We start from the raw sequence: 70,649 nt of genomic DNA on the forward strand, positions 1-70,649 counted from the left end.
AGACAAACGATGTCTTTAAGGCTTCAAATGCTGCTTCCGCTTCTTGATTCCATTGGAATTTATCTTTACTAGTCAAGCATGTAAGTGGAACTGCAACTCGTGAGAAATCTTTGATGAAGATCCGATAGTAATTGGCAAATCCCAAGAAACATTGGACATCTCTTACTGTCCTTGGAATCTTCCAATCCATGATTGTTTGGACTTTCTTAGAATCCATCATGAGACCATCATTTGAAATGATGTATCCTAAAATGTCAACTTGAGTAGTGTGAAATACACACTTTTCCATCTTGGCGTACAATCCTGCATCTCTAAGTTTTTGTAATACTTGACGAACATGTATTTCATGTTCTTCGACGTTCTTAGAATAGATCAGGATATCGTCTAGATAGCAGACGACAAAATTGTCTAAGAATTCACGAAATACATCATTCATGAGATGTTGAAAAGTAACTGGTGCATTCGTGAGTCCAAAGGGCATGACATTATATTCAAAATGTCCATACTTGGTTCGAAACGCAATCTTCCATTCATCTCCTTCCTTGATTCGTACTAGATTATATGCTCCTCTTAGATCTATTTTTGTATAGATCTTAGCTTGATTCAACTGGTCAAGGAGTCCTGATATCAAAGGTAATGGATATCTGTTCTTGATTGTGATCTTGTTGAGTCCTCGATAATCAACACACATTCGTAAAGATCCATCTTTTTTCTTTACGAATAGAATTGGAGCTCCTGCTGGAGATTTTGAATGGCGTATGAAATTCTTCGCTAAATTCTCGTCAATATATGTCTTGAGTTCAGCCATCTCATCTTGCGATAAACTGTAAATTGGTCCAAATGGTGGCTGAGTTCCTTCCTTGAGGTCGATTGAACAATCATATGGGCGATGCTCAGGAAGAATATCTACATTTTTTTTCTCAAAAACGTCTTGATAATCCTGATATTGACTTGGAATGCCACTTGAAGTCTTTACGTTTTCAGAAATAGGTGCAGCATAAATAGCAAAAGTTGATCCTTCTTTTGTTGCGTGTATAAATGCTTTTGCACCTATCAGTACGGGTTTTACTATACTAGACTTATAATTTTTTACTTGGTTGGTAGAACTATTAATAACGCTCTGGGAAAAGTCAAGTTTATGCAAATTCCAATCTATACGAGGATTATATTTTTCTAGCCAGGATAAACCTAAAATAACTGGATTGGAAGGGGATTTAATTATGTTAAAAGCTATGTATCTATCATAACCGTCTATTGTTACTTTTATAGGATGAGTTTCATGAGTGACATCTCCAGAAGACAAGGGACGACCATCTATGACTTCTACATGTACCGGTTTAGGTTTCTGTACAAAAGGTATTTTACGACTTTTAACAAATTGTTCATCTAAAAAACATGCTGAGGCTCCCGAATTTAATAAAGCAGAGGCTTTGTAATTCTTAGGTCCTAAATATAAGTCTATTATAAAACAAGGAGAGGGTTCTGAGGAGAGGATAGGACCTCCATTAGGAATTGTACAAGGTTCCAGCTGCATGGTCTCTATTGTAGCTGGACAAATCCGTTTTCTGATATGTTGTTTTCTTTGACCGTCGTACCTCTCATTTTATAGTTGCGTCATTTCTTTGGACAATGTTGAGCAGTGTGCTTAGGTTCTCCGCAATATAAATATAATCCTTCTTGACGACGACGAATCTTTTCTTGCTCAGTTAGGGGTTTAAAATATACCGCGTCAATTTGCATGTCTTCTACTTCCGAATGTACGTTTGGCAAAGATGTTGATGTTGCCATTGAGTAATAACGTTGAGGTTCCCGTGAATGATTCTCGAATCAAAATTTGAAAAGTCGATTATCACATTTTATCGCAAAATCAATTTCTTGACTCAAAGTTTGAGGATCAGGTAAGTTGAGCATCAATTTCTTTACTTTGTATTACAATCCATAAAGAAATTGACTGATGAGTGCAGCATCATCCCACTTGATGTCAATTACAAGTTGTCGAAATTGTAAAGCATACACTGTTACTGAGCGATTTTTTTGTCGCAGAATTCGGATCTTATTTGTTGCAATACGAGTTGCATCGTGTTCACCATATATAGATCGAAACTCCACCAAAAAAGCTTTCAAATTGTCCAATATTGGATTTTGTTGTTCAAGAAAAGACGAAAACTATGATAATGCAGAACCAGAAAGTAGAGTGCCAATAAACCTGACTTGTGATCCTGGAGTTGGATAGCTTTGCGATTGAAGTTCAATTGCCAATTGTACTTGATTGATGAACCCTCAAAACTTAGATCTCGTACCATCAAATTTCTCAGGTAAGGCAATTCTTGGTTCTCTAGTGCTTACAGGGTGTTGTACAATTGGAGAAGGAACGTGATTTGTTGTAGATGTTGAAGGAGCTCCGATCATCTCTATATCCCAACTTTCTGCTATTCTTGTTCTTTCATGTGTTGGTGAATTGAGTTGATGCATCGCAAGCATTAACTCCCTCATTTGCTCTTGCATTTGTGCCATTGCACTCTTCATTTCAACAAGCTCTGCCATAATGACACTAAGAAGAAAAATTTGTTTGATATTGCTCAAGACAAAAGAAAAGAAAGACTTGATAACAAAGAAGATACTAAGAAAAATATCAGTTTAGAAGTGGGTAATCCGCAAACTTCTAATACGCTTATGTCTTGTCAAGAGAAAGGGGTAATCCACTCTCACTCAAGAAAAACAAAGCTCTGATATTGTAAGTGTACTCTTGTCAATCTGGCAAGGACAAAGACTCGATGAGGGAAAATATACACAAAAGGCTATCTCGATATAATAAGTCAAAATATAAACAAGTAGGTATATTAAAAGGAAACTGGAATGGCTATTGCCACAAGACAAGAAACTAAAGACTCTTGAACCTGGACTAGAAGCAAAAAAAGAGTTGACAAGAGTGAAGAAGCCTTCACTCTTGTCTCTATATATACTATCTAACTAGGGGCTATGTGGCGACGTTCTATAGGACCTCCAATATGTATTGACTTTGTAGGACACATGCCTTGACTTACAAGGCAAGTTTTTCTACATGTGGGCCACATAGTTAGCTTGATCTTCAAGCTAACAACATGTGTGGCACATGGCCAACTTGTTGACTACGTTTCTAATCCAAAAAGTCAATTAAAGACACCTATGAAGTCAAAGCAGTGTCTTGGAAGTTTCTAGGAAGCTTCTATATTAAATATTATAGAATTAACTTACTTTTATCTACTTTTACTTACTTCTACCTATTTCTATATGTAATTATTAGCTTACATGATTATGGCCGTGATAGGAGGTGGTATTTGTCTTTTTTCCAAGATATTCACTATCTTATACGGCTCCAAAAGAGACACATGAAATATAGGGTGGAACTTCATAGACTCTAGTAGATGTAATCGATAGGCAACCGGACTGATTTGTTCACAAATAGGAAAAGGTCCTAATCTACGATAATCTAATTTATTATAAAGACAAGTAGTCTTGATGTTACGATGAAGTAACCATACCTTGTCATCCATATTATATTTTGGTTGCTCCTTGCGATAGACATCCACATTGGTCTTTTGTCATTCTTGAGCTTCCTTTAATTGTATCTTCATTGTTGTATGTAGCTCTGACAAGCGATTGGCTAAATTTTTTGCCATAAGATTATCAACTTTTAAAAAGTCAAAAGTATCAAGATATGGATGATAACCATAATTGGCAAAGAAAGGTGTTTGTTAAGTGGAAGAATGTATTGAATTATTATATGCAAACTTTGCCAATGATAAAAGAGTTGTTCAATCATTTTGATGATAGTTGATGGTACATCTCAAATACTACTCTAGAACTTGATTTACTTGTTCCGTTTGTCCATTAGTTTGAGGATGAAAAGCTGAAGAAAGCTTTATATCCACCTTTAGAATCTTGAATAGGGTTCTCTAAAATCTTGATACAAATTGAATCTCCCTATCTGATATAATATCCTTTGATAATTCATGATAGCAATAGATATTGTCAATGAAAATTTTAGCTATTTCTTCACATGTGATGGACTTTGTACAAGGTAAAAAATGTATCATCTTGGTAAAACGATCTACTATCACGAATATAGAGTCATAAGAACTTGAAATTGAAAGATCCGTGATGAAATCCATAGAAACAGAAGACCATGATTGTTCTAGAATGGGTAATGGCTGAAAAAGTCCGTAAGGTTGATGACAAGGAGTTTTTGATTTTGAGCAAACATCACAAGATAGTACAAAATCTTTGATTTCCTTTCACATTTGCAGCCACCAAAAATCCTTGCATATTAGTTCCAAAATTTTATTATATCCAAAATGTCATGTTGCTAGAAAGTCATGACGAGCTTGAAGAACATGTAATCAAGATTCACCTTCTGGAACATATAGGCGTCCTTCAAAATATAATAGATTATTCTTGAATTCAAACTTGGAAGTATCATAGGACTTAGAAGAATTATCTTTAATGTCTTGAATAAGAGGATTAGAAGACATGCTTGATTGAATTTACTTCACAAATGTTGAATTAATAGTCAATGTTGATTTTATAGCTCGAAGATGAAAATGCTTGGACTTCAAGAAAATCGATCTTTGTTGATCAAAAGATGTATTTCCTTCTTTTTGTACAAAATAAGAATATTTAGAAAGAGCGTCTGATAGACTTTGTTATTTTTTGTATCAATAAGTGATCTTGAAATTGAATCTAGATAAAGATATGCTCCAACGGGCTTAACGATGATTGAAGATAAGTGCTGACATGAAGTACTTAAGATTCTTATGGTTTGTATACATGGTAACTAGACTTGAGGTACCTTCTAGATAATGATGCGATTCTTGAAATAAATCCACAATTACAATGAGCTCTTTATCATGGATCTCATAATTAATCTTAGTTGCTAAAAATTTCTTCAAATAGAAAGCTATTAGATGGACTTTATCATTTGTTTCTATTTGTGACAACATGACACCTATAGCAAAATTTGATGTATTTGTTTCCATAAAAAGTGCCTTGAAGAAGTCAATGCAATATAAGATTGGTTCAAAAAAAAAAAAAAACTTCTTTAAAGCATTAAATGATGCTTCTGCTTCTTTATTTCACTCAAGTTTGTCTTTATAAGTCAAATGTTTAAGTGGAGTTGCAACTTGAGAAAAATTCTTGATGAAGATTTTATAGTAATTAGCAAAGCTTAAAAAGTATTGCACATCTCGTACTGTTCTTGGAATCTTCAAATCTATGATAATTTGAACCTTCTGGAGATCCATCATAAGGCCTTCGTTGGAAATGATGTACCCTAAAAAGTCAAGTTGAGTAGTGTAAAATATACACTTTTTTAACTTGGCATATAATCCTGCATCTCTAAGTTTCTGTAATACGCGATGAATATGAAGCTCATATTCTTCTGTATTTTTAGAGTAGATTAGGATGTCGTCTAAATAGCAAACAATGAAATCATCTAAAAACTCACAAAAAATATCATTCATAAGATATTGAAAATCAGCCGGTGCATTTGTTAATGCAAAAGGTATGACATTATATTCAAAATGTCCATACCCAGTTCGACAAGCAGTCTTCCATTCATCTACTTCGTTGATATGAACTAAGTTGTATGCTCCTCATAGATCTATTTTGGTATAGATCTTTGCTTGATTGATTTAGTCAAAAAATCCTGAAATCAAAAGAAAAGGATACCTATTTATTATAGTGATCTTATTGAGTTCTTGATAATCCACATACATTTGTAGAGATCCATCTTCTTTCTTCTTAATTAAGATAGGAGCCTTGGTTGGAGATTTAGAATAGCATATGAAGTTCTTTGCCAAATTCTCATTAATGTACTCCTTTAATGTAGCCAATTCATTCTGCAAAAAGCTATAGATTGGTCTCAATGGTGGTTGAGCTCTTTCTTGTAGATTAATTGAACAATCAAAAGATCGATGCTTGGAGAGAATATTTGTATTCTTCTTTTCAAAAACATCTTAGAGTTCTTGATATTGGTTAGGAATACCACTTGACATTGTTTCACCATTAGAAATGGATGTAGCATATATAGCAAAAGATGATCCTTCTTTTGTAGCATGCATGAAAGCTTTTGTACCTATTAGTAAAGGTTTGGACGTACTGGACTTATGTACTTCTACTTTACTTATGCGATCTTGGACTATACTATCAAAAAAGTTAAGGTTATGAAAAATCCAATCTATTTGAGGATTATATTTTTCTAGCCATGATAATCCTAAAATAATTGGATTAGAGGGAGATTTTATTACATTAAATACTACTACTTTGTTATGATCTTTAATTGCTACATCTAAAGGAATAGTTTCATGGATAACATTTTCAAAAGACAAAAAATGACCATCTATGACTTCTACATTTAGAGATTTAACTTTCTTCACTAAAGATATTTTTTAGATTTTGGCAAAATCTTCGTCTATAAAACATACTGAGGCACTTCAATCTAACAAGGCAAAAAATTTGTGATTATTAGGTCCTAAATATACTTCTATTATAAAACAAGGTGAAGAACCTAAGGAGATGATAGGACCTTTACTAGATATTGCACATGATTTCAGTTGCACGGTCCCTATTGTAGTTGGAGAAACTCATTTTTTGATACATTATTTTCTTTGGTAATTGTCCTCCTCATTTTGTAATTGCGTTGCTTCTTTGGACAATATTAAGTAATATACTTAGCTTCTCCACAATATAAATATAACCCCTCTTAGCGATGCCAAGTCTTTTCTTGCTTTGTTAGAGATTTAAAATGTATCATATCAATTTATATTAGTTCCAACTTTGACAAATATGTTTCAAAAAACTTGGGAGCTGTTGCCATTACTTGACTTCTTCCTCTCCAATCAAATCTTTATTCTTGACAACTTTCAAATAAATAATTATTACATGCAATCGCTTGAATAATAAATTGTTTCAAAGATTCTATTTTTAGCATTATTAATAACAAATCTTTGACACTATTCTTCAATCCATATCGAAATTGATTAATAATAACTTTATCATTCTAGTCCATGTTATGAGCGAGGTTTTGAAATTTGGCAACATATATAGTGGCTAATCGTGATCTTTGCCAAAATGATAAAAGCTTGGTCCCTGCTACTCGTTCTCGATCACTTTTTCCAAATGTGGCCGTAAAAACTTCTAGGAATGAATTCAAATCATAAAGGAGTTGTGAATCTTTTTCCATTAAAGGTGAAAACCAAGAGAGAGCACTTCTTGATAGTAGTGGACCTAAAAATCTTACTTGGGTAAATCCATCAAGATATTGGAAAGGGTACAATCTTACATAGAGCTTGACTTATTACAAAAATCCTCAAAATTTTGATCTTCTTCCATCAAACTTTTCAAGCATACTAATCCTTATCCCTATCATACTTGTAGAAGCAAAACTCTTTGAATTTGGTTGTGACATTAATCTACTTGCTTCTTCCAGCTGCACAACTTCTTGCCGTAGACTCTAAACTTCTTTCATAGGCGTAGGCACAGTACTTCCATGATTCATGTTAGAAATATGTAAAATTTCTACTCTTAGAGTATTAATAAGCTCATGAAGATCTGCCATAGTAACAAATCTATTCTCACTTTTGTTGAGAGTAGCATCCATAATCTTTCCTTCCATAGAGAACTCAAACGAATTCAAAAGTTAAATTAGAGGAGGATAATCTGCAACCTCTAAAAATAAATCCCACAAAGATGGGTAATCCACTCTCTTTAAGAAAAAGATCAGTATTAAAAAATAAGATTTTTTGTTTAAAGATGGGTAGTCCGTAATCTTTAAAATATAATAATAGAAGTGAAATAATTATCTTAGACATACTCATAATTACATATACAAATAGGTAGAAGTAAGTAAAAGTAAGTTAATTCTATAGTATTTGATATAGAAGCTTCCTAGAAGCTTTATAGACATTGCTTTAACTTCATACGTGTCTTTAATTGACTTTTTGGATTAGAAACGTGGTCAACAAGTTGGCCATGTGCCACACATGTTGTTAGCTTGAAGACCAAGCTAACTATCTGGCCTACACGTAAAAAAACTTACCTTGTAAGTCAAGGCATGTATCCTATAAAGTCAACACATATTGGAGGTCGTGTAGAACATTGCCACATAGCCCCTAGTTAGATAGTATATATAGAGACAAGAGTGAAGCCTTCTTCACTCTTATCAACTCCTTTCTTGCTTCCAGTCTAGTTTCAAGGGTCTCTAGTTTTTTTGTCTTTTGGCAATAGCCATTCCAGTTTCTCTTTCAATATACATACTTGTTTATTTATAATTTGTTACCTTTCTTTGAGTGAAGGCTCACTTGTGTGAATTACTTTTTCATCGAGTTCTTGTCCTTGACAATAATCTACTCACTTCTAAAATAAGACAAAAATAATATGTTAGCACTCTTATTAAACTATCAAGGATATAAATCTCGAAGAAAGAGAATCCTCAATATACTCTTCTATCATCAAAAAGAACTAGAAAGTTATTTAAAAGGTAATGTAATATTAACTAGAATGACTGTTGTCAAAAACAAAAAGACTAGAAAGTCTTAAAACAAGACTAAGATTAAAAAGGTGTTGAGAAGAATGAAGAAGGCTTCACTCTTGCCTTCATATATACTATCTAACTAAAAGCTACATGGAGATGTCCTATAGGACCTCCAACATGTGTTGACTTTGTTAGCTACATGTCTTATCTTAGAAGGCAAGTTATCTATATATGTACCACGTAGTTAGCTTGTTCTATAAGTTACTATATAGAGATAACTTGTTCCACAAGCTACCAATATATGGTTAGCTTTTTGGCCAAGTTTCTAACCTACAAAGACAACTAAAGTCAAAACCGCATCTATGAAGCTTCTAGAAAGCTTTTCTAAAAGACTTTATAAAATTATTCTATGTTTACCTACTTCTATTTAATCATATAAGTAACTATTGAGGTAAATATATATGTCCGTGATAGAAGGTGAGGTTGTGTTTCACAAACTTCCAAGAAACCTTAATAGGTTTTATCGACATGAGAAGAATATAATTCAAATACCAATTCAAAAGTACTGAGAAACACTCTTCTTAGTAGCCTGGTTCATACATAAACCTCAATTATCTTGTTACTTTTATATTTAAGCAATTTAGATTTTTCTTATAAGCTCCAATCCTAATTAGTGAGTTTTAACAAGTTATAACTTCTAATTTGACTATCCACTTGATGTAAAATTTTACAAAAAATTATTAATGTAAGTCTTTCATACGCTCAAGAATTTTCAGCCCAATCAAACTTACAGATTGTGAAAAAATCTCCAAAAATTACACTACTATCACTTGGCAGCCAACTTGAAAGGTGAAGTACAAATTCTAGCAATGATTTCTCCTTCTCCAACCATTAACTTTGACTCAAAATTGGTTTGCATCTTGATCTTTAATTCTTTTAACACCATGCCAAAGTTCACCTTGATCCAATTAGTAGATCTCCAAATATCATAGAAACTCTAACCAACTCCAAATTGCCAACTTTTGATATGTACTTGTACCAAAATCCAAATATCTTTCAATTGCACCATTGGATTAACACAAAGTTTTACATACACTTAGAACACCTAATTATCTAAGTACTATCAAAATTTGAATTATAGATGTAACACCAATTTTACGAACTAGCCAAGAGTGCTAGCTGTAATTTCATTATAAGTTGGAAATATAAACCTTGACTTTCAACGAAAATTGCTAACTCTTCCCAAAACCAACCTTATATCTTTGGAACAAGCTCTAACTTAGCTTTCAAACCTTAATCTCCGATCTTCAAATGAAATCCTATTTTATCCTAGGTGGTCATTTTAATGGCTAGAGGTCAAATTTTGATCCTGTCTTACAAATGGTCGACCCTTAGGTATCAATCTAACCTATCCTAAGGATTTTTTTAATCCAAACCTATCCTCAATTTAATCCTAGTATCAACTATACTAATTATTTACCTCTTCTAATCTGATTTTATCAATTTATGGCCTTTTTAAGGCAATAAAAGAGTTTCTATATCCTAAAAGATAAAAATATTAATTAACTTTTATCTACTTGCTATTAAGACAAGAAAATAGGCTAAAAGGCTTTTATAAAAGTCTTATTAAAATATGTTAAATTCTTATTGAACTAATATAATAGAGTATTAATTAAAAAATTATTTTTAATTATATTTTCACTATATAATCGTATCACAATATGACAGCATAATAATCAATCATTATTTGAGAGTGTAAGGTGATATTATAGCATAAGCACCTTTGAAATGCATAATAGGTAAAAGCCATTAATATAGTAATATATATCCTTAATTAAGCTATATTTATAGAAAAAATTTGATAAGGTATAAAATCTTTAATACAATACTTTTATATTTTTGGATGTGATGCTTATGCACATATTCAAAAAAAATCAAAAAATTTGATCCAAAAGCAAAACAGTGCATATTTTTGAATTATATTGAAGATAATAAGTCTTATTTTTTTTACAACATTAATAATGGCTATATTATTAAGAATTGTGATATTAAGTTTATTGAGTGTAAGACTCTAAACAAAGAAAAGAGATTTTAGAGGTTTCTATCCATAAATCTAAAGAAACAGTGGTAAAAATTAAATCTAAAAATTTCTCATCTAATTTAGAGAATAATAGTAATAATACAATGTTATATTTAAATATTAAAAATTATCAAAAAAAATCTACTTGTTGAATCTTCATCATTAATTCAAAAGATTTGAATATAAGGTTGGATACTTGGACAACAATGTATAGCTTTAAACCTAGCTACTATTCTGCCTCCACTTTTTTTCATCAATGATGACATGTATATAAGCATATTTATTAGTAGAATAATAAGTGATTATGAATCAAAATTGGCTCAGATTCCTTCTAAGTCTTTTATATCTTTGGCATGTATATCATATGATTTTTATTTAAGCACTATCAAATCAATTATTATCATTGAAGCTATGAAAATGAGTAACATTTAGAAATAAAAAGATGCAATGGATTCAAAATATTAGAGTCTCATTGATAATAAGACTTAGATTTTGATACTTTTATCAACAAATAAAAATCAATTAATTATAAATAAATTTTTAAGATCAAATGTAATACAAATGATTCAATGGAGTGCTATAAAAGAAAATTAGTTATAAAAGAGTATGTGAAAGAAGAAAGAATTGATTATAATAAGATTTTTTTTCCTACTAGAAAAGATAACCTCAATTTATATACTTCTTGCATTAGCTACAATTCAAAATTTGGAAGTTAAGGCATTATTCTTAAATAGAGATTTTAAAAAAATAATTTATATGGATCAAATTAAAGGCTATGTTTCAATGGATAAAGAATTCATGATTTGTAAGTTCTTTTAAATTCTCTATAGATTCAAAAAAATTTCAAGAACATGGTGTAAGAAAATAGTTGAATATTTTGTTTCATAATTTTTTTAAAAAAGCCATACAAGTTCAAATATTTATTTTTAGATGGATGATAATAGATTCATTATTATTGCATTCTATATAGATGACTTGATTTTAGTCTACAACAAAAAAATTACTCTTTTAAAGATAAAAAATTACATAGCCTCAAGATTTAAAATAAAAGATTTGAAAAAAATATTTTATATCTTAAGTATGTAAATTATAAGAAATTAAGAAAATCTTACAATTAATCTAATTTAACATAGATACTTAGAAAATATACTTAAAAAAATTGGTATAAAAGATAATAAATTCTTTTTTATACCTTTAGATTCTAATAACAAATTGTCAAGAGACATGAGTCTTGTCAAGGACATGAATCTCAAAAAACTACAAGATCAATACATTCTTGTGTCAATTGAAATGATTAAAAAATCACTGAAAGATGGTATAATATTAAATTAGAATAGCTATTTCTAAAGATAAGAATATTAGAAATTTTTAAAACAAGTCTAAAGATTAAAAAGGCTTTCATAAGAATAAAGAAGGCTTCACTCTTACTTCCATATATACTATCTAACTAAGAGCTACTTAGTAATGTTCTATAAGACCTCCAACATGTGTTTAATTTGCAAGACATAAGTCTTAACTTGCAAGACAAGTTTCTTATATTTGTACCACATTGTTAGCTTTTACGACAAGATATCTATACTTGAGATACATAACTAAGTTGTTGGCCAAGTTTCAAACCTATCAATCAACTATAAACATGTATAAAGTCAAATATTTATCTATGAAGCTTCTAAAAAGCTTTGCCATAAGATAATATCAAATCTACCTACATTTATTTTCTACCTAGCACTACTAATCTAAGTAAATATATCTATCTATGACAAGTCCTTATATTCTTGAAGAAGTTGAAGCAATGAAGGACGTTATTTATCAAAGTATAATTAGTAATTTAATATATGCAATGATAAGCACTTGAGTTGAAATTACATATGCAATAGAAGTTGTTAGCCAAAACATTAGATAGTTATTAAGCAAAATTTATAATATCTCAAAGAGACATTAGATTATGTGTTATAATATGGTAGAAGTTCTTTAAGTTTGCAAGTGATTGAATATTGTAATGTAGATTACACAAGAGATATTGATACTTAATCATTTACTATTGGTTATATATTTTTGTTGAGTAATACTACAATCAGTTGAAATAGCAAGAAGCAACCAACAATTATATTATCTATTATTAAAATAGAGTATATGACACTTAATTATACAACAAAAGAAGAAATTTGGCTTTATAAGTTATTTAAAGATATTTAATTTTTATTAGACAATCTTATGATTATTTTTAATAATAACCAAAGTTAAATATTTTTTTCTAAAAATCCTATATTTTATGCTTATACTAAGAATGTTGAAATTAAAAATTATTTAATTCATTAAAAGATTAAAATTAACAACATCAACTTAATATTTTATAGAATTCAAGACGGTTGGAATTTTTTTGATCAAAGGCTTAATTTATGAAAAACATTAGAAATTCAAGGATATGATGGAAATCATCAACTTGAGTTAGTCTAATATGCCATTAAGTGGAAGTATAAGAATAATATTTATATACATGATTAATTTCTATTAGACATTATGTAGACAGTTGAAAATTAGTTGTATATTGTGAACATTAGTTAATACATAGTTGAATAGTAGTTGTAACTTTTATAGCAATTATAGTCTATGAAGCCATCATATGGTCTAATAAATTAAATATTCTTATACCAATAGTTAGATTAATTGTTAGTATTTTTGTATTAAAAAGTCCATATTGCTAAACCATAGACTTTTGATATATAAGAGCTTAAAAAAGAGATTATTTATAAGTAATTAGCTTTCTTGAATCATCTATAATTAGATTGTTAACTTATTTTTTCTTTGCTTCATTAAACTTCTATTTTAGTAGTATACTTCTTCATATTTTATTATAATTAAAGTACTATTGCTATGCCTATAGAAGAAGGAAAAAATAAGGTTGAATGCTTATACTAAAAATTTATTCAACTAAAAGAAGAAATTTCAAGCATATGAATTCTATAAATGAATTTTAAAAGTTTTGCTTTTACAAGTATAAAAGAGCCAACAATTAACATGCTAGAAAAGTTTAATAGAATAAGATCAAAATTTTGAGGATTTTTCAAAGAAATCAAGATCTTTTTAAGACTACATCTTTTTTGTTACCTTCATGAAATTATTCAAATAGGATTTACAAACACATTTCTATTTAGAAGTACTCTTAATTGATTTGAATTTGATGAAAAATCTTAAATTAAGAGTCTTTTTTTTAATAATTCCATTTTAATCTTGATGATTATTCATGGAACCACAAATGCAATCTAAGCAAATATAATGCAATAAATCAAAGAAAATTCCTAAAAAGGAGAATACAACTACAACAAATCTAAATCACAAAATGATAAGAAGTTCTTCTTTTAGAATTTGATATATATTTACAAATCTTATAGAATAAAATTGAAGCAAAAAAAGAACTAACACCAAAACATACTTTATAAGAAGAAAATTAGTAATAATATCAATTATTGTTTCTGTCTCTACTTTCTAATAGTGTTAGACTCTGCAATGCTGAACATACTCTCAGCTACTGCACTATGCTAATGCTATCTATACTGAATTGATTAATCACTCGTGTTTTGTAGATTGTCCCTCCAACAAGATGTACCGACACTCAAGTCTTCAAATCTTATTCAGCTCCTACGTACTGATGGTCGTCGCTTCGATTGTCGCTGCTGCAAGATTAATTGTATTCCTTCGATTTTCTCAACAAACTGCTGAGATCTCCCTCTTGGTTGTGCTCCCGAAGCTCCTCTAGCAAAAACAATGGATGACTGACTCTATTTGACTAAGACAAAACGGGCAAGAGACATCAATGAAGAGGTTGCATTTGAGTTGCCACTCATTCACTGCAATTGCCTTGTGCTAGACACTCCAGATGAAAGCCGCTTCCTTTTAACTTCTTTCACTGCTCCAAGTGTTATGTCAGTCATACTTGGACACCGTCGGGAATTGATTCCGCCGTCTCGTATTTGCAAGGTTCACTGGTGTCTCCAAATCGCTAAGAGTATTGCGAGCATCTTTCGACTTGCGGCTGAGCAGCGTTGTCCCACCCAACCATCCATAATGAGCCGGGTCGAACCTAAGCTCCCAGATTGGTCCAGATTAATCATTCAACACCAAACTGGTCTTAGGAGCGACATTTCGTGTGCCAAGTGGGTACCCTACCTCCTTCCAAACATAGGGGTGTGCCAGACCAGACAACATTTGTTTTTAAGAAACGATAACATCATATGTGGCACAGATCGGTGGATCTACCTGTCAGGCAAGTGGGAGCGCATCGAGTCGGTAGCCGGTATTCAATGAAGACTTTGGATTGATGCTGTTCATTCACACCAAAATTCAACATACCTACTCGAGACGTGTACAGACAACCCTTCAATCATCGGCAACAGACCAACTGACCTAGTTTGCTAACTATGCGCAGACTCTGAATCGATATTTCGACTTCGCACTCAAGTATATGTAAAAACAAATGATATGACATTTTCAATAAGCAGGTTACTCTTATGTATCCTCAGACGATATATCATATAATTGATCGAGCTTGTTCGATGTAACAGCCTCAGGTTTTTTAATCGCTGGTCTCTGTTGCTAAGTACTGTGTCCTTAACGTTAGTGTTTTTATGTAATTAGAGATAGGTTTTTGGTGATCAATCGCCACTGGTTGCTCCACATTGTAGTTAGCCAGGCCACTAGATTCTAAGTTCAAAGTGGCTCGATGGCATATCCTGGTCCAAATCCGAGCTGCGCAGCCAGGAAGTGCCCTGCAACGTCTCAAGAAGGCTGTTTGCGCTACATTGCCGACAACAGTCACGACCAGACAGCGCAAACCTTTGTAGCCTGCTGCAAGGTGCAGTGTGGTGATCGATCTGAGAACGACGTTGGGCTTTGGGCTCTGAAATGTGGAGGAGCAACCACAGCAACAGCTGTGGGCACCATTTTCTACTTACTGCTACTCTTGATTGTGGGAGGGTACATCATTGCAGTGGGGCCGTTCCTTAGAATGAAGAGGCTTACCTTGTTTGTGGTCACGATCGGATCCCTCGTCTTCACGACGGGAACTGGAGTGTTCGTGACCAACGTGACGAGCCCGTTCATGGTGCTTTAGAGTTTTCCAGCTCTCGGCGCCATGAACGTCGCTGTTTTCAGCTACTTCAATGCGGGTTTTAAGTACGGTGTGGGGCTTGCGTACGAAGGCGGCCCGTTGTTTGTTTTTGGAGCAACAGCATTCACAATCTATAAAGCGCTCGCCGATGAGAAAGAACATAGATCCATCCAAACTGGCAACAATCTGGCCATAGCCATGTTGGTATTCACTGGGCTCTGGATCATTCACAGTGTCTCCTACAGACTGTATGGGTACCGTGTGGACTGGAGACTGGAGAAGAGATGGCGGCTTCCTGATGCCGACAATGACCAGCAGGATCCGAGGTTTCACCTCGGCGCCGCCCAAGGACATCCGACATGGAGAACGCCTTTAGGACAGAGCACGAGCGTGATCATGACTGCGCTCGCATGGAGTATGGTCAGGGTTGTCAAGCAAGACTTGGCTCTCCAACAGTGTCGGCCAGACTGGGTCTTTCACACAATGTTGTTCGGTGCTCCATCTCTCATCTCTTTTACCATTGTATGGAACATATTTCACGGAACTAGGTGCAGAAAAATAATCGACCTACTCGGACATGGAGACGAACTCAACCCCTCGCTGAAACAAATGTGGAGAAGATTTCGTAACTTGTTAAAGGACTTGTTAAGGGGAAGATCTGACCTGCCAGATCCATCCACGCATTACACTAAGTTCTCAAAATACCCTGGTTACATCTCTTACAAGTATTTCATGGATTCTAACTTCCGACACAAACTACCAGATTCTATTTGTTATGATAACAACAACGAGAGAAGAAGATTCTATGTGTTAAGAGAATACGTACAAGCCGCTGCATTGCAAGATATGGAAAGGAACTCTCTGTCCGTAGAGATAGTTCCTTCCAGCAGATTGACGTGAGTCAACAAATCCATTGGGTTTGTAGCATGGTTTCTAGCTCAAATTGGTTTATTTATTTCTGGTCCAGCATTCTTCACTTTGATGGTCGTGACAGAGTTTCTTGGCATTATTCTCGAAGCTCTTGGATTTGGAATTCTTGTAGAGACAAAGGTGACTGACGCGGACCGCGTAAGTGCGGCCGCAGTGATTGAACAATGTTATGTTGGACAGCCGTTACAGGGTGAACCGAGGGAATGGTCACAGATTACAGCTGAAGTCCTAAACAATGATCAGGCTGAGCGGAGTACTAATTTGCACACTTTCCTCGACATCACCGGCCCTGCTGAGCTCTATAATGTGCTGTTTATCCTGGGGCAAAAAAAACGATGAACAAGACTTCAGTCTACGACTTAAACATTGTAAATTGTATCAATTTTGATCGATAGAGTTGATGTCACGTTCAATCACTGGTAGAATTAGGGTGGTTAGCAACCTTTCTCAGAATTCTGAGCACCGTTTGGGGGCATGCATAAGCGACGTAACGCACAGATAAGCAACCCTGGGAGCCATAACGTTGCTTGAGCATGACCGGAGACACTGCTAAAAAAATTCTGAGAAACGAGCTAATACTACTTGTGAATGGCGAAGTTCTGTAAAGGCCATATTCATTCCAATGGTAGTTATTTATGAATTCAATGGCTTTGTTTTGAGGAACTAATCTCAAAAATGCAAAATTCAAGTGCATCTCACACATTTGAGTTCCTTATGCCTTTTATGGTTATTCTAATTAAGCTAGTTCTATTGGGATGGTGTGCATTGATATGATGGGTTCAGTCTTTTCTATTTAGTACAGAGAGAATGCAATTTGGTCATGAATACATAGAGGAATTGGCAACATGACAACCGGTTCGATTGAGAATTTGACCTGCAAGGTGCGTCAGTGTCTGTTTTTCTTTTTGACACAGTCGGGGTACACCCGATGCATTGATTAACGATTTGTTAAAGAATAATGGCACTCAAAGTCCTGACACCCATTCACAGGCAGACATTACGGCACTAGTATCTTACAAGCTACATTCTACAAGTTAGTGGCTCACTGCCAATTCATGAATTATCAAGAAACTGTGAAATCTGTGAATTTCACACTGCTCACTTCCTAGAGCTAGTGTTGAGCATTTTACATGCCATTCACGTCAGTATCAGTTTAAGCTGCCCAAATTAAGGCCGACTTTAGAGTTAACTTCAATTTGCTCGATCCGTGTAACAGTTGGTATGTACACAGCACATCCAGTAACATGGAAAAGGCTCAATCAACGACATAGTCCTGTCAGTCTCGACCTCTTGTGAATTCAGCATTGGTGGAACTCGTCCAGTTAACATGATTCAAGCTAGCCAGTGGACCATCCACCATGCGAGAGCTGTCATGAGCACGCTCGTGCTGTGGCCCATGGGCGTTCTCCATGTGGGGTGGCCCCGTGCGGCGTCTATATGAAAACCTGGGGTCTTGCTTCTTGCCCGTGTCATGATTCGACCTCTTGTAGCCGAGCCCTCAGTCCACCCGGCACTCATAGAGGCGGTAGGAGATACTGGGCGATCCAGAGGAAGGTGAGCACCATCATGGCGAGTGCAAGGTTGTTGGTGGTGCGGATTGGCTCCTGGTCGGGGGTAGACTCCACTAGCATCTTCCATATGATGAAGGTCTCTGCAGCAAAGACGACGAGCGGCACGGATGTATAGATATATATATATATATATATACATACATCCGGGTTTGAAGGTACTAACTGATCATTCGCAGCGAGCTCTACTTTCACTTCGGACTTCATTCAGAGAGTTATAGAAGATGGGAACGACATCGATGGTCTCACGTACGTCACTCGTATATCTGACATCAATAAATCCATGCTATGTCTTGCAAGTGATTCAGCCTGGCCTGCTACACATCCTACTGTCATGGATATACCCACCGAGTGCAACTTGTTGCATCATGGTCAGTGAACAAGAGGTGTATTCTAAGTTAAAATGGTCTCAGGATGGTACGTAGGACTGGGCTCCACACGACAGTGTCTGCGAATATTATCACATAATTTGTAGTGCCAGGGAATGAGACTAGTTAAGGTCCCTACGCTTTGCCGACAAAATGGTTGTCTGCACACGTCTGAAGTTTGGCTTTCGGTCGACTCCAGGAATGGAGGATATTGTAAAACATGTTAATTAAAACTATACCTGCTTAAGTGGACTTCATGCATTCTGACGCCGAGCCTAAATTGGATGGCCTGGTAAAGCAGCATCTACTAGGCAGCACCACGTCGTCAACCGTTGTAACTGGGGAGCAGCAAAGTCCAAACCAGGATGATATATATATATATATATATATATATATCTCTGTAAACGCATTGTATATCGGCCAATACGTACCGACTCTTGGGCATTTTGGCAAATGAACGTGTGCTTCACGTTCGTTACGAAGTTGCTGTAACCATGACGAATTTAAACTGGTACAGTGAATCCAGACACGGTTTCAAGTGCTTTCAAACCGTGCAGAAATCTTTGCGACCACTGGGCTGACATGTTGCTGACAAAGATTTGTAGGTGATGGAGCAAAGTTTGCAAAGATTCCGTCTAACATGGGCAAGTGTTGTGTGAATCATGACATACAGTTCCCCAGATCCCCTCCTACCACCGTTGAAGAGAACTACATGTACCGTATTCTACACCATAGGCATCAATTTTGATAGCTTTTCAGTTCCCCTATTGACTTGAAATAAATTTGAAAGTATATAATAAGTTATTTTATTGATTAGAATTTTTTCTTAGGTAATCAAAAACCTAGTGTAGGATATATTAGAATATATTTGATTAAAGCCCAAAAACCTAGTCTAAGATAATTTTCAAATATTTAAACAAGCTATATAGTAATAAATAACATATTAAATGTTTTTACTTTTTAAACTTAAAATTTCAAAAAAATTATCAAGAAATTTACTTAATATCTTTTATATATTTTTTTACTTTATTTATGTATAAATCATACATAAAATTATTTTATTTTATTTAAATATCAATATTTTTTTTTAATTGTATAATTTTAAAAATATTTTAAAATAAATTTATTTATTTTATTTTATTTCTAATATGATTTATATATAAAGATATATAATATTTATATTTTAATTATCTTATCTATTATATACATATAATTATATTTTATTTTATAAAATATAATAATTTAGAATAATATTAGAGTCTTTAGAGGGTGGATACATCTTCAAGTCTTCTTTCTAATAAGAGTAGTTGGATTTAATTTGAAGCTTGTAGTCAACTATGGTACATTCAATTGTGAAGGTGGATACAACAATAGGTTTAGAAGTACCAACCACCTTTAGTTCTAGGACGATAATGTAAGTCCATTAGTTAGCTATTATGGATGAATTATTTAGATGAAAATTGATAATGAAATTGAATTCTATTAGATGAAACATTATGTAGTTTTAAATTGTATGAATTTTGGGAGAAAAAAATATATATATTTTAAATAAATGACTTTCTAATTGTAGATGAAAAAAATTGGATAAAAATTTATTTGCAAATGAGAAATTATACTTGGATGAAGTTTTGAAATTTGGATGATAATTAATACTAAAAAAATAGAATAAAAATCATATAAAAATTTTCTTCAAGTATGTGGTCCTTTGAATTATTTAAGTGGTTGTATTATGGTGTTATGAATGTGAAAGAGTGCTATTTGATCAATTAAGAAGCTTAGTAATTTTTAAATAAGAAATAAGATGATTTTTTTAGCTAATTAATTCACAATTAGTGGTTGTGAGCTAGAAAAAACTTCCTATTAGAAGATTTTATCTAATTCACAATTGAATAATTATCAGAAGTATTGGAAATAAATAAAACATCAATAGGACTTTTTTTAGGAAACTTAAACAATTAATATCATTGAGACCTAGATTAGATTTTTAACTAGTGGGAGTTTATTTTAATTTATAATTAGCTCAAATCTCTAAACTTCATTTAATTACAAGAAATCCAAGAAACCATCACTAACATGAAAAGCAACCAAATTAATGTAGCTGAGAAGTATATTGATTCAATCTCTAACAATATATAAAAATAAATAAATAAATAAATAATCACGTGAAATATCAATTAAGTGGAAATAATAAGTTAAATTTAAGATAATTATATTATAGACTTTTGAATAAGCTTAAGCATAATAAATAAGAAGAAAATGCTAAAAAATATAAGTCTATTAAATCTTAATCAGATATTATTATTATTGAAAGCTTCAAATTTCTTATAAAAAAATATTATATTTTTTTATTACTAGTAATAAAGTATTTTTGAATATTATTATATTTTTTATATTAGAAATAATTTATTTTAAGTTTAAAAACTAATTCATAAAAGTAACATCATTATCTTTATTTTAAAGCACAATCTTATATTTGATTGAAACAATTTTAGTTCATTAATTCTTATTTCTTGTAGAGATCTTTCTAATCTTCTTTATAAAATTAATCTCACAATATTTTTATTTCATATTGCTTACAATGTTACTCACTTTGATCTTTAAAATATTTCCAATTATGATTTGCCAAACTATCTAATATAAACAACTTGGTATTAAGAAAATAAATCAAAAAATAAATCTAAAAATGACAATATACTTTTATATCACTAAAAGAAAAAAAAATAGATAGATAAAAGATAAATATAAAATTAAAACTAGAATAGCTACTACCAAATGCAAAAGAATCAAAAACTTCTAAACTAAGATAAAACACAAGAAAAGTATTGACAAGAGTGCAGAAGGCATTATTTTAATCTCTACATATACTATCTACTAAAGAACTATAAGGCAAAGTCTTATTAGCCATATGATATGTGTCCAACTTGCAAGACACTTATCTAATTTATAGGATGAATTTCTAACATGTATGTTGTATAACCAACTTGCAATACAAGTAGCTAAATGTGCAACATATGGCCAACTTGTTTTCTAATTTTTCATCCTATTAATCACTTATAAACATGTGTAAAGTCTACAAAGCTTCTAAAAAGCTTTTTAATAAGATATCAACAATTTAATCTACTTCTATTTCTTACTAACTAATTCTAATTATTTATATAAATATACTAATAAATATGGTTATTTATTATATTTGGTCATTCAAATCACACACGAATAATTTAAATGATAAAGAATCAATCCAATTTTGGACTTTTAACTTTTGTAAAAAAGTTATCATTTTATAAATCTTATAGAAAAATAAATAAATAAATTATATGAAATTTCAAAATATTCATATTTCTATTAATATTTATTTTATTTAATTAATATATTTTAATTAATTTGGACCATTTTTTACTTCTTTTTTTAATAAGAATACAATATTTTTTAATTTTTATCAATGACTTTTTACAATGTATTTGAATGTACTTTTTGAAAAAAATTGAGACATTTTTGCCTCATTACAATATTTCTAGAATAAAAAAAAGTAACATTTAATTAATGTATTTTTATATATCTTTTAAAAAAAGATCTTCTTAAAAAACTCTTTTAATATTAATTAATTTTTAAAATTCTTTAAACAATAAAATATCACCAAACATCTTATTACTATTTATATATATCTGATCAAAATAATGTTGCTAAAAAGAAAAATAAAAAAATTATCAAAGCTGCCAAGACATAGCAATTGACTCCAATATATAAGCCTACTTACAATAAAAAGTATTTTGATTTTTTAACTATCTTTAAAATTATGATTTGACAAGACTTCTTATATTAGTCATTTTATATAAAAAAATTATTTAGAAAAAAAAATAAGCCCCTAATATTTGATAATTCTTAGATCACAAGTTTTATATATATTTTTAAGTAAAATCAAAAAAATCCAACTTTAAAACTATTAATCTTTATTATGTGGACTATAACAAGAAAAATAAATCCTTGTGATATTTTGAACAACTTTGTTATAAGATTTTGATCAATGTAGACATTTCACTTAACAAGTATCAATCTTATGAATTTTCAAAACATACTCTCTATCTTACAAAGGATTTATTTTCCTCTCTCCTTACAAACACAATTGAGTTTATTTGCCTTATATTAACTTCTACTAGAAAATCACCATAAGCACATGTTTTCAATTTATCTCTAAAATATACCAAAGACTTTTTTTTCTTAGTATAATTTTTTTTTGAAAGATTTATCTCTTTATTATAAATATAAAGATTCTTTTTTATCTATGTAGAAATGATTTGCTATATTCTATTAGAACATTGTGATTTCATAACACAACTCTATGGTGAAAAATAAAAATAAATATATTATTATAGAAGAACCTAATAAAAAGATGTAATAAAAAAATAAGGATAAATGATAGGAAGATACTAAAAAATTGAAACTTAATTCTACTTTTTATAGAAGGAACTTCTATATACTTTGTATAAATATAAATGTCTCAAATTAAAATAAATGAGATAAGTAAATAATATAGTCATCTTTAAAAGAAAGAATTAGTAATAGATTTAAGCAAAAATTATCTTAAATTATCAAAAATTGATATCTGGAGAAGACCAATTATGAACTTAGATTAAAATAAAACCCCAAGGCACAAAACCATGCACCTATGGTGACTTAAGGGTTCTTTTGTCAATTGGAGAGCAAATTAAGGAACAAACTTGTGAAGAGATTTTTGAGAGTTAGTTTCATATACTTTGAATTAATATTGAGGTTTTGAGAGATTTAAAAAATTAATCATATATTTGGTGGATTTAGGTTTCGAAAAAAAAAAAAAAAAAAATTACAAATTTGAGGATTTTGTAAGTTTTATAGCATATTTACAAAAAAGAAATATGATAATTTATCATTGTGCTTTTTTTAAATGTGTGAGAAATTTGAGGTCAATCAAGTGGTTAAATTAAAAAGCATGAGAGATTTTTGGATTATTGTCTTGAATAATTAAAATATAAGATTAGTGAAGGATTTTACAATTTGGCAACATTTTCCATTTTGATTGAAGAAAAAATTTGTGAAAGAAATTTAGAATTGAATACTTTTACATAAAACAATTTTTGGAACAATTGAATAGTTTAGAAAAGAAAAATCTTTGTTGAAAGATTAGCATTCAAGTTGGAAAAGAAGGACAGCCAACAATCAAGAGGTTTTGAGAGCTTTTTTTGCATTTGGTGAATTTGATTCTTTTTAAGTTTTTTGTGCTTGATAATTCCTTATTAATTGAAGTTTAGATGAAATTTTAGTCTAGATAAACTATTTAATAAATATTTATTGAGGTTTCAAATAGCTATAGTAATTAATTAATTTTTATTTAGGATTTTTTTGATATTTGAATAGAATTTAGTCTAAGATTTGGTTAAGATTTAGAATTTTATTGTAATTTTATTAGAATTTGATTAGGATTTATTTAAAATTTATTTAGGATTTATTTAGGATTTTTATTTTTAATATTATAAAAGAATATTTATTATTTCTTTAAAATATTCTATTTCTAATATTTTTATGTTTTATTTTTATACTTTGTAAGATTTCTTTATTATTTTTTAAAAAATTAATTTACGACTTCTTTATGTATCTTTTGTAACTTCTTTTAAATTTACTTTAAATTTTTTAAGTTTGTTCAGGATTATTAAGGATTACTTAAATTTTATTTAAAAATTTATTAGACTTGATAGGATTATTATTGCATTTCTACTTAACTTCTACAACTAGGTGTCTGATGCTTGCTCAAGAAAGAATACACATAATACAATAATGCACCTTAAAAAAATTGGTGTCTTTTAATTAATTTTTTATTAATTTATTCCTCTTTTATCTAAATATTGTAATTATTGCTTCTATATTATATTAATGAATCAAATTAATTCTTAAAAATAAGTTTTAAAATCTCTTGATGAAACATTAATATTTATCAAGCTCTATATATCTTAAATGTATATTAGCAAAACATAATTCCAACAATAAAAATCAAATTTGGAAATTAGTAATGTTGTCTCTTAGCAAGAAAGCTTTAATAAGTTATTTGTTTCTTTGAAATAAATCCAACCTAAATTCTACTTACAGTGAGCTAAAAGCTTGATTAGTTATCAAAGAATTTAAATACAAGTTCTACATAGATTATTCATAAAAATTGGTTTAATAGTAAAATGAAGACTTCTTTGTACCATTATTTCTTTGGTTGCATGCTTTGGACAAACAATCTTCATATAGATGTAATTATAGTATTTTTTAGCAAAAAATTATAAGAGTTTGTTTACATATTGTAACCTCTGAAGTTCTCAACTTTAAGACAAGAAGATTTGATTTACATATTAAATTGATTCATCTACAAGTTCAAACAAAGTCCTTTAGCATGGTATGTGAAAAACTAGTTCTATTTCTTTGTCAACTATTAATATTATAGTATTGCCAACTACAACTTATATTACTTCCATAAGGAAATAACTTTTGTCCTTATATATAATAATCAACAACTCACCAAAACTTGTCTAAATCAAATTATTATTTTTTTGAAATAATTTTATTTCTAATACAAGATAAAATAAAATAAAAAAATAAAAAATAAAAACCTTCATTCCATCAAGTTGTCAAGGACAAAAACTCGATAAAAAAGCAATTCAGACAAATGAGCCTTTACTCAAAGAAAGGTAACAAAATATAAATAAATAAGTATGTATATTGAAAGAAAAACTAGAATGGCTATTGCCAAAAGACAAGAAAACTAGAGACCCTTGAAACTAGACTGGAAGCAAGAAAGGAGTGACAAGAGTGAAGAACGCTTCACTCTTGTCTCTATATATACTATCTAACTAGGGGCTACATGGCGACGTTCTATAGGACCTCCAATATGTGTTGACTTTGTAGGATACATGTCTTGACTTACAAGGCAAGTTTTTCTACGTGTGGGCCACATAATTAGGTTGATCTTCAAGCTAACAATATGTGTGGTACATGGCCAACTTTTTGACCACGTTTCTAATCCAAAAAGACAATTAAAGACACCTATGAAGTCAAAACAGCATCTACGAAGCTTCTAGGAAGCTTCCATATTAAATACTATAAAATTAACTTACTTTTATCTACTTTTACTTACTTCCACCTATTTATATATGTAATTACTAGCTTACATGAATATGTCTGTGACATTATCCCCCTTTTTAGGGACGAGTTCTACGAGGAGCGATCATCATATGTTGAGGAAATCTATGATGCAACGAATTGTATTCGCCACATACTTTGATCTTTGTTCTCTTCGAAGATGATTGATAGGGCCTCTCAACCATTGGTAGTGTCCTATACCAGGGCGAGAAGACCACCCAATTATTTGATCATTGTTGAGGCCTTCATAACTTCCTTCGAATAGAACATTTGGAACACCATCAGAAGTTGTTCCTACCTCTAGCAAAATCACCAAACATCAGGAGTCCCTTCTCAAGTCGTGATACCAAACCTGTTGTATCTCACCATCTATTTGAAGAAGAACATGTTGTTCTTGAAGATCTTTATCTCGATTGCGTCGTCTTGAAGGTTGTGACAATCGTAATGTCTCGTCTAGCAAGTCAGCAAATGAAGGCTCTTGAGTCGAATCCACTGGTTGTTGTTTTTCCATCTCTTGAGCATCACAACTACAAAAAAGCTACAAATAAGGATTGAAAGTAGAATGTTATCTTGCCTAGATGTTGTTTCTTTTATAAAGAAGGTTTTCATCTTGATTTTAATGGATATCATCCATGAAAAGCCTCCACCACCTTTGTTGCATTTGTAAGATTTTTTACTAGCTTCCATGTGTATTCACTAATATCATATCCGTGCCAATGGACAAAATATTTCAATTTATTTTGACGCTGCCTTGAATCTAAGACTTCTTCTATTTCAAACTCTTCATTATTGTCTACTTCTATAGGAGGAGGTGGAACTTGTCGTCTTCTTGGTATATCCATTATCTAGTATAGTTCAAGAAAAAATATGTAGAATACTAGATGGATTTTCATTAACTCCGATAGATGTAAACGATATGCAACTGTATTGATTTGTGTAGAAATAGAAAATGGTCCAAGCCTTCGATAGTCCAACTTGTCACAAGGACAAGTGGTCTTGATATTACGACGAAGTAGCCATACCTTATCACCCAAGTGGAATGGTGGTTGTTCCTTTTGATAGACATCTGCATTGACCTTTTGTTGTTCTTGAGCCTCTTTTAACTATACCTTCATCATTGAATGTAGCTTTGATAAATGAATTGCCAAATCTTTCACAGTAGGATTATCAACTTTTGAAAAGTCAAAAGTATCAAGTCATGGATGATAACCATAATTAACAAAGAAAGGTGTTTATTTTGTAGAAGAATGTATCATGTTATTGTAAGCAAACTCTGCCAATGGCAAAAGAGTTGTCCAATCATCTTGTTGGTAGTTAATGGTACATCTTAAATATTGCTCCAAAACTTGATTAACACACTCCATTTGTCCATCAGTTTGAGGATGGAATGCCGGAGATAGTTTTAAATCCACGTTTAGAATCTTGAAAGGAGTTCGCCAAAATCTTGATACAAATTGAGTTTTCCTATCTGATATAATATCCTTGGGTAATCCATGATAGCAATAGATATTGTCAAGAAAGAGCTTAGTTGTTTCTTTGCCTGTGATAGATTTTGTACATGGTACAAAATGTGCCATCTTGGTAAAATGATCTACTATCATGAATATAGAGTCATAAGAGCCTGAGATTGGAAGATCCATAATGAAGTCTATAGAAACAGAAGACCATGGTTGTTTTGGAATGGATAATGGCTGAAGAAGTCCAAAAGGTCGATGACGAGGAGTTTTTGATCTTGAGCAAACATCACATGATTGTACAAAATCTTTGACTGCCTTGTATATTTGAGGCCACCAAAAATCCCTAGATATCAACTCCAAAGTCTTATTATATTCAAAATGTCCTGCTACTGGAAAGTCGTGACGAGCTTGAAGAATACATAAAAGTGTTTCTCCTTCTCGAACATATAGGCATCCTTCGAAATAGAGTAGAATGTTCTTGAATTCAAATTTAGAGGGATCATGAGATTTAGAAGAATTATTCTTGATATCATGAATAAGAGGGTCTGAAGACATACTTAACTAGACTTACGTAAGAAAAGTTAAATCAACAGTCAATGTTGATTTTATTGCTCGAAGATGAAATTACTCCGACTTCAAGAGAATCATTCTTTGTTGCTCAAAAGCTGCATCTCCTTCTTTTGGTGCAAGATAAGAACATCTAGACAAGGCATTGGACAAACCTTGTTGTTTTCCTGGTCGATGAGTGATGATGAACTCGAACCTTGATAAAGACATGCTCTAACGAGCTTGAAAATGATTTAATATGTGTGCTGACATAAAATACTCGAGGTTCTTGTGATCTGTATATATGGTGACTAGATTAGAAGCGCCTTCTAGATAATGACGCCATTCTTGAAAAGAATCCCCAATTGCAATAAGTTCTTTCTTATAGATTTCATAATTGATTTCTGCTACTGAGAATTTTCTTGAATGAAAGGCTACTAGATGAAGTTTGTCATCTGTTCCCATTTGTGATAAAATCGCATCTAAAATAAAGTTTGATGCATCTATTTCTATAAAGAATGCTTTGGAAAAATCAACACGATACAAGATTGGTGTAGAAACAAATGTTGTCTTCAAAGATTCAAAAGCAACTTCCGCTTCTTGATTCCATTGGAGTTTGTCTTTACAAGTCAAACGTGTAAGTGGAGCTGCAACTCGAGAGAAGTCTTTGATGAAGATCCGATAGTAGTTGGCAAATCCCAAAAAACATTGCACATCTCTTACTATTTCTAGGATCTTCCAATCTATAATAGTTTGAATTTTTTTAGGATCCATCATAAGTCCATCATTTGAAATGATATAACCTAAGAAATCAACTTGAGTAGTGTGGAATACACACTTTTCTATCTCAGCATAGAGTCATGTATCTCTTAATTTTTGTAACACACGACGAACATGAAGTTCGTGTTTTTCTAGATTCTTAGAATAGATCAAGATGTCGTCTAGATAACAGACCATAAAATCGTCCAAAAACTCTCGAAAAACATCATTCATTAGATGTTGAAAAGTTGCTGGTGCATTTGTAAGTCCAAAAGGCATGACATTGTATTCAAAATATCCATACCTAGTTCAAAACGTAGTCTTCCATTCATCTCCTTCTTTGATGCGTACTAGATTGTATGCTCCATGGAGATCTATTTTTGTACAGATCTTAACTTGATTCAACTAATCAAGAAGTCCAGATATTAAAGGTAGTGGATACTTGTTCTTGATGGTAATCCTGTTGAGTCCTCGATAATCAATACACATCCGCAATGATCTATCTTTTTTCTTCACAAATAGAATTGGAGCTCGTGCCGGAGATTTAGAATGGTGTATGGAATTCTTGGCTAGATTTTCTTCAATATACTCCTTGAGTTCAGTCAACTCATTTTGTGATAAACTGTAGATTGGTCCGAATGGTGGTTGTGCTCCTTCTTGAAGGTCAATTGAGCAATCATAGGAACAATGTTTCGGGAATGTATCTACATTCTTTTTTTTCAAATACATCTTGAAATTCTTGATATTGGCTTGGAATGCCACTTGAAGTCTTTTCACTAGTAGAAACAGGTGTGGCATAAATAATATATGGTGATTCTTTTATAGCAGCATGTAAGAAAGCTTTTGCACCTATAAATATGGGTTTAATTGAACTAGACTTATGACTCTCTACTTGATTAATTACACTGTTAGTTATACTTTTAGAGAAAGTAAGAGTTCGAGAAATCTAATCTATTTTAAGGTTGTATTTTTCTAACCACAATAAACCTAAAATGACTGGATTAGAGAGAGATCTAATGATATTAAATACTACAAAGCTAATATGACCATTGATTATTACTTCTATAAGAAGGGTTTCATGAGTAATATCTCCAGAAGACAATGGACGACCATCTATGACTTCTACATGAACAGGTCTAGTTTTCTTTACTAAAGATATGCTATGTCTTTTAGTAAATTCTTCATCTAAAAAATACGTTGAGGCTCTTGAATCTAACAAGGCAAAGACTTTGTAATATTTAGGTCCTAAAATAACATTTAATGTAAAACAAGGAGAGGGCTCTGAGGAGAGAATAGGACCTTTATTAGATGTTGTCCAAGGTACAGCCGCACAGTCCCTATTGTAGCTGGACAAACTCATTTTTTGACATATTGTCTTCTTTCACAGCCATACTCCTCATTTTGTGATTGCATCATTTCTTTGGACAATGTTGAGCAGTGTACTTTGGTTCTCCACAATATAAACATAATCTTTCTTGACGACGACGAGTCTTTTCTTGCTCAGTAAGAGGTTTGAAACATAGTGCATCAATTTGCATATCTTCTACTTCCGAATGTATGTGTTGAAGAGGTGTTGGTGTTGCCATTGAATTATAGTAATATTGAGGTCCACTTGTATGGTTCTCAGATCGAAATTCAAAAAGGCGATAGTCGCACTTCACAGCAAAGTCAATTTCTTGACTCTATATTTGAGGATCAGGTAAGTTGAGCATTAATTTTTTTACCTCATATTATAATCCATGGAAAAATTGGCTAATAAGTGTAGCATCATCTCACTTGATATCAGTTGCAAGTTGTCAAAATTGTGAAGCGTACAATGTTACTGATCGATTACCTTATCGTAAAATATGGATCTTATTGGTTGCAAGACAAATTGCATCATGTTTTCTATACATGGATCAAAACTCTGTCAGAAAAGCCTCTAGATTATCTAATATTAGATCTTTTCGTTCAAGAAAAGATGAAAACTTGTTAGGAACATAGTCCTTAGAACCTTCTAGAGACAAGTTTCTAGAACCTTCTAGAAGTAAGTCTCTGGAACCTTCTAGAAGCTTTCTAATTGGTAGAAGTTGCTTGAGAAGCTTCCTAAATAGGAGTATATATGTCAAGGACAAGAACTCGATGAAAGCTAAAGAGTAAGTGAGACTTTTCTCAAAAAGAAATAGGACAAAATAGAAATATGTATATTAAGAAAGAAACTGGAATGGCTATTGCCAAAATACAAGAAAACTAGAGACCCTTGAAACTAGACTAGAAGCAAGAAAGGAGTTGACAAGAGTGAAGAGGGCTTCACTCTTGCCTCTATATATACTATCTAACTAGAAGCCACGTGGCGATGTTCTATAAGACCTCCAATATATGTTGACTTTCTAGGCCACATGCCTTTGCTTGCAAGACAAGTTTTCTATGGATGGACCACGTAGTTAGCTTGTTCTTTAAGCTTCCAACATGCGTGGCACATGGCTAACTTGTTGACCAAGTTTCTAACCTAAAAGTCAACTATAGACTCCTATAAAGTCAAAGTAGCGTCTATAAAGCTTCTAAGAAGCTTTTCTAGAAGATATTACACAATTAACCTACTTTTACATACTTTTATCTATTCATATAGGTAATTATATGTATGTCCGTGACATTACCCCCCCTTCTAGGGACGAGTTCCACGAGGAGCGGTGATTATATATTGAGAAAATCTAATATGCGGCGAATTGTATTTGCTACATACTCTGATCTTTGTTCTCTTCGAAGATAGTTGATGGGTCCTCTTAGCCATTGATAGTGTCCCATTCTAGGGCAAGAAGACCACACTGTTATTTGATCACTGTTGAGGCCTTCATAACTTCCTCAATCTTGTCTCTTTTATAAGAGAGGTTTTCATCTTGGTTTTGATGGATGTCGTTGATGAAAAAATTTGACTTTAGCTGATGCATTTGCTAGATTCCTGGATGGCTCCCATGTGCGCTCACTAATATCATATCCGCACCAATGAACAAGATATTCCAGCTTATTTTGGTACCGCCTTGAGTCTAATATCTCTTCCACCTCAAATTCTTCATTATTATCTACTTCTATAGGAGGCGGTGGCATTTGTCTTCTTCCTTGTATATCCACTGTCTTATATGGTTCAAGAAGAGACACGTGGAATACAAGATGGATCTTCATTGACTCCGGTAGATGTAACCGATATGCAACTGGGTTGATCTGTTCAGAAACAGAAAAGGGGCCAAGCCTACGATAGTCCAATTCGTCACAAGGTCGAGTGGTCTTGATATTGCGACGAAGTAGCCATACCTTATCACCCACGTTGAGTTGTGGTTGCTCTTTACGATATACATCTGCATTTATCTTTTGTCGTTCTTGAGCTTTCTTCAACTGCGCCTTCATTATTGCATGTAACTCTGACAACCGATTTGCCATATCTTCTGCTGCAGGATTATCAACTTTTGAAAAATCAAAAGTATCAAGTCGTGGATGATAGCCATAATTGGCAAAGAAAGGTGTTTGTTGCGTGGAGGAATGTACCGTTTTATTATAAGCAAACTCTGCCAATGGCAGAAGGTTTGTCCAATCATCTTGTTGGTAGTTGATGGTACACCTTAAATACTGTTCCAAGACTTGGTTTACGCGCTCTGTTTGTCCATCAGTTTGAGGATGGAAAGCTGAAGATAGCTTTATGTCCACTTTTAAAATCTTGAAAAGAGTCCTCCAAAATCTCGACACAAATTGAGTTCCCCTATCCGATATGATATCTTTAGGCAATCCATGATAGCGATAGATATTATCAATGAAAAGCTTAGCTGTTTCTTCACCTGTGATAGATTTTGTACATGGCATAAAATGTGCCATCTTGGTGAAACGATCTACTATCACAAATATAGAATCATAAGATCTTGAGCTTGGAAGATCTGTGATGAAATCCATAGAAACAGAAGACCATGGTTGTTCTGGTATAGGTAATGGCTGAAGAAGTCCGTAAGGTCGATGTCGAGGAATTTTTGATCTTGAACAAATATCACATGATTGTACAAAGTCTTTGACTGACTTCCACATTTGTGGCCACCAAAAATCTCTTGATATGCGTTCCAAAGTCTTATTATATCCAAAGTGCCCTGCTGCTGGAAAGTCATGACGTGCTTGAAGAACACGCAAACGTGCTTTTCCTTCTGGAACATATAGGCATCCTTCAAAATATAATAGATTATTCTTGAACTCGAACTTAGAAGAATCATGAGACTTGGAAGAATTATTCTCGATATCATGAACAAGAGGGTCTGAGGACATACTGGACTGGATTTGCTTGAGAAAAGTTGAATCAACAGTCAATGTTGATTTCACTGCTCGGAGATGAAATTGCTCCGGTTTCAAGAGGACCGTTCTTTGTTGCTCAAAAGCTGCATCTCCTTCTTTTGGTGCAAAATAAGAACGTCTAGACAGGGCATCGGACAAACCTTGTTGTTTTCCTGGCCGATAAGTGATAATGAACTCGAATCTTGACAAAGACATACTCCAACGAGCTTGACGACGATTCAACATGCGTGCTGACATGAAATACTCGAGGTTCTTGTGATCTGTATACACAATGACTGGACTAGAAGCACCTTCTAGATAATGACGCCATTCTTGAAAAGAATCCACGATTGCAAGAAGTTCTTTATCGTGGATCTCATAATTGATCTCGGCTGCTGAGAATTTTCTTGAATGAAAAGCTATCGGATGAAGTTTGTCATCTGTTCCCATTTGTGATAAAACTGCACCCAAGGCAAAATCCGATGCGTCTGTTTCCATAAAAAATGCCTTGGAAAAGTCAACACGATATAAGACTGGTGCAGAGACAAACGATGTCTTCAAGGCTTCAAATGCTGCTTCCGCTTCTTGATTCCATTGGAATTTATCTTTACTAGTCAAGCGTGTAAGTGGAGCTGCAACTCGTGAGAAGTCTTTGATGAAGATCCGATAGTAATTGGCAAATCCCAAGAAACATTGGACATCTCTTACAGTCTTTGGAATCTTCCAATCCATGATTGTTTGGACTTTCTTAGAATCCATCATAAGACCATCATTTGAAATGATGTATCCTAAAAAGTCAACTTGAGTAGTGTGAAATACACACTTTTCCATCTTGGCGTACAATCCTGCATCTCTGAGTTTTTGTAATACTTGACGAACATGTATTTCATGTTCTTCAACATTCTTAGAATAAATCAGGATATCGTCTAGGTAGCAGACGACAAAATTGTCTAAGAATTCACGAAATACATCATTCATGAGATGTTGAAAAGCAGCTGGTGCATTCGTGAGTCCAAAAGGCATGACATTATATTCAAAATGCCCGTACCTGGTTCGAAACGCAGTCTTCCATTCATCTCCTTCTTTGATCCGTACTAGATTATATGCTCCTCTTAGATCTATTTTTGTATAGATCTTAGCTTGATTTAACTGGTCAAGGAGTCCTAATATCAAAGGTAATGGATACCTGTTCTTGATTGTGATCTTGTTGAGTCCTCGATAGTCAACACACATTCGTAAAGATCCATCTTTTTTCTTTACGAATAGAATTGGAGCTCCTGCTGGAGATTTTGAATGGCGTATGAAATTCTTCGCTAAATTCTCGTCAATATATGTCTTGAGTTCAGCCAACTCATCTTGCGATAAACTGTAAATTGGTCCAAATGGTGGCTGAGTTCCTTCCTTGAGATCGATTGAACAATCGTATGGACGATGCTCAGGAAGAATATCTGCATTCTTTTTCTCAAAAACGTCTTGATAATCCTGATATTGACTTGGAATGCCACTTGAAGTCTTTACGCTTTCAGAAATAGGTGCAGCATAAATAGCAAAAGTTGATCCTTCTTTTGCTACGTGTATAAATGCTTTTGCACCTATAGGTGCGAGTTTTACTATACTAGACTCATGGTTTTTTACTTGGTTAATAGAACTGTTACTAATGCTCTGAGGAAAATCAAGTTTACGAGAAATCCAATCTATTCGAGGATTATACTTTTTTAACCATGATAAGCCTAAAATTACTGGATTAGAGGGAGATCTAATTATATTAAAAATTACGCAACTACTATGACCATTTATTACTACATCTACAGGAAGTGTTTCGTGAGTTACATCTCCAGAAGACAACGGACGACCATCTATGACTTCTACGTGTACAGGTTTAGTTTTTTGTATTAATGATATTCTATGACATCTAGCAAATTCTTCATCTAAAAAACAAGATGAGGCTCCTGAATCTACCAAGGCAGAGGCTTTGTAATTATTAGGTCCTAAACGCACATCTATTATAAAACAAGGAGATGGTTCTGAGGAGAGGATAGGACCTTTATTAGAAGTTGTACAAGATTCCAGCCGCACGGTCCCTATTGTAGCTAGACGTACTCGTTTTCCGACATACTGTCTTCTTTGACAGCCGTACTCCTCATTTTGTAGTTACGTCGCTTCTTTGGACAATGTTGAGCAGTGTGCTTAGGTTCTCCACAATATAAGCACAATCCTTCTTGTCGACGACGAGACTTTTCTTGCTCAGTAAGAGGTTTGAAACGTACCGCATCAATTTGCATATCCTCTACTTCTGAAGGTATGTGTTGAGGAGACGTCGATGTTGCCATTGAATTGTAGTAACGTTGAGGCCCACTTGTGCGACTCTCGGATCGAAATTCAAAAAGTTGATTGTCGCACTTCACAGCAAAGTCAATTGCTTGACTCAATGTTTGAGGATCAGGTAAATTAAGCATCAATTTCTTTACCTCATATTGTAATCCGTAGAGAAATTGACTCACAAGTGCGGCATCATCCCACTTGATATCAGTTGCAAGTTGTCGAAATTGCGAAGCATATAATGTTACTGATCGATTGCCTTGTCGCAAAATACGGATCTTGTTGGTTGCAACACGAATTGCATCATGTTCTCCAAACATGGATCGAAACTCCGCCAAAAAAGCCTCCAGATTATCCAATATTGGATCTCGTCGTTCAAGAAAAGATGAAAACCATGACAATGCTGAACCTGAAAGAAGTGTACCAATGAATCTTACTTGTGACCCTGGAGTTGGATAGCTCTGGGGTTGAAGTTCAATCACTAGTTGGACCTGATTGATGAATCCTCGAAACTTGGATCTGGTACCATCAAACTTCTCGGGCAAGGCAACTCTCGGTTCTCTAACACTCGAAGGGTATTCCATTCTGGGAGAAGGGACATGGTTTGGTGCAGATGTTGAAGCAGCCCCAATCATCTCTATATCTTCACTTCCTACCATTCTTGTTGCTCCTTGTGGTGGTAAATTGAGTTGATGCATCGCAAGCATTAACTCCCTCAATTGTTCTTGCATCTGTGCCATTGCACTCTTCATTTCAACAAGCTCTGCCATAGTAGCACTTAGAAAAGAGAAGATGTCTAATAACGCTCAAAACAAATAGAAGAGAGGAATTGATAACAAAGAAAATACTAAGAACAATATCAGTTTAAAAGAGGGTAATCCGCAACTTCTAATGCGCTTATGTCTTATCAAGAAAAAGGGGTAATCCACTCTTAATCAAGAAAAGACAAAGCTCTGATATTGTAAGTGGACTCTTGTCAATCTGTCAAGGACAAGAACTCGATGAAAGCTAAAGAGTAAGTGAGACTTTTCTCAAAAAGAAATAGGACAAAATAGAAATATGTATATTAAGAAAGAAACTGGAATGGCTATTGCCAAAATACAAGAAAACTAGAGACCCTTGAAACTAGACTAGAAGCAAGAAAAGAGTTGACAAGAGTGAAGAGGGCTTCACTCTTGCCTCTATATATACTATCTAACTAGAAGCCACGTGGCGATGTTCTATAAGACCTCCAATATATGTTGACTTTCTAGGCCACATGCCTTTGCTTGCAAGGCAAGTTTTCTATGGATGGACCACGTAGTTAGCTTGTTCTTTAAGCTTCCAACATGCGTGGCACATGGCTAACTTGTTGACCAAATTTCTAACCTAAAAGTCAACTATAGACTCCTATAAAGTCAAAGCAGCGTCTATAAAGCTTCTAAGAAGCTTCTCTAGAAGATATTACACAATTAACCTACTTTTACATACTTTTATCTATTCATATAGGTAATTATATGTATGTCCGTGACAATATATTGGAATCGAGGCTGAAGAGTTCTTCAGTCTCGACAACACATCTCTTGGAGTTCTAGCTCACCTCTCTGGTGTTGTTCTTGTATTCATCTGATTAATCTAGTTCTTGTTAGTTCTTCTTGAACTTCTTGTTAGATCTTGAGCCTGCATTTCTGTGTCCATGACAGTTTGTTGAGACTTCACTCACCTCAACTATGAGAGCTAGTTTCTTCCTCATTAGAGTGTGGATTACCCCTCTGCTTGGAAGTGTACTAGCATTTTAGAAGTCGCGGATTACCCTCCTCTAAACAGATACTTCTTTTGTTACAATATTGGAGTCTTATTCTTCTTGGAGAGAGTGGATTATCCCTTTTCTTGAAGCTCTTAAGGCATTTTAGAGGTTGCGGAGTACCCTCCTCTAAACCAATATTGTCTTTTTGTAGAGTCATTTCTGTCCTTCTCTTAGAATGGCCGGAGGCCAAGATATTAGTATGACGGAAAGTTTGGAGTCCAAGTTGGATGCTATAATGAATGCCCTCGCTACGTATCTCAAAGAATTGCAGAGATTGAAGGAGTCATGGCAAGGCTTCATAATGATGGAGCATCTAGGATGGCACAATCTAGGTTGCACCAGCCTCAAACTTCTGCACTTGGAGAAGCAACTATGCCTCAGGTTCGATAAGCACCACTGGTTCTACAACATAAGAAGCCATGAGTTAGGTTACCGGACAAGTTCGATGGTACGTGTTCCAAGTTTCGAGGATTCGTCAACCAAATCAGGTTGATAACAGTTTTATAACCCGAACGCTATCCAACAGAGGAGTCACGTATTGAACTTGTTGGAACCTTACTTATAGGGCAAGCTCTATCATGGTTTGTTCCTTTGTTTGAGAAACGATCGTCCATACTAAACAACTTTGAAACCTTTTTGGAAACATTTGCGGAAGCATTTGGTGAACACGACAAGGTTCGATGGGCTACAACAAAGATTCGGTCACTACGATAAGAGATGCGTTCTACATCAGTCTATACATCGGACTTTAGGCAATTAGCATGCGACATCAATTGGGACGAAGAAGCATTGATGAGTCAATTCTATTGGGATTTAAGGAACAATATGAAGGATTTATTCTTAACTCTTCTTGATCCACAAATGTTCAACGAAGCTATTAGCCAAGCTGTGAAGTGCGATAATCACCTATTCCAACGCCGCCAAGATCAACGTTCAAGACAACATACGGTTCGCCATGCCCCAACTATATCGACAAGCAGCGTGAATTCACATTCAGAGATAGAAGACATGCAAATTGATGTGATATGTATCAAATCTCTTACTCTAGAAGAAAAAAAACAACGTATGGACGAAGGTCTATGCTTGTATTGCGGTGAAGAAGGCCACAAAGTTGGAAACTGCCCCAAGCAGCAAAATCGACGTATTGTCAAGACTAGAGGCACGTTTGTTCAGGAAAATGAGGATGTTTTGCCACAATAGGAACCGTGCGGTGTCGTATTACATGCTTTCCTGCTCGAGAATGCATCGGACGTCTGGCTGTAGAAGGAAGTATGGAGATTTGCTAATATTCAAGCAGTTTATTAGTTTTTGAGTATTGAAATATAAACAATTGCAAGAATATATCGTAAATCTATACGGATGTCCTTTGACTGCTCGTCGAAATCCTTTTTGCCCCAGCCGGTAGGTCTCTAGACGTTACAGAGAACCCCGAACTACCCAAAGTGCTAATCTTCGATACCTCTTTATACTCACAATCTTGTATCCACTAACTGTCTCGTTAGATTAACCCAATAAATTTCATTCACTTTGCATACTCAATCTTATAGACACCCTTTTAATTCTTCATCACAGACGTAACTCAATTTCACAAAACAGTCAAGAGTAATTACACCCACTTCATTAAAAATCTCGATTCACCAGTACAACCCTGACTTCAGCAACGATTGCCTCAGTCTTCCCAAAACCCTATGAAGAAAAAAAAACCCCAAATCTCTGTCTTTTTTTCCCGCCCCGAAGCATGAAGCTAGCTCTCCGATCCTTCTCAAAAAACTTATTCTCTCCCCTTTCATTTCTTAACATATCCTCCCCTTTAACCCTAATTCTTCCCTCTTTCAAACCCTAGCCTCTGAATTTCTTCAATCTTCCGTCTTGGATCCGGAATTGGCTGCCGCCGTCAGAGCTTTTTCCTCCGTTTTTACCTTTAAGAGATCCTTTTACCGAAAGGACGTTCCCGGAACAGCACAAAGGACGGAATAGCCTGAAACGGAATCGAAACCCCCGTAATCACGACCACATTGAGTCACCCGACCAATTCAGGTCTCATATTGGCTAAGAGGCCCGTAGTAAGATCTGGATGTTCCCATAATTGGACCGCATTGGATTGCCCGACCAATTCAAGTCTCATATAGGGTAAGAGGCCCGTAACAGGATCTGGATTGGATGTCTTGAAATTGGATCCAATTGGCTCTTCGAACAAGGTTCATCCGTCATTGAATTGGTCCTTTCTCTTTCTGTTGACTCCCATTATTAGAATCGAATGGAGCATTTCAATATGTCGCGGCTGACTGTAACGGGGTGACTGACCCTGGCCTCTCAATATTTGCAGTGGAATCGGTCATTGCTCCCAATATTCGAGGTAACTGAACATTAATAAAAGTCCCCTTTCTTTATATTTTCACGGTATACTCGTGTTACAACACGACAACGGCTGGACAGTGAAATGTTGCAACAACAATCAAGTTCCTTTCTTTCTGCTCAACCTGCCCTTTGCTTACAATCCTTTTGCTTATTGGCCCTCAGAAACTGAAAACCTTAGCATTATTAGATTCAAGAGTATCTCCTTGTTTCTTAGACGAAGAATTTGCGAAGTGTCATAAGATCCCTTTAGTACAAAAATCCAAACCTATTCACGTTGAGGTCATAGATGGATGACCTTTATTATCTGGTAGTATCACCCATGAATGTGAACCTATAGAAGTGACGTTTAAGGGCCATAGTAGTCATATTATTTTCAATATTATTAGAACCCCATCAAATCCTATTATTCTTGGTCTTTTTTGGTTGAAAAAGCATAACCCATCCATAGATTGGAGGTTGCGGAAGATGACCTTTCCCACAAAACCACCCAAGAGCAAGCTTAGTAGAAAATCCTGAATAGAAAAATTCTTATTTATAGGAGTAAGAGTGTTTATAAGATCGTCTAAGGAAGGCACACCATTTGTCATTTATGCAGCTCCAACTACCGGGGAGAAGATCTCGACAGCAAGTATATCTGAGCAATATAAGGATTTTAAAGACGTGTTTCAAAAGAAGAATGTCGACATGCTACCGGAACACTGACCATATGATTGCGCCATAGACTTGCAGGAAGGAGTACAACTACCTTTTGGCCCAATCTATAATCTATCGCAGACGGACTTGGCAGAGTTGTGGAAGTACATCGATGAGAATCTAGCCAAGAACTTCATCCATCATTCAAAATCGTCAGTTGGAGCACCCATCTTATTTGTGAAGAAGAAAGATGGCTTGTTGCGGATGTACGTGGACTATCGAGGCCTCAACAAGGTAACAATGAAGAATCGTTACCCGTTACCCTTGATTTCTGGTCTCTTAGAACAACTTGGACATGCAAGGATCTTTACAAAAATTGATCTAAGAAGAGCTTACAACCTCGTACGAATCAAGGAAGGAGATGAGTGAAAGACAGCGTTCCGTACAAGGTATGGCCATTTTGAGTATAATATCATGCCCTTTGGTCTTACCAATGCTCCAACGATCTTTCAACATATGATGAATGATATTTTTCGAGAGCACCTTGACGATTTTGTTGTCATCTATTTGGATGATATTTTGATATTTTCCAAAAATGAGGAAGAGCATGAAAAGCACGTTCATTTAGTCTTGGAGAAACTATGCGAGCGAGGACTATATGCCAAGTTGGAGAAGTGTTTATTTCACTAAATAGAGATGGAGTTTTTGGAGTTCGTTGTGACTACGGAAGGCTTGAAGATGGACTCCAAGAAGGTGGAAGCATTCGTATCCTCGGAGGTTCTAAAGACGATTAGAGACGTACAATGCTTTCTTGGTTTTATCAACTTCTATTGGATCTTCATCAAGAATTACTCTCAAGTTGCTGCTCCTCTCACTCGGTTGATATGCAAAGATAAGCTGGAATGGGAACCTCTAGCGGAGAAGGCGTTTCAAGATCTGAAGACCACATTTACTACGGCCCCAATCTTGGTACATCCAGACTTTACAAAGGCCTTTTATTTAGAAACTGATGCTTCGGATTTTGCTTTGGGAGCTGTACTTTTATAAATGGGAGAAGACAAGAAGCTCCATCCGGTTGCATTCTATTCTCGAAAGTTCTCTGCTGCTAAAATCAATTATAAGATCCACGATAAAGAACTTCTTGCTATAGTGGATTCTTTCCAAGAATGGCGTCACTTTCTTGAAGGAGCTGCACACCCAGTGACCATATACACAGATTACAAGAATTTGGAGTATTTCATGTCGACTCGAGTTCTAATTCGACGTCAAGTTCGGTGGAGTATGTCGCTATCTAGGTTTGATTTTGTTATCACTTATCGACTTGGAAAGCAGCAAGGACTATCTGATGCCTTATCGTGGAGATAGTATCTTGTACCAAAGGTTGGAAAAGTAGTGTTTGATCAACAATGTATGACGTTGTTGAAGCTAGAGCAATTTCGGCTTTGTGCTACTATTGTATCAATTGATGCTGACTTCCTGAATCAGGTACGTGCCGTAACCATTGAAGATTTAGTAGCCATTGATATCAAGCAGTGTGCCAATGATGACAAGTTCAAGGTGGAGGGAGATCTTTTATACTTTGAGGAGCGATTGTATATCCCAAAAAGACGAACACGACTCCGAAGTCTTCAATCTCGCCATGATTTTCCAACTGTGGAACATTTTGGATTCAACAAGACCTTGGAGCTTATTTCTCGAGATTTTTGGTGGCCCCAAATGTGGAAGGATGTGAAAGATTTTGTCCTCTCCTTAGACATATGTTTAAGATCCAAGAACCCTCGACATCGCCCTTATGGACTCTTACAGCCATTGTCGATTCCACGTCGATCATGGTCTTCAGTTTCCATGGACTTCATCACGGACCTACAATCATCTAACTCATTTGACAACATCTTTGTCGTGGTAGATCGGCTTACAAAGATGGCACACTTTGTCCCTTACAAGAAGACATCGTCCAGTGAAGTCACAGCAAGGCTCTTTCTCGATAATGTGTATCGATATCATGGACTACCAGATGATATCGTATCAGATCAAGGAACCTAATTCGTATCAAAGTTTTGGAGATCTCTCTTTGAGATACTGAAGGTGGATATCAAGCTTTCTTCGGCTTTTCATCCTCAAACTGATGGCCAAACGGAACGAGTGAATCAAGTCTTGGAACAATACTTACGATGCAACATCAACTATCAGCATGAGGATTGGACCACATATCTGTCGCTAGTCGAGTTTGCATATAACAACACCCTCCATGCGTCGACTCAATACACACCATTCTTTTCCAACTATGGGTATCATCCGAAGCTTGATTTATTGAATTCGTCAACAAATAACAATCCAGCAGCTGAAGGATTTGCAAAAAAACTATTAGAGCTTCAAAATACGTTGAAGCTTTAATTACAATCTGCTCAAGAATCCTACAAGGCATCTGCAGATAGATTTCAAAATCAAGTACCTACTTTCAAAATTAGAGATAAAGCATGGCTTCTTTGACGAAATATCAAGACCAAGCGACCATGTGATAAGTTGGACTATCGAAGATTGGGACTATTTATCATCCAGAAGCAAATCAATCTAGTGGCGTACCGTCTGGAATTATCGGCTTCTATGAAGGTACATCCAGTCTTTCATGTTTCTCTGTTGGAGCCTTATCGAGAGTTGTCTTTTCCTGGAAGAGTACAATGTCCGCCACCTAGTATTGAGATCGAGAACCACAAGGAATACGAGGTTGAAAAGGTGCTAGATTCACAGTGAAGGTGAGGCAAGTTGGAGTATCTTGTTCATTAGTGCAGCTACGATATTAATGAGCGAACGTGGGAGCCAGCTGAAAATCTCGCCAATGCGCCGCAAAAGGTATATGAGTTTCATCAACAACATCCTCATAAACCTAAGCCGGTTCAACGATAGCTTCTTTCTGAAGCTTGCTCACCCAAGAATATAAGAAAGGGGGAGAGCACCACCAAAATTCGTAGTTGATGTAGTTATTTTCTCCAAGATAAAGTAGAATTTTTTTAGTAGCCATAGTTTGGTCTTGTGATATGGATAGCCAAGAGATAGATATTATGCCAGTCAAATTATCTCAACCAACTAGCTCACGAAGGTGACCCCGAGATAAAGAACTGCCTACACTATGACGACGACGGAGGATATCGAGTAATCGATCATTGGTTATTATATTTGAGTTCGAGCGTACTTACGATGGTCAGCTAGAAGGCATATTTACAAGATAATTTTACAATGAGGACACGGAAGTTCATGCTTGGTCAGAAGTCGAAGGCGTGGGCCACTACCATTGGCTTCAAGGGCCAATGAACTACTTACCTCGTGAACAACAGTTGGAGTTCATAGTAGACGATATGCGATAGATCTTCATTTTCTTGCTTTGATACTGATTAATAACAACACTGCTTCTCAAAGATCTCGAAGCTAAAGGAGGGGGTGATGTTAGGAATATAGTCCTTAGAACCTTCTAGAGACAAGTTTCTAGAACCTTCTAGAAGCAAGTCTCCGGAATCTTCTAGAAGCTTCCTAGTTGATGGAAATTGCTTGAGAAGCTTCCTAATTGGTAGAAGATGTTAGGGACATAGTCCTTAGAATCTTCTAGAGACAAGTTTCTAGAACCTTCTAGAAGCAAGTCTGTGGAACCTTCTAGAAGCTTTCTAGTTGATAGAAGTTACTTGAGAAGCTTCTTAAATAGGAGTATATATTGGAATCGAGGCTGAAGAGTTCTTCAATCTCGACAACACATCTCTTAGAGCTCTAGTTCACCTCTTTGGTATTGTTCTTGTATTCATCTGATTAATCTAGTTCTTGTTAGTTCTTCTTGAACTTCTTGTTAGATCTCGAGCCTGTATTTCTGTGTCCGTGACAAAACCACGATAGTGCTAAACTTGAAAGAAGCGTATCAATGAATCTAACTTACGATCCTAGAGTTGGATAGCTTTGGAGTTGAAGTTCAATCACAAGTTGCACTTGATTGATAAATCCTCGAAACTTAGATCTGGTGCCATCAAACTTCTCGTGTAGGGTAATTCTTGATTCTCCAATATTTGAAGGACGTTCCACTATAGTAAAAAAGACATGGTTTGGTGCAGATGTTGAAGCAGCTCGAACCATTTCTATATCTTCACTTCCTGCAAATCTTGTTGCTCCTTATGGTGGTAAATTGAGTTGATGCATCGCAAGCATTAACTCCCTCAATTGCTCTTGCATTTATACCATTGCACTCTTCATTTCAACAAGTTCTGCCATGATAACACTTAGAAGAGAGAAGATGTCTAATATCGCTCAAGACAAATAGAAGAGAGGACTTGAGAACAAAGAAAATACTAACGACAATATCAATTTAGAAGAGAGTAATCCGCAACTTCTAATATGCTTATATCTTATCAAGAAAAAGGGGTAATCCACTCTTAATCAAGATTAGACAAAGCTCTGATATTGTAAGTGTACTCTTGTCAATCTGTCAAGGACAAGAACTTGATGAAAAAGTAATTCAGATAAGTGAGCCTTCACTTAAAGAAAGGTAACAAAATATAAATAAATAAGTATGTATATTGAAAGAAAAAATAGAATGGCTATTGCCAAAAGACAAGAAAATTAGAGACCCTTGAAACTACATTGGAAGCAAGAAAGGAGTTGACAAGAGTGAAGAAGGCTTTACTCTTGTCTCTATATATACTATCTAATTAGGGGCTACGTGGTGACGTTCTATAGGACCTCCAATATGTGTTGACTTTGTAGGATACATGCCTTGACTTACAAGGCAAGTTTTTCTATGTGTGGACCACATAATTAAGTTGATCTTCAAGCTAACAATATGTGTGGCACATGGCCAACTTGTTGACCACGTTTCTAATCCAAAAAGTCAATTAAAGACACCTATGAAGTCAAAGCAGCGTCTACTAAGCTTCTAGGAAGCTTTCATATCAAATACTATAGAATTAACTTACTTTTACCTACTTTTACTTACTTCCACCTATTTATATATGTAATTAGTAGCTTACATGAGTATGTCTGTGACACAAGCACTACCTTCAAGTAGAATTTATCTTTTTATAACCAGAAGCTTTATTCATGAAGCCATCTATGTTGATCAAATCTTTATTGATACTAACATGCTTAAATTTTCTCTTCGTGCAAATCCATTATTAAAAAAAGTTGTTGTTTTTTTCTTAATAGCAATACCTTCAACTTTCTTGAACAAATTTATTGACATACAATTGATTTTTTGTTACATTTTATCAATACATGTTAAAGATCTCTTTCATGTAATTAGATTTGTGAGATGTTTTATGTTCTATCCAAAACATGTTTATTGGTATATAATAATTTATAACATAAAATATTTTAAGTATATTACTAATTATAGAAATATCAATTAATGAGACTTTTCTTTTATTCTCTCTTATTCTTCCAAAATTCACTTTATTCTACATTGTTGATGCTACATTAATGTAAATTAGTTCACTTTTAAGAATTTTTACTATAATACAGAAGATTTCATATTCTTACTTGTAAAAAAGACAATAAATTTTGCAAATAAGAAACAAATTAAAAAAAATAAAAAATAAATCTCTAAAACTAAAGTAAATTAGAGAATTCTTCAAGATGAAGCTAAGAAAATTATCCACTTTAAGAACATCTTGCAAAAGTTAAAAGTACCTAGTCTCTTCTCCAACAAGGTTTTCATGAGCTATTTGGACTATGAACCAATCAACAACATTGGAGTTAGGTCTACACCAACAAAAATTGATATATACTCATATTACAACAATATAAGTATAATTAAATTTACAATATATTATGTTTTTTATTCTAAATTCAAGCTTATTAAATTATACCACTATCATATTTTAAAAAAATAATTTAAGATGACATCTTTTTCTCATATATAAATTCAAATGATTAGGCAACATACATCTTTATCCAAGCACTAGTTAGAATATCTTTTAAAAATCATTGACGATTCTTAAGACTCAAATGTCTAAGAGATTTCTCAAGCATTGATTTATTACATAATAGGTTACAATTGGAGTTTATAAAATCTCTTATATCCAAATCTATGCCTTGTCATAAGCACTAAATCTTATTAAAAAAAACTAAGAGTTACACAATGTACCAAAATCTCTATGGACATTCCTACTAATTCTTATAACCTATTTTGCAACCATGGTTTTAATAGTCTAATTCAAACAAATAACAATTTTAAAGTAGGTATTACAACTTTTTTTAGCCCCATCACTTAAAATCCATGTTTCTTAACTTTTTCCAAGTGTAGTTTAAAATATGCATTTTAACATATACATAGGATTAAGATCAATAGAATAGGTTATAATAATAATGTAGATAGAAGTTTGATATCCTCATTACTCTTTGGATCATGTATTGTTCTCTAGATTTATGCAAATGTAAAGTGACAAAATAAAGAATATAAGACTTTGCTTCTTTGCTTAGTGGCGGGAATTTCCATGTAATACATTCTGTGAGTTTATGCATTAAAAAATATTCGTTTAAAGAGCTGTAGGATCTTGCTAAAATTGGGTTCAGGAATGTGAATATTACTGACAAGCTCACGGAAGCTCGAAGTGTAAAGAAGAGTGAACGAGAGAATGGACCCCTCCTTCAAGAGAGAGAGAGAGAGCAAGCGACAAAAATTTGTGGTATTTACAACACTACCAACTTCCCATTTTTTCAATCAATTGTTGAGTTGTTGAGCCTAGGATTGGACCCACAACATGCGATCAGTCAACGGGCTGTTGGTTTTCGAGGGTGAGTTGCAGATTAGGCTTTTAGACAAGGTTGAGAGTAACGACCAATATGTGAAGCCGCGGTAAAGTTCAGCAATCCAGTTGTGCAATCAATGAGGTGCACATGACTCTATTGAACCTCAGAAACTAGAAACCAACTATTTTGCAGAACTTGTTTAGAGCACTAGGAGAACCACATGTACTAGATCTCGCCGGAGTACTAAGCACAAATCCAAACAACTGCACGAAATGGCTACTCTCAACACAGGCGGCGCTATCAGATTCAGTGCAATCAAGGGCGAGAGAGATTGTCGAATTGCTCCTCTTAGTTGTGCGTGGACCTACAACAAACTTAAAGGCCTACGTATGATCTTTTGCAAATCACTACTTGTTGGGATAATGCTACAAACTTCAGTTAGCAAGAAAACAATAAGGTCTATCAAACAGATCATACTGTAAACTTCTTTTTAATGTCATGAAGATAATGATTGTGGAGCTGTTGTTAGTTTCCATTCACTTGAGAGACAGATATGTTATACTTTCAGACCAGAGAATAAATAAAAGTGAGATATGAAATAGATAAATCAATAAACAGCTCCATATTCCAATTCTTCGGGACAGTTCGAAGAAGGCCTTATTAGACAACTGGCTACTGCCGCAATGCCGCCACCAACTCTATCTGCTAGCAGCAATGCTCCACACTCAAAACTTATAAAGATCCAAAAGTAGCCTCTTCAAGAAGTAATGACAGAATAGACGAAGCAACTCTCAGTTTCCTGACATCCTCAAACGTCACGTCTGTAAGAAACGGCTCCTTCGTGCCACAACAAACGACCATTGGTTTGGACGACGAATTTCATAGAGCTGAGTCCATTTTCGACTATGAAAGAAGAATCCGAGAAAATCTCCTCGTAAGAACAGAATATACAAACACTCCCTGTGAAGTGATGCTTAACGGCAGCTGCCGTGACTTGGAGGTTGTGCTTTTGTAACAGGAGGCTTAAGATTTGCGGAAGTGACAATGGAAGGTAAGGTAAGAGCCTCGAAAACCCCATCGAAGAGCAATTCCGGCAGGGACACCTCGAGCAGAAATTCCTCACCTCCAAGTCCAATACAAACGACCAGTGGAGCCCCCAACACACCGAAGATAAAAAGCAAGAGGGGTTCTAAGCACGTTTCAAATCAAGACCGCACCCGATCACGACGTGGTAAGAAAACCCTATGCCTTGCCATTCCTCCACCCAATTGCGTTCCACACAGAACAGGATTGCAAATCCTTACCTCCTTTGCAAGGTCGGTTGCTAATGATTCCCTAGACCGTTAAATGACATGATTCTTGTCAAATATTCCTCCACCCTGAGTGACCGAACTTAGAGCAGAATTTAAACTTCTGATGGAGAGAGACAGAGCTACGAATATGAATTTGAAATAGGTGTCTATCGAACTGTTAGGAAGGCTAGGCACGAGAGGCAGCACCGCGCAGAAGAATTTCGTACTCAGGAATCGCCAGGCGTGTAAGAAACCAGAAAGTACTGGAGTTCCTAGAACAGCCGGACATCCTACGTCCAAGGGATCGTCGCCACCGCGAATCAAAGCCTGCATATTCCCTCTGATTGGGGACGAGATTGGGACCTCCAGTAACAAAGGATCTAGCTTCTTCATGAATGCCGGCCACGATGGGGTGCGGGAGCCTAAGAGAACGGCCAACAAACAACGATCCTCACAAGACCACAACTCCAACAGCTAGAGCACGCAAGTTCACGGCTTATCTCATTGCTGAATATCACAGCCATTGCGAGAGTGCTAAGTCTAGTGCAATTCCTTAAATTGTACAAAATGAACTTGAACTGAATCAGCGACCCGGTCATGCCATCTCAGTCGAAATAGAGCAATATAGCCATCAGTGCCTTAAAATTTGAGGAACACCAACAAAATGTGTCGATGTTCTCCTAATTGTACTCGTTTCTGCCTCAAACCACAATGACATCATCTTCAACTTGTCACTCTGAAACTATCTAATTTAGAAGATGATTCTGATGTACACAGCTGCTTAACAAAAACTCAAAATAAGATCAAACCCGTTCATATTCTCTTTCCTGCACAAAATGTGTTTTGTCTGATCCCCGTTAAGAAGACCAACCTCGTTCCCATTTTGTTCCTAGCATAATATTACGGCCCTGCTCTTCGCCATCTCAAATTTTTGCTAGTAGCTACTCACACCATTTAGCAAAAAAATTAGTCGTAATACAAGTCCACTGATAACATATTGATGACATTTACGTAGATCCTGTACTGTGCATTGATTACCTACAGAAAATACATGAATTGTGGACAGAGTGCATCAGAAAATTCTAAGGCAATGGTTGACTATCAATTTACAGACGTAAGAGCACCACACTGTGTTCTCTGCAGTGGTGGAAATAACATATATGCCCGCCGTTATTTCAGTACATCAACAAGCGTATGCCTTGCAGAAACCCAACATGCTCAACGTGCAAAACTTGACTTAGCTCATGCAGATAGGCAATTTTTGAATATGACCAACTTGACGAGCAGATGCTGACCACAAGCTGTTACAGGATGAGTTAGTTATCTATAAGGATACGAGAGGAGTATCAAGTGGCTCGCACTGCTGCAAATGCTCACAACAAAGAAAGGATTATCTAGAACGAGATAAAAAAATCTTTTTGTCTGAATCAATTACATGTTTGATCAACGGAATTAGCATGATGTCTACTGAAATACAGAAGCGGTAACCATGCAACCAACTATTTCTCGCTACACTAATTAGCGTGCACATGGTAAGATTTCGATTTGAGAATCAGCGAACCAAACACAAAGATATGGGTATCAATACCTTGAAAAAACACAGGTAAACTCGTCTCCGAAATTCGAAGCAGCTTCTTACCCAAAGTCCATACCCACATGCACAATTCAGATAAAGAACAAACCTCAAGGTTGCTATGCAGAGAGAGCAATTTGAAACACCACTCTTTGAATACTATCATCTGGTGGGTGCCAACAGGGAATCTAAAAAATGAGCCAGGGCGAAATTGGGATTCGATAAGAACAACTTCATGTTAAGCCAGGCTACACCCAGTGGTGAGATCTAAAAGACATTCAAGGCGAAGTGTGCCCTTTGGCGATCACATGAGTTCATAATGCCTGCAATATATGCGCCCGCATGATGCACGAATGGTGTCCACATAATGCCCACAAGATGCTCATGACGTTGGAACAAGATCTTTGCACGTTCGTGAGACGTATTTACGAGAACATAAAGACTTCAATCTCTTAACAAAGACTCAACACATTTTCTTTCAGCAGTCGCTTCAAACAACTCAAGCGACAGTACGCTAACGGTTGCTGACTGAGGGGTACTGGCAAGCTTACTAACCCGTGTACGGTACGGTAGATTCTCTCTTGTTGATGAAGGCTGCTGAGAAATCCTTTCCCAACGCTACAATTCTTGCGTAATCTGCAGGCTGTAGAGTACTTATTCCGATAGAAACTCATACTTCCGCAATTTCCGGGATGTGAAATGTTAAATATCAGGCAGAAGCATCGGACATAATTCTGCTGAATCTCGGGATGTTGGGTATGAGCAGACATTACAGAGATTGGGGATCTAAAGGACGACAAGGCAAACCCATCCGCTGCTCAAAAAGCGAAGTTGCGACACAGGCGATGATAATGTGGGTGTCCGCCTCGGCATTTCTTCAAGCTCACAAAGGCAAGCCCACACCAGACGACAAAATTCTCAAGTGCTGGAGTACAAGGACGCCACAGAACATGATATTTCGACCTCATAAGGCTTCCGTAGGTGCAGTCAATTCTAACCGAGATTCGCCAATTTCATGATGAAGTATAGAAGAGTAACGCAGTAGGTGAGATCTCCAGCTTATAATTGATATAAGTGACCGATGTGGCTCTTCTGAAACCCTAAACAGCCTACCTAAGTTATATCAAGCGTCCAAGCAATTCAGAACTGCACTTTACTTGCCGCATAAAACCAACGGGGTTGTGAGCCTCTGAGAAACATCTGATGAAATCATCCATAATAGTGCCACTCTTTGGGACCCGCATACCGTGATACAATTTGCTGGATTTGAAGCCACCACAGAGCTATAGAGAAACATACAAAAGCTGGTTTCAAGAGAATGCTGAGGCGCTAACTTCTGATTCGTATTCTGGTACGCGTTGGTTTATTTCAGCCAATGTTGGACCCGTACATGAAGAAACTGTGATAATTGCCACCTTGGGCTTCAACGCAAATTTGAAACCATTGTTTGCTGAAACAAAGATCGTTGGACCTTTTCTAAAGATTTCAACGGAAACTAATAACTCAACGCACTAACGAATTAAGAAAATGCTCCGCGTAAGGAAAGCAGACTCTTACTCGCAAATAGCGTCCCAAGTACTCGCGAGGCTCTTCGACCACGCAAATCCTTCCATAAAAGATGATACAAGCACAAAAGGCCACAATGCTTGCGAGCTCTTGAATAAGCCTCTCGAAATCTCCTACTTGACGTCCAAATCCCTACACACAGAGACACATGTACCGGACTACAGATACGCATGCTCCGCAATACCTCTTCCCTTCAATTCCTCAGAACCCTCCGACTGAAGACGATTTTAGACCCAACTCACGGAAAGGTTGCACAATCCTTCTCTCGTCAATTCAGCTTCCTGAAAATGTTCCCAATCATTCCAAAGGTCACGGGCAGTTTTGTGGAGCTGCAAAGAGGACAAGCAAGCACTTTCCAAGAAGACAATTTAGCGGAAAAAATCAGAGAGCTGCCCAGTGCGCGGACGTTTCGTCTCGTCACATGGGCAGGATGAAATGAAATGAAAAATAGACACTCCTGATAGTCACACATGGTCTTGGGGAAGTGGGGCTTTCCGTTACCGTGCAGTGGTGGCGTAATCGGGACTTATGGGGTGAGGCCGAATAATCGGAGGTAATTCGCTATTCTTTTCAAGTTTGAGGCACTGATCAGGAAGAAGGATAGAATCCTGACTGCCTGTTATGTAGAGCCAGATTCATTCAACATGCGTAAAAGTGGCAATCCTCCTTCCACCGTGGAGGTCAATGCCGTCCGTCCCGATGTGACGCCTTATCCTGTGACCTCTCCTCGCACCCGTGTTGGGAATCTCTGCGAATCTCTCTTCTTCCTTTCTAGTTGATCATTACGTTCCATCTTCGCAACTTGTATTCATGTCTCGAAGCTCTTTTTGCAGAGCCCACCTGAGTTTGATGAAAGAGCGAAGTATCTTGCAGCAGTGAGGGGGTCCTTTAATTTTCTGAGAACTTCGGGAACGGATCGCGGCTTTTGTTGCAGTTTTATCCTCTCTGCATCCACTCATTCTCTTGGTCTTGCAGTCGCTCACAAGATTACTAGCAGGCTGAGCTGTTCCATTGCATTCCTCATCAGAACATGTAACTTGCACTGTCATCATGAGGATTTTATGAGAGAGTGGAGTCCCGAGCGTTTGCGTCAAAGCTTGCCCCCACAGCAAGGTACTAACTCGTCTCTCTGCCTTGAGATTGTTGACGTTCGGAGGACTGATCACTCAAGATTCGGAATGTTATCATGCAAGGAATTTTAGTTGTTTTGGTTCTGAATTTGAGTGTAACATTTCCGGTGCGAGGAATTTCGTTGTTTGATTAAAGGGGCCTTGCATTCCAGTTCAAGACGCTGTAGGAGCATTTTAGAGCTCTTGAGCAGGGAAAAGGAAGATTCATGAGTGAATTCAGAACTACACTGCTAATTGTTAGCTCATTCCTAGCTGTAGATTATCTTTGGTCTTTGAACCTCCGGCGCACTTACAGGCTGCCATCATGATCAGCGGCGTTTGAAATGTAATAGAATTCAAATAGAGCGCTAAAATTGATCCTTGGGTCCTTGAATTTGTCCTTCCGTTGAATGGTGATCATAGTTTTTACGCTGTGTATGTGGGTGTGTGTGGGTGTGTCTAACTTTTTGACTTGCTTAGACGATGGCCACTTTGGTGGTTGAGCTGGCGCTAGCTCTAAAGCATGGAGGGCCACGTGAGAAAAGTTTGTGTCAAAATTGCTCAATTAAAGCCCGTAATCAAGGTCATGTGCGGCCCATCCCGTGCAAGAACAAGACAGGATTTTGTGGTTCGGGTTTGTTTGGCCAAGAGTTAGGGTTTGCAGCAAATGCTTCCAAGGCTTTTTCGTGCTCCATTTCCAGGTATTCGGCCCTAAGAGCTAGCCTGTCTGCCACAACGGAAAAACGTAGGTTCAGAATTCTGGACAAATTTAAGGGCTTTGTGGAAGAATTGCGTTTTCAGGCTATGAGGTTGCACGTCAAGGAGCAAACGAAGGAACACATTGCGAAACGTGGACATTCTACGGAGGAATACCTGAAGTTTCTAGTGGATAGCAAGATGGTCTATGAAACCATGAAAGCGATCGTCATGGATTCCTCACATCCTTCGTGTGAGTCTAGCTCTTCATGTCTCAATGAGGTTTCATGTTTTTCTTGTCAATGCACGCTTCGCATAAGAGGGAAAAAAAAAAAAAAAAAAAAAAAAAAAAAAAGTCTAAGGGAATTTGCCTATGGGTTAGCCCTTCATAAAAGCTTATCTTTGTTAGAAGCAAGCATCTACCTGTGTAAAAATATGTGATTAAGATGACTGCATTCAATTTTCTTAAGCCATACACACTGCATAGGATTACCCTATTATTTGCAAATAAATTCACAGGGCTGAAGTCTACCGTGTAATTTGGCGCAAGCTCACAACTCTGTTTTGTGCAGACTTCCGAGGAATCCTCACATGTTTTCAGTTATTTCTTGCTGCTAGTTTACCAGCCATTTCTTTAGAAGCCATCATTTTGTCTTTTGGTTGAGCAATACCACTACTAGGAAGACTATCGCTCCACAGTGTTTTTCTGATTTTCAATTTTGATACCTCATACAGATAAGTTATTCAAAATGACCGGATTGATGCGAGCAAGCAGGCTGGCAAAGGAATTAGATTGGTTCATAGGGCAGGGTTACATCATCCCCGAGGCTGGACCAGCTGGAATTTCTTATGCAAATTACTTGAGAGGTCTATCTCAGACGAATATGCCTGCGTTTGTTAACCATCTTCACAACGTCTACTATGCTGAAACGGCTGGTGAACAATTCCTTGTACAAAAAGTGAGTGCAGTCAAGTTATTTCTTTACAGAATCTTACCTACTCACATTGCGGATTATCTAATGCTGATTACTGCGTTCACTATCTCTAACTACGAACTTATAGGGTTCCTGTTGAATACTAGTAGATTATTAGAGCAGTCAGGAGCACTTTTCAACGTGATAATGATATTTTACCATATGCCACGGCTTTATAGTAGTTATCTCATTTCAAGAGATGACAGGGCTTTGCAGGGGTTGCTGAGGGTCTAGCTAGTGAGAACTTAGATGCTGTAGGAAGCAAAACGGAAGAGAATGTGCTGCATTGGAACGAAGCCGGAAAAATAGCTGGAAGGATGCTGTTGATTTGGACTGCATCCGTGTGGGTGGCTATGTGGACAGGAGGTACGATATAGCATTCTTTCCTACCATTCCAACTTCACAACATAAACTATGAAGGGACAGAAAAAGAAAATGAGTTGAGAGGAAGATAGAATTTATTGTTTCTAATTATTTAAATCCTAAATGATGCTCATGTTTCAGTGTTCGAAGATATAACTGGCTTATCTAAGACGAGCTAAGGAACTTGACTTATGGTGTAGTGGGTACCTCTGCCAGGAAGTGGGCCAGCCTATGCAAGTGAAGGAGGCTCAGGAGTGCTGGCCCGACCTGTAGTAGGAAATATAAAAGCATCCGTAATGGAGACGTTGAAATCTATGTGGCCCAAAACGCAACAGGTTTTAGAGGTGCTGAGGGATCAAGGGCTTCTCCTATCACTATTGCTCGCCATATCTGCGTTCTTTTCTATGTCAGAGACTGCTATCACAACCCTCTGGCCATGGAAGGTATGAAATCCTTGAAGTATCACTTATTTTTTTGCTAGTTTGCAGATATGTATTCCCGCAACCTATAATGAAGTTCTCAATTTGCGCAGTCACAAAATCTTTATTAGATCGTGATTAACCTGGCAAGCCACTCTCATACTTATCCTTGTTTATCTATTGGGTGCGGTTGTATTAGGTTCGTGAACTTGCAGAGAAGGAAGGAGAAGGTGGGGTCTTCCAACTCCTCCGCCAAGATGTTACTCGCTTCCTGACTACTATTCTAATCGGCACAACGTACTGATTCTTCGCTTTCTAACATCTTTTTTGTCTTTGTGATTTATTCAGTTATGGCTAAACTTGACGGTACCGATTCTTGGTTCAGGGCAATATTTGCACGAATAGCAGATTTTTTTTTATTGGAATTTTCAGTCATTATTTTACATTATTATTATTATGTGGTTCTCAGGACTGTGAAGTTGTTGCGAGGATTTGAGTTAAGACTTGGATCTTAAATCTAGCACTAAGCACCCATAAATTTTAATGGCACTTATCTTGTTCTTTTTTTTGTTTAACAGGGTTTGTAATATTGCAGCAACTGCATTGGTGACTGATGCAGCAACAGCCTTATTTGGAGAAGCTGGAGTCACAGCTGCCACAGGTGTCATGACGGTGGGTAACCTTAGAAATCCTTAACATACTGTGGCCTGGTGTTGCATCAAGTCAAACTATTGAAGGAACCTCGGTGCTTGCTCAAGTGATTTAAAGGTCACGTGGTGGTCAATGACAAATGGTTTTAACCGGCTGTGCAGGTTGTTCTTCTTTTAGTGACAGAGATTGCTCCCAAAAGCATTGCTGTGCATAATGCAACAGAAGTTGCGCGTGTAGTGGTAAGCGGTAGTTGAGTTGCCGAGGATAATGTTTGAGCTTCAATATGACTCAAATGTTATGTGATGTAATCCATTTCATCCCCAACAAAAACTAGTGCTGTGATTTATCTGTTACAACGCTTGCAAAATTTGAATCCAAAATATAAACATTGTATGATGCAGGTGAGGCCCGTGGCCTGGCTATCAGTGATTTTATATCCAGTAGGGCGTCTGGTGACTGCAATGTCCACAAGTTTGTTAAAGCTTTTGGGGTTGAAAAGCAGTGGGTGAGTTTAATATCTCTAGGTAAACATATGTGAGTTGTGCTTTCCAGAAATGGTATTGCACAGTATGTGAATTGCTGCTTCTTCATAAACTGCAGGCAAAGTTCGATCGACTCTTCATCATCCTTCACTTCGCTCCTCTTCTTTTCTACTAAATCTTGATGATTCTCATCTCGTTCTCAGTAAGACCTTACTTGTAGTTGGTTTTAAGGAAGTTGTTCTTCGGTCGCCTTCCTTACTTTCTGATTGTTTGTGAACCTGCATCTACGAAGAACTAATCCCGTTTTTTTTGTCTTTTTTTGTGTCTTTTACAGCGAGCCTTTTGTGAGTGAAGATGAACTTAAGCTTATGTTACGAGGAGCTGAACTTAGTGGAGCTATAGAAGAGGAGGAGCAGGTATTACCTCAAAGTTGTTATCTGTGTAGGTTTTCAATACAAAGTCTGCTGGAGGGTCTTCCCGTGAAAGGAGGCTCATAACTTCCAAATTATTAATGATCTTTCACTGCATCGTATGAATTAACTGCTCTGCCGTAGAAAAGCGTACTGCCAAGTCTGCATATTGGCCTGAGAAATCAGGTTCTATGTACTACTTGCCGAGGCAGTCACGGAGGAAATATTTTAGATTATATGACAGCAGCGTTTCTTGATTGGATGTTATAAATGGATTTAACTGAGTAGCTGAGTGAAAATGGCTCTATGCTACAGGACATGATAGAGAACGTGCTCGAAATTAAAGATACATATGTACGCGAAGTTATGACTCCTTTGGTAGATGTAGTTGCTATCGATTCGGCTGCAAATTTGCTGGAATTCCGCAACCTTTGGGTGAAGCAGCAGTACTCAAGGTGCTACTCTTTCCTTCGATGTTGAATTTTACTTGCAGTTTAAATAAAGGTTCTGTGTTTCCTTAGTTCTCAATTCTGATAACCGTCATGTGTTTTCGTATGGTTGGACTCCTGTATTGTGTTCTTGTATGGTGAGTTCTTGTTTGTGATGGCAGCAAATGAATGATTGCAGGTGCCGGTCTTCATAATTGATGAAGACTGAACCAATGACGTTAATTAGTGTAATTATTGTATTAGCGTTGGAATAGTAGCAGCCCGCAGTCTACTTTCCATAGAACTCAGAATGTGCTTTGTCCAAGTTGCTCTAATGGAATGATTGTTTGCGTCTGTTTTGATGAAACTCAGAGTACCAGTTTTTGAACGGCGTATTGACAACATTGTTGGCATAGCATATGCTATGGATATGCTTGATTATGTGGAGCAGGTAAAGCATCATATTACTTAAAGTTCCTGTCTGTATCTCTGATTTTACGGATTATGTATGATCATTCTGTGGGTGCTTCTACGCTGTAGTGCTCATTTTATGGTCCAGGTTGAGTGATGATGCACCCTATGTGTATGGCTTAGGAGAGTTAATGCTGGCGTCTTCTTGGTTGCAGACAGAATTGTTGCAAAGGATGAATGTTGGACGCATTGCTCACAGGCCAGCTTACTTCGTTCCAGGTGGGTATACTTTTGATAAGTGGTACGTGGAGCATTGGAGTGATAATGTATGTAACCATTGCGTGTTCAACTAAATTTGATTTGATTTTTTTTTGCTATCCTATTCTTGGTGGAGTTTTTTATGCGTGTAGTTTCAAATTACTAAACTCGACTTGGATATGCAGACTCTATGTCAGTGTGGAATCTGTTACGGGAGTTCAGGGTACGAAAAGTACATATGGCAATTGTACTGAATGAATATGGTGGTACTGTTGGGGTAAGATTCCATACATACAAGATACTATGTATGATTTATTAAATCACAGTTCTCTCAATGATACCCAACCCGCCTAGCGGAATTAATAATAAATTTATTGTGCTACTTTATATGATGGTGTGAACTTCATAACATACTGTCCATTTGTAAGGGGGATTAATTTTAATTCAACTCCAAGTTGAGGTTGTAGTAAATTTTTTGTTTTGTGCAATCAATACAAATACTGATGAACACAGAATTACAGGTTGTGACACTGGAAGATGTTGTGGAAGAGATTGTTGGCGAAATTTTTGATGAAAATGATTCCAAGGTTGGTTATTTCCCTGAATTCCTATTTTGAAAACTAGAAATGCCTTTTTGTCTCAACCCTCGCTACTGGTTCATGAGCTTTCAGTTCAAGGGACTTTGCAGGGTAGTTATGCTAAAACTTATATTTGTGTATGTACATCACCATCCTTAAACTTCTCTGCTCATGGAAATTTGTTTCCAGGAGGAGATTAGGAAGAAAACCGGTTATGTGGTTCAAAGGGCCGACGGGGTTTTTGACGTCGATGCAAACACGTCAGTCGAGGACCTGAAGGAAGCTCTAGAGATTAAACTTCCGGAGGTAGGCTACTGATGAAAGGGCTTAGAATCTGGTGACAAATGTTGGGATAGAAGCTGATCATCTACACTTTTATTGGCGAAGTAGCGAACCATTCGGAACTAGACCTTTGGTTCCTAGTTTTGAGAAGTATACCATACAAACTGTGGTCGTTGAAATCTAACAATGTGATCTGTAGCAGGGTTCACACCGCTATGAGACTGTATCAGGTTTTGTATGTGAGGCCTTTGGCTACATTCCTCGCACTGGAGAGAGTACCAAAATTACACTTTGGAAGGCGGATGCTGATGAGGGTGAACGGCGTGATGGAGATAACCAGGGCGAGCATCATGATGACCGTCGGGAGAAGGAGAAAGAGAAATTTCAAAAGTACCGCCTAGAGGTACCATAAATCTGCACCACGGTACTATTTCAGTTTAAATGACTGCATCAATATGTTGCTTGATTTAGCAATATGTTGGTTTATTCATGAACTGCAGATTCTCGCCGGTAACGCTCGAAAGGTAGGATCGGTGCGGTTTGAGAGATTAGAGGGCACCAGTCTGAGTCGGGAGGAGGCCGAGAGGAGTTTTCCCAGAATTCTGCATACAGATAGGTGAGTAGACGTTCGATGTACCCATAAAGCTTTGTCTGGGAATTTTGTTCGTGAGGTTAAACAGATAACACCATTTAATATACTTTTAAGTACTTAAGAACTTCTGCACCTTCTGCGTTGCTTTGCTTTTCAACAAATATCTTGTATTAGTCCTAGTATGCAAGGGCTTCCTACGCGGTTAATATTTTTGCGTGGCATCATAGCATTCAATTTTCACATAGTACTCGTATCAATGGTATTAGTCATCTTTTGTTTATCTTTTAAACCAAGTATGTAGTTTAGCCTCAGAGAGTGCACTTTATCTCCATTTGCACTAATTCAATCTGTGCTGTTCAGTCCTGCCGATGAAGATGTCCGCTGGAGAGACTCTGAGGAAGTCTCTACAGAAGAGGACTCTGATAGCGAAGGCTCAGATACCGAGGGATGCATAGCTGATGTGGACATTATAGACGGACCCAGAATTTATCTACCCGGAAGTGTTCGTTGCAACGACGACCTGGACTTTGTACCATCTGACGGTCTAGCCACAATAGGTACTCAAGACTGGGGATTGGAAATAATTGAGGAAGCGCCAAAAGATGGAATAAAAACAGATGGTGAAGCAGACCAGAGCACCACGACTGTTGTTGCCAACCTCACAGAGAAATGGGAATTGCAAGAGGCGCAAGTTGAAAGGCGCCGAAACAGAAGACGAAAACAGTCAGTGGAGGCTGCGATGGAGCTGGACAGACAACAAAGGTTCAACCAACACAAGCAATGAATGCTAAGCTCTCTTATCTCAACACATAGGCGGGATTGAAAGGGTAAGTGGGGGTTTTGGCATGTAACAAGATATTTGGAAACTTGGTTCAAAGGAAAAAAGAAGAAGACAACGAAGACGAAGAAAATGATGCTGATGATGATGACGACGACGATGATAACAATAGTTTTTAGGCATTCGTATCATATTTAAGGGATTTCACATCCTATCCTCATCCTTTCTAGCCTGGATTTGTTTGCATCTCTAGCAAGATGACTGTAAATTGTGAGGACTTAGTGTTTAGACTGCCATGTCTCCACAAATATCTGGCAAAGTCATGAAGCAACGCGCTGACTTTAGTTTGCTTGCTGTTCAATGTATAGCCTCTCGATAGATTTGCCCTTACGAGAAGGGACTTCCGAGGGCTTGCTTGTATTTTTATTCGACCTCTGTATCATACTACAATTCTTTCTGATACACATTGAAAGTTCACACATTGTGCAGTCTTTTCATCTGAAAAATTAGAATATTTAGTACTACTGATTCTTGTCTGAACTGAGTTGGGTTGTTACCTTGACTGTTAAGACTGGGACAAGTTTTGCTTTATCTTACACTTTTCTGACTGCTGTCATCGAAGCAATGCACGGAATGGCAGGCTTCTTTTTGAAATATGTATCATGAAACATTGGTACAAGAATGTCTTTTTGAGTTGTTGACATTTATGTAGATCTTCAGAGATCCCATGTTAATAGTGCTAGGCGTGAGATATCTGAAGTGTGCACATGCATTCTGTCATCGAGGAGTAGCAATACCGTGTAAACAGGGTCTCTCCGTTGCAGAATCACTTGACCTTTACTATATTCGGTATCAAAAATGCCAGGTGTGGATCTTGGATTGGAGTTTCTCGTCATGTTTTATACATTCAGCATAGCCTATTAACCTTGACTTGAACTCTCAAATTTATTTTTAATTCATGTTTGAACTTTCGTTTTTAGTGAGTGTATCTTAGTCCGTCAATGACTATATATATATATATATATATATATTCACACACAAAGTCATTAAAGATAATTTTTTCTCAATGCAAGGTTATTTTATTTGTTTATTTTCAATGCTTTCTTTCTTTTTTCTGTGCATGAGATGGATGACTAATGACGTTAAAATAGATATAATGGATTTACAAAGTTAACTTTTATTTCCAAATAAATAAATAAATACATAACCTTTATCCTGAAACGTATACACACACTCAAATACAAATAAATACTTTCAGCCAACCAATATTTTCATATATGGATTTTGACTTGATCAATTTAACTTAGAAGGATCAAAGTTCTCCCTACTTGTTATATTTAGAACCACAATAAGAATAATATAATCAATAAATCAAAAGAGCTAGTACATTTCAGTTCTTCAATGTAATTTAAATTAGTATTAAAAAATCACATTATTTATTATTAAATTTGTATAAGTATAAATAATGAATTATTATAATATTAAATTTACATTATTATATTATAATTACCAAAAATAAATATATCATATTATTCTATTAGTTAATTTAGATATAAAATTCATCATAGTTTTCATTCATATAAATATATATATATATATATATATTACTTGAGAGCAGATGAGTGATATAGACAAACTTCCTAGACTAAAATCTTAGATAAATATTGTCCAATGGACTATCATCCACAAGATTGGATCTTAGACATATGATTGTGCATATTGCTCACTCAATAAGACAATAGTATATATAGTATATATATAGTTTATCTTATTCAAACGTTTGCATGGTTTGATAGAGACCAATTGTTATAGAAACTTGTAAGCATAGCTAAAGAAGTGGTCAACTTCTAAGAAATTTTAGATTCAAACTTGGTCAATGGTATTAGCTTCTAATTTTATCATATATTTTTTCATAGACTATTCTTATCCTTGATCTAATTTCTTTAGAATTGTTAAGTTAGGTATACTTGAATACCTAACTTAAGTAAGTATATTAAACAAACCAAACATATAAAAAGTAATATTTAGATAAATAGATAAATATATATATATATATATATATATATATATTGGATATTTTTCTCTTCCAATATCTAGTCTAAGGATTCATTCCTAATGGACACGCTTTAGACTTGTACAAGAAGAATATCTATAGTCACAAAAAAACAAACAAACAAACAAACAAACAAACAAACAAAAAAAAAAAAAAAAAAAAAAAAAAAAATGACAATTAGATAACAGGTTTTTATGCATTTTACCTCATTTTTTTACCTTCTTTTTTTGCTTGAAGGCATTTGGATTAATTTTATTGAACATAAACACAATTTAGTGAGGTTTCTCAATTTCATCCAATTGAAAATTTTAAAATATTTGGCCTGCCACCTTATCTCCATATGTAAGTTCTTCCTAAATATATGTTGTGATATGCTTTATAAAATTCTAAGATTTGAATAATACATTAAAATACAAATTTTTGAGATGTAATAAGATATAGCCTTCAACTAGGCTTTTTAATAGATACAAAATATATTTTCTTTGAATATATATGTATGTATATATATATATATATATATATAATTCTGATTTTTTTCAACTTTCATAATTTCTTGATATATATATTTTAGACATTTTGTTTTATAATTTGGCCGACAATTTTTCTTGACTTTTTTATGCAAACATTGGGTAGAAAATAAATTCACAAATGATTTTATGAATAGCTCCTCACCAACTTAAAGAATAAATTACTTGAACATCGAACACCAAGTTTTTAGCCTTCCAAATAACATAAATAGATGAAATCTTAAACTTGCTAATCATCTCATCACTTTCATTTTTTGAATCCTGAATCTTTTGGCTTTCAGATTCTTCTTTTTCTTAGACATCTTAATACAGTCATTTGGTTATATTGTTTTCATTCAAATAAAACAAGCTAGAATATCTTATTTTATCTTATTTGTATGCATGAAATGATCTATTCACGTTCAAAGTATCAAAGTGTGTTTTAAGTAGGTTATCACAAATACATTAAAATTATATTCTCTAGAGACATTTTTTGATTTCATTCTTAAAACTAAGTTTAAGGATCTTATTTTGAAAAATTAAAAGCATCAAGCTCATCAGTTGATAGCTAATTCTACATCATGGTGTCCCTCTATAGCAATACACTACTTTAGATTGTTATGAGTTTTGCATGTTATTTTGATTTGATTCAATTTACAAAACTAAGAGAATTCTGGACACAACAGCAAAGGGTCAACACGCTCCAGTTTCAGCATACATTCTGGACGCGGGGTTTTAACACATGCGTGACATTTTATCATTAAAAATGCAAAAATGCAAAAATGCAAAAATGCAAAAAAAAAACATTAATTAAGTGCAGGAATTTTCAGTTGATATTTGACAACATTCAGAGATTTCCTGTGCACTTTAGTCTTATTCAATCACCAACCAATACTCAATGCAAGGAAATTAAACACAGCATGATCTGTTGCATTGATGATTTTTGGAAGACCAGCATCAGATTAATAAAAAGCAAAATTAAATTTTGAGATTCACATCTACAAAAAAATATTACATATATCTTGAGCTCAACAGTAAACAAGGCCACGGATGAGGACAGATTCTAGATGGTGCCACTTTTGAAGTGCTTTAATTCTCGCTTTAAAAAATATTAAATTAACACATATATTGATTCCAATCTATCTATTTTCTTCTCTTTTTGGAACAGTAATGTTTTTATGTATAAGTTGGCAGGTTCATACATTCATTCATGTACATGTATAAACAAACAACGGCCCATAAATTTATATTTAAGAGTTATCACAGACAAATTAGAATAACTTAAAACTGTACAAAAACTAAATAGTTCTCTATATATATATATATATATACATGTGTGTGTGTGTTTGTATATTAAGGAAGTGTTCACACCAGGTGTAACTACTAATTTAGAAGTTTAATCATTGTACAACTCTCACCTATTTATTTTTATTCTTGTGCATCTCATTTGCACTGTAAGGGTTTCACAAGGTTTCCTGGATATGTTGAATATTTAACACATTCCTAAATCCAATTTATATCTGAATAAAAAAAAGTACCTCAAAACACGAGTAAGGATTCGCCTAAACAAAACCATTCGTTTGCGAGCACACATACAAACATACATACATGTATGAAAATAAATGTACCAATAAATACACGTGCAGGATGAGCTCCAACAGAGCAGCTGACCTGGAGAACCACGTGACGTGGACAAGAGAAAGTGACGTGGACGATGGCCATTAGACGCCATCCAACCAATCACGGCAGAACAGGTCACCTAACTCTGCCCCACCGTGGGCGAGTGCCATAAAGGCTCATGTACATGAAGCATGGGACATGAGCCACCAGCTTTCCTTTAGAAAAGCAAAGTCGCGTGATCGTTGGGGGTGCGTGCCACAATCACAGGGCAAACCGGACCTTCCGGTGACAAAATCAACACAACGGACGAATGAGATGAGTGACGCCCGCGTCATTCCGACCAGGCGCTTCCGTCCATTCGAATCTCAATGCGGATGGCGTTACTACTATTTATACATATATATATACAGATGGCGGTCAGCATGAGAGATGGTTTGACTGAGAGTCAGCTCGTGAATGGGGTTGGGAAAGATCGGGATCTAGCTTCAGATGGGGCCAGTGTCTATTTCGGGAGTCTCTCGGGGGTGGGCCTCGGTCGTGACGTGTCTATTTATGGGGCAAGATTTTTAATGTTTTGTATCGGGAACAAGAAGGTAATTTGGGATGGTCACTACGTTCCCACTTGGGAACGTAGTGACGCTTGGATGGAGAACAATGGGGGTTTTTTTTTCACTTACCTATGTTTGATCCTTTGTATTTTGAGATTCTAGATTAAAAAAACATTTGAAATTATATGATAAATGACATTACAAAAGTCAATGGTTTTAGATTAAAATAATTCTGAAAATGAATAGATTTCATTGTTTACTCTCATTTATCGGAATAAGTTAAAATATAAGAAACAAATTGTATTAGATTCAAAAATTTGATAGTTATTTAGACTTGTGAGTAAGAATTTTTTTTTGGTTGGGATGAATTCGAAAAAATTAAATGCTGAACATGATATTTGTGGTGTTTCTTATATTTTAGGGTATGGCACAGAAAGAATATTTAAGCACATCTTAGCAAGCATTGCTATGGCTTTGCAAGTAAACGGCTTTATAATCATTTAAATATAAAAAATTATATATATACATATATACATATATATATATATATATATATATATATAATTTTTTTTGTATTGAATAGTATTATCATATTATTAAATATGAGGGTAATTAAGTAGATAAATATCATGGTTATACATACATAGTGTGGATAGTGTGAATAGTGTGGATTTGCCAATTATATTATTAAACAAATCTTAGTGATCCAAATATCGATTGGTTGATGTGTATTAGTTTCTATGTATAAATAAAATTAAGTCACAGTGGATTTTTAGGTTTCAAGACAAAATATCAACTTATTAAAAAGTAAATAAGTATGGCATTTACCAATATATTACTTGTGTAATTTAGATAATCAATAATCTATTTATGTTTTTTGATAATGTAAGTACTTGATATTAGTTCGACTAGGATATTTAAATAAGTCCAATTATTTTTTGTAACAAATACCCTAGCATTAGGTTATAATGTGTCAATACAGATTGTTGCATGTTAATAAGTATGAAAAATTGAATTTATAAATTTTACAACAGCTGCCAAAATTTAAGATACAGTCGAACTAAATTTTTCAAATACAATTACAAGTATTTTGAAATTAAATTACATACGAAAAATATAAGAAGTTATTTTTAGAGAACAAAAAACAACTTATATAATTGAAACTTTAAAATAATATATTATAAGACTTGTAGTATTGTTTTGGGTTGTTTTATGCATAAAAAATGTTTAAATTTTATCATTTAAAGAATTAATTCAAATTTTATGATTCTCAATAAATCTTGGTATTTAATGAATACGTAGTAAAATCTTACAAGAAGTTGGTGAAATTTTAAATTAAAAAATAAAAATAAAAATTTTCCATCCAATTCTGTTTTATCAATAAATAAAAAAATTTATAAGATTAATACAATGTGTACGCATGTATGTGTGTGTGTGTGTATATATATATATATATATATATATATATAGAATAGTTCTACAATATATTAGTTAAGAAAATTCTATGTTGTGTTTTATTTTATTTTTTCTATAGAATATGAAACACTCACAAATCAAATTGTTAAGAATGCTTCTTAACTTGTACAGTCCTATCAATTTCTTTTCTAATAGACATTTGAAGCAGTTCAGTAGTTATAAACATTATACAAAAGAAAATTTTAAAATATTCAAAAAATTCAAAAATCTATTCATATCAAAAAATGATGATTTTTGGATTTTTGTATTTCTTCTATTTGCATTCACTTTTGATAGAAAATTATTCACATTGAGGTTTTTTTACAATTTTTTTTTTATCTTTGAAGCAATTTTCATATGAATTTTTTTTCATGAACTATTCAATATTAATCTGAATATTTCTATAATAAAAATACAAATTAAAAATTCTAATAAATCAATACATGTTATTTTATTTAGTTTATCAAATGTAAAACAAAGTAGAACATATATTAGATAATTCTAAAAATTAAATCATGCATATGTTTAATACAAACATTGATTTACTTTGAATTAGATCTATTTAATTGTATAGATATTTAGATGACTACAATCTAAAGTCTTATGGACTTTGAGTTAAATAGACTTAAAATAAAACTATTCTTTATAACTAAAATATATGGTTAAAAATTAAAATATAAGCCACTTTTTTAACATTAGATAGGAAAATTCTTTTTAAAACATTATACCACCCTTAGGTAGTTTGTGGATTTTAAAATGACCTTTTATAATGAAATTTGAGTACAAAATTATTCTATAGTTTTGTCATGGACATACATTGGAAGATTCTTCGAATATTCTTCTAGAATATTCTCTAAAGATTCTCTAAAGATTCCTTTAGAAGGTTCTAGAAGATTCTTAGAATATTCCCTAAAGATTCTCTTAGAAGGTTCTAGAATATTCTTAGAAGGTTCTAGAATATTCTGATAGATTCTAGGAAGTTGCTCGAGAAGTTTCCTAATTAGTAGAAGTTGTTGGAGAAGCGTCCTAGTTAGCGGAAGTAGCTCGAGAAGCTTCCTATTCAGTAGTATATATAGGAGTCGAGGCTGAAGGGTTCTTCAGTCTCGACAACACATCTCTTGGAGTTCTAGCTCACCTTTCTGGTGTTGTTCTTGTACTCATCTGTTTAATCTAGTTTTGCCACTTCTTCTTGAACTTCTTGTTAGATTTCAAGTCTGTATTTTGTGTCCGTGACAGTTTGTCGAGACTACATTTTCATTGGTATCAGAGCTAGTTCCTTCTTGTTAGAGAGTGGATTACCCCTCTTCTTGAAGGTGTGCTAGTGTTTTAGAGGTTGCGGATTACCCTCCTCTAAACTGATATCTCTTCTTTCTCAATATTGGAGCCTTATTCTTCTTGGAGAGAGTGGATTACCCCTCATCTTGGAGTCTTAAGGCGTTTTAGAGGTTGCGGAGTATCCTCCTCTGAACCAATATTGTCCTCTTGTCAAAACTCTTTTTTTTTCTTTCTGAAGGTTAGCCGAAGGTTAAGACGTTAAAATGGCTGAAAGTTTGGAATCCAAACTAGACGCCATCATAAATGCTTTTGTCTCGTTGTCACATAGGACAACAGAGATCGAAGGAGTCATGGTAGGACTCCATAACAATGGAGCATCTGGGATAGCGCCATCTAAAGCATATCAGCCTCAAACTTCTGCGCCAGAAGAAGCAGTTCTACCTCCATTTCAACAAGATCGAGTAGTCCTACAACGAAAGGAGCCTCGAGTTAGTCTTCCGGATAAGTTTGATGGAACTCGTTCGAAGTTTCGAGGTTTTGTCAACCAAATCAGGTTGATAACAATTTTACAGCCCGAACGTTATCCGACGGAGGAAGCGCGTGTTGGGCTTGTTGGAACCTTGCTTACAGCACAAGCTCTGTCTTGGTTTACTCCCTTGTTTGAGAAGCGATCGCCAATCCTGAGCAACTTTGAAACGTTCTTGGAGGCGTTTGCAGAAACATTTAGCGAGCATGATAAAGTTCGATGGGCTACAACAAAGATCCGATCGCTACGACAAGGAACACGCTCTGCATCAGTCTATGCCTCGGATTTCAGACAATTGGCAAGTGACATTAATTGGGGTGAAGAGGCGTTGGTGAGTCAGTTTTATTGGGGCTTGAAGGATGATGTGAAGGACTTGCTGTTATCTCTTCCTGATCCTCAAACGCTCAACGAAGCTATTAGCCAAGCTGTAAAGTGTGACAACCGCCTATTCCAGTGTCGCCAAGACCAACGTCCAAGACACCAAATGACTCGTTACGACGTGACTATGTCTGCAAATAGCTTAAACTCACATTCGGAGGCAATAGACATGCAAATCGACGCGACGCGTGTCCGATCTCTTACTCCAACAGAGAAGAAACGGCGTATGGAGGAAGGGTTATGTTTGTACTGTGGAGAAGAAGGTCACAAGGTTGGAAATTGCCCAAAGAAGCAAAATTGGCACCCTGTCAAGACTAGAAGTGCGATGATTCTGGAAAACGACGATGCCCAGCCACAGTAGGAACCGTGCGGCTGGACAATCTAATATCACGACAACAATCAGGTTCCTCCTTCTCTGTCCAACCTGCCCGTTGTTTTACAATTCCTTTGTTTTTAGGCCCTCAAAAACAAAAAACTTTAGCTTTATTGGATTCGGGGGCATCTACTTGTTTTTTAGATGAAGAGTTTGCTAAACGCCACAAGATCCGTTTAGTACAGAAGTTCAAACCTGTTCACGTAGAGGTGATAGATGGACGAATCTTATTGTCAGGCAACGTTACCCACGAATCAGAACCTATAGAAGTGGTGTTTAAGGACCATAGTAGTCACGTTATTTTTAATATTATTAGAACCCCATCAAGCCCTGTTATCCTTGGTCTTTCTTGGTTAGAAGATCATAATCCGTCCATTGATTGGAGGCTACGAAGGATAACATTTCCTGAAAAAAATAATAATAAACCTGTTGGTAGAACCTACATGAAGAAATCCATGTTTATTGGAGCGAGAGCGTTCCTAAGATCGTCCAAGGAAGGCGCACCATTTGTCATTTATGCAGCTCCAACTAGCGGCGAGAATATCTCAACATCGAATATACCAGAGCAATATAGGGATTTTGAAGACATGTTTCAGAAGAAGAACGCCGATATACTACCGGAACATCGACCATATGATTGCGCCATAGACTTAGAGGAAGGAGCGCAACCACCTTTTGGTCCAATATACAACCTATCGCAGACGGAGTTGGCAGAATTGCGGAAGTACATCGATGAGAATCTAGCCAAGAATTTTATTCGACATTCAAAGTCGCCAGCTGGAGTACCAATCCTATTCGTGAAGAAAAAGGATGGCTCACTGCGGATGTGCGTGGACTACCGAGGACTCAACAAGGTGACCAAGAAAAATCGCTATCCCTTACTTTTGATCTCCGGCCTCTTAGATCAACTTGGACGTGCAAGAATTTTTACAAAGATTGATTTAAGAGGAGCCTACAACCTTGTGCGAATCAAAGAAGGAGATGAATGGAAGACAGCCTTTCGTACAAGGTATGGCCATTTTGAGTACAATGTCATGCCTTTTGGTCTTACCAATGCTCCAGCGGTCTTTCAGCATATGATGAACGACATCTTTCGGGAGTACCTCGATGACTTTGTTGTCATCTATCTGGATGATATTTTGATATTTTCCAAGAATGAAGAAGAACATGAGAAGCACGTTTGTTTGGTTCTTGAAAAACTACGCGAACGAGGACTCTACGCCAAGTTGGAGAAGTGTCAATTTCACCAGAATGAGATGGAATTTTTGGGCTTCATTGCGACTACAGAGGGCTTGAAGATGGATCCAAAAAAGGTAGAAGCAATTATATCTTGGGAAGTTCCGAAGACGGTTAGAGATGTTCAGTGTTTTCTTGGATTTGCTAACTTCTATCGAATCTTCATCAAGAATTATTCTCAAGTTGCTGCACCACTCACGCGTCTAACAAGCAAAGACAAGCTCGAATGGGGATCACAAGCAGCAAAAGCATTTCAAGATCTCAAGACGGCATTCACTACGGCTCCAATCTTGGTACACCCTGACTTTACAAAGGCTTTCTATTTAGAGACCGATGCTTCAGATTTTGCTTTGGGAGCTGTGCTTTCACAGATGGGCATAGACAAGAAGCTTCACCCAGTTGCGTTCTATTCACGAAAGTTCTCTGCTGCTGAGATCAACTACGAGATCCACGACAAAGAGTTGCTTGCTATAGTGGATGCCTTCCAAGAGTGGCGTCACTTCCTCGAAGGAGCTGCACATCCAGTGACTGTTTATACGGACCACAAGAATTTGGAGTATTTCATGACAGCTCGAATTTTGAATCGTCGTCAAGCTCGATGGAATATGTCTCTATCACGATTTGACTTTATTATCACCTACCGCCCTGGAAAATAGCAAGGATTATCTGACGCATTATCGAGGAGATCGTATCTTGCGCCAAAGGCTGGAGAAGCAGCGTTTGATCAACAATGTACAACATTGTTGAAACCAGAAAAATTCAGGATTTTTGCTACTGTTGCAACTATCGATGACGGCTTCCTCAGCGAGGTACGTACTGCGACCATTGAGGATTCTATAGCTCTTGACATCAAACAACGTGTCGATAATGACAAGTTTAAGGTGGAGGGAGATCTTCTGTATTTGGAGGAGCATTTGTATATCCCAAAAGGACCAACTCGACTCCGAGTACTTCAATCTCGCCACGACTTTCCAGCTGCGGGACATTTTGGATTCAACAAGACTTTGGAGCTCATTTCACGAGATTTTTGGTGGCCCCAAATGTGAAAGGATGTGAAAGAATTTGTCCTTTCTTGTGATGTTTGTTCAAGATCCAAGATCCCTCGACATCGTCCATATGGACTTCTCCAGCCATTGCGTATTCCGCACCGACCATGGTCTTCAGTTTCTATGGACTTCATTACGGACCTACCGCCATCGAATTCATTTGACAGCATCTTTGTTGTGGTGGATCGATTTACA

General features: G+C 35.5%; 3 protein-coding genes across 7 annotated transcripts; 2 read left to right on the top strand and 1 right to left on the bottom strand.

Annotated features, from left to right (window-relative positions):
- Positions 1-47,620: 47,620 nt before the first annotated feature.
- Positions 47,621-48,610, top strand: LOC141046085 (uncharacterized). Of its 2 annotated transcripts, none has more exons than XM_073538133.1 (2): positions 47,621-47,807; positions 48,051-48,610. In XM_073538133.1, exons 1-2 carry the CDS (start codon positions 47,621-47,623, stop codon positions 48,344-48,346), a joined length of 483 nt encoding a protein of 160 aa, XP_073394234.1. In that variant the 3' UTR covers positions 48,347-48,610. The 2 variants fall into 2 exon arrangements, with proteins under 2 accessions (XP_073394234.1, XP_073394237.1); XM_073538136.2 differs by having other exon boundaries at positions 48,060-48,610.
- Positions 48,484-50,211, bottom strand: LOC112285243 (uncharacterized). Of its 4 annotated transcripts, none has more exons than XR_016505890.1 (3): positions 49,997-50,135; positions 49,457-49,499; positions 48,484-49,290 (listed from the first exon to the last, which is right to left on the bottom strand). XR_016505890.1 is itself a non-coding variant. In XM_073538147.2 (3 exons), the coding sequence occupies exons 1-3, from the start codon at positions 50,209-50,211 to the stop codon at positions 48,792-48,794; spliced, it is 276 nt and encodes a 91-aa protein (XP_073394248.1). In that variant the 3' UTR covers positions 48,484-48,791. The 4 variants fall into 4 exon arrangements, 3 of the variants coding, with proteins under 3 accessions (XP_073394248.1, XP_073394243.1, XP_090111153.1); XM_073538147.2 differs by having other exon boundaries at positions 48,484-48,809; positions 49,997-50,211; XM_073538142.2 differs by having other exon boundaries at positions 48,484-49,169; positions 49,997-50,211.
- Positions 50,212-50,223: 12 nt separating this feature from the next.
- LOC112285236 (uncharacterized) lies at positions 50,224-59,920 on the top strand. Its single transcript, XM_024525937.3, has 20 exons — positions 50,224-51,560; positions 51,841-52,120; positions 52,597-53,065; positions 53,548-53,771; positions 53,993-54,152; positions 54,366-54,592; positions 54,768-54,865; positions 55,147-55,240; positions 55,381-55,458; positions 55,621-55,724; positions 56,036-56,117; positions 56,427-56,566; positions 56,912-56,990; positions 57,166-57,229; positions 57,394-57,485; positions 57,730-57,795; positions 57,976-58,092; positions 58,271-58,471; positions 58,569-58,684; positions 59,021-59,920. Exons 3-20 carry the CDS (start codon positions 52,600-52,602, stop codon positions 59,442-59,444), a joined length of 2,832 nt encoding a protein of 943 aa, XP_024381705.1. The 5' UTR covers positions 50,224-51,560; positions 51,841-52,120; positions 52,597-52,599; the 3' UTR covers positions 59,445-59,920.
- The last annotated feature ends 10,729 nt before the right edge of the window (positions 59,921-70,649 follow it).

The sequence above is a fragment of the Physcomitrium patens genome, chromosome 1, assembly GCF_059467195.1.
Source record: "Physcomitrium patens ecotype Gransden chromosome 1, ASM5946719v1, whole genome shotgun sequence".
NCBI lineage: Eukaryota > Viridiplantae > Streptophyta > Bryopsida > Funariales > Funariaceae > Physcomitrium > Physcomitrium patens.

Bases quoted from the DNA above. Each gene is read 5' to 3' on its own strand.
- LOC141046085 (XM_073538133.1), top strand. From the start codon at position 47,621: ATGGAAGGTAAGGTAAGAGCCTCGAAAACCCCATCGAAGAGCAATTCC. The intron at 47,808-48,050 runs GTAAGAAAACCC...TCGAACTGTTAG, and splicing joins CCGCACCCGATCACGACGTG to GAAGGCTAGGCACGAGAGGC.
- LOC112285243 (XM_073538142.2), bottom strand. From the start codon at position 50,211: ATGTCTGCTCATACCCAACATCCCGAGATTCAGCAGAATTATGTCCGA. The intron at 49,500-49,996 runs GTTAGTAAGCTT...TTGGGTAAGAAG, and splicing joins ATCTACCGTACCGTACACGG to CTGCTTCGAATTTCGGAGAC. The intron at 49,170-49,456 runs GTATTGATACCC...ATCCTGTAACAG, and splicing joins TTTACCTGTGTTTTTTCAAG to CTTGTGGTCAGCATCTGCTC.
- LOC112285236 (XM_024525937.3), top strand. From the start codon at position 52,600: ATGGCCACTTTGGTGGTTGAGCTGGCGCTAGCTCTAAAGCATGGAGGG. The intron at 57,486-57,729 runs GTAAGATTCCAT...ACAGAATTACAG, and splicing joins AATATGGTGGTACTGTTGGG to GTTGTGACACTGGAAGATGT. The intron at 57,796-57,975 runs GTTGGTTATTTC...ATTTGTTTCCAG, and splicing joins TTGATGAAAATGATTCCAAG to GAGGAGATTAGGAAGAAAAC.